The sequence below is a fragment of the Ictalurus punctatus genome, chromosome 2 (assembly GCF_001660625.3).
Source record: "Ictalurus punctatus breed USDA103 chromosome 2, Coco_2.0, whole genome shotgun sequence".
In the NCBI taxonomy this organism is placed as follows: Eukaryota; Metazoa; Chordata; class Actinopteri; order Siluriformes; family Ictaluridae; genus Ictalurus; species Ictalurus punctatus.
The window spans coordinates 30,084,647-30,141,677 of NC_030417.2; the positions used below are offsets into that span (position 1 = coordinate 30,084,647).

The 57,031-nt window shown below is 38.3% G+C and overlaps 2 protein-coding genes across 2 annotated transcripts; both read left to right on the forward strand.

The window, feature by feature from the left end:
- The first annotated feature begins 37,798 nt into the window (after nucleotides 1-37,798).
- On the forward strand, nucleotides 37,799-44,274 carry prr15la (proline rich 15 like a). The gene is made up of 2 exons (XM_017483554.3): nucleotides 37,799-38,085; nucleotides 42,812-44,274. Exon 2 carries the CDS (start codon nucleotides 42,831-42,833, stop codon nucleotides 43,167-43,169), a length of 339 nt encoding a protein of 112 aa, XP_017339043.1. The 5' UTR covers nucleotides 37,799-38,085; nucleotides 42,812-42,830; the 3' UTR covers nucleotides 43,170-44,274.
- A 2,295-nt stretch (nucleotides 44,275-46,569) lies between these two features.
- si:dkey-75a21.2 (uncharacterized protein LOC794385 homolog) lies at nucleotides 46,570-55,333 on the forward strand. Its single transcript, XM_017457923.3, has 7 exons — nucleotides 46,570-46,739; nucleotides 49,535-49,646; nucleotides 49,753-49,953; nucleotides 52,667-52,806; nucleotides 52,903-53,169; nucleotides 53,407-53,552; nucleotides 53,636-55,333. Exons 1-7 carry the CDS (start codon nucleotides 46,735-46,737, stop codon nucleotides 54,058-54,060), a joined length of 1,296 nt encoding a protein of 431 aa, XP_017313412.1. The 5' UTR covers nucleotides 46,570-46,734; the 3' UTR covers nucleotides 54,061-55,333.
- Nucleotides 55,334-57,031: the final 1,698 nt, after the last annotated feature.

Here is a 57,031-nt window from a genome sequence, read left to right on the forward strand (position 1 = left end):
AAAGCTCTTGGTATATTTTCCTCAGTCTGGCTTCTTCATGGTTTCCTTTATATATCCAGCATAATAAGCAGATGTCAGTTGTCTGTGAGACGGACTAGAAGATGCCTCATTGGTAATCACCAGACAATGCAAAATTTGCCATTTTCTTTGCCTCAAAGGACACTTTGTCCCTGTCACCTCTATCTTTTTCAAAACAATTTCACCCAAGCATTTTTCTCCCATGACACTGCTCATCTCAGCCCACAACAAAACTCATTCTTGCATGAGAAACACCAGTGGACGTTTTTTTTCAGCTAGCTGACCACATACTCCTGCTAATCAAGAGTCATTGCACAATAACGATAAATCTCCCACGTTGACGTGTGGCGTAAATAAAGAAAACAGGCCGTGGTTTGATTATCCAGGCTCCTTGTAAGCAGAGGCATGAGAAGGGCTCTGCTATTCATCAGCCTGGATCTGCTTTTCTCTCAATCTCTTGGTGCACTCACGAAAAACGCACTCGCTGATTGCATTTAATGTCTAACACATGGCCTGGCAGTGCACTGGCGAGGAAGGCGTCCAGGTCGATCAGGAGACCGCAGTGTGGCCGTGGAGGAAGTGTGTTAAAAGCAACAGTTGGGGTGTGTGATGACCATGGCATTTCTGTTGCATCTCTTATGTCCACTGTTGAGAGCGAGAAGATGTTGGGAGCCATGCTACTTTTCATGAAGATTATGCATATGTATTGCATGCGTGTTTCAACCTGTCCCTTCACAGCTCTCTCTCTCTCTCTCTCTCTCTCTCTCTCTCTCTCTCTCTCTTTCTCTCTCTGTCCTTTCTCCATTCAGCACCTTTTGAAGCTCTGCAAAGGACCCCATTTGAAGCAGCCTGGGGTCACATTTAACCTGGAAGTGCTGTGATTGGGCTCAGGGTCACTTCACAGGCCTCGAAACCGCCTTCACCCATCCGTCACTGTCAAACCATTATTAGTGCTATTATCATCAAAGTCAAACTCTGAATTATTGCACATGCAAAAGCCATGCTGCTCAGACTTAACGGTGACCTGCAGCAGGATGACTGCCAATAGGGGTGAGACCTTGCCAATGACATCACTGTAATCCCTTAAAGGCCAAAAATGGCTGATGCTGAGCAGAGCACTTCTCTGGGCGAGGACATGTAGATTTCTCTGGAAAGTTCTAGAAAGTGATAAAGACCACAAGGCAAGATTTGGATCATACACCTTTTCATTTGGTTGTAGTGTAGAATGGATAGGAGAAGATGACCTGGTTCTTCATAAAATAAATAAATAAATAAATAAATTACAGTGGTAAATTAACACCTGGAGTGTTAAGTTGATTCTGCGTCACCAGTGTTCATCTGTGTCATGCTGGGTTAATTCAGCACAAAGAACTCAAATATTTTCCTTGTTTGTCCCTGTAGGAGATTTTTGTGTCCCTTTAAATAACTTTAACCCCATGAACTCAGAACTTTAAATCACTGTATACATTATGATACAACGATCCAGCTTTGTATGAAGTAAAATCATTCGTAAATCAATCCCTCCAAAGTTTCAATTCACTAACTTTTAACTAACTGGATATTTCACCATGCACATGGCCTGCTTACTGTGGCATCATGTCCACTCTGGTGCCCTGGACACGGAATGGCCTGCATTGTCTGGAACCGGAGTGTCGGCCTTTGCTCTTTCCAAGCCAAGGATTTTGGAAAAGCTTTGTGGCTGCAGCTTCTGCATATTCATGAACTCAGTGTGGGGATAAAGCTTTGGCAATAAAAAAAAAGGCATTGGCATGCCAGGGAGTCTTACTGAGTCATACACTGCTGAGTATGCCTTCAAGCTGTCCATCAGCAGTGAAGAGCTGTAGAGATGTGTGTGCAGAGCAAAACACACACACACACACACACACACACACACACACACACACACACACACACACACACACACACACACACACACACACACACACAGAGGATTCATAAAACACAACACAGCCCTTTCAAATTCAATTCTGTTAACACACTATGTATTTGCCCAGCCTTTTTATTGAAACAATACAGCACCAAATGAAATTGACTATATATTCATAAACCCACTGACCATTGGTTCTCGAAGCACAAAATCCCAATGTCAGCTCAGTGTGTGTGTGTGTGTGTGTGTGTGTGTGTGTGTGTGTGAGAGAGAGAGAGAGAGAGAGATGCATGAGTCCTTCCCTTGCTTGGTCCCTAGGAATCATCGTCGCCTGGGTGACTGGCTCCTCTCTTTGTCCCCTAAATGGTTTAAGCTGTCCCTCTTGCTGATGGGACTGGGTCAGAGGTCATCCCTGACAACCCCGTCTGGTCAATCAAAACTCACTCAGTGCCAATGTATGAGCTCTTTTTTCGGGGTCCTATCGACTCTTAAACACCGCAGGGAGAAAGAAAGACAGCAACAAGCAAGAAATTTTTTTTTTTCCATAAAAATGATGTAAAGTTTGAGTTCCTTTGAAAGGAACAGCTGTGTGTACTTTTGACCATGTAACTAGTAAAACAAGACAGGCTGTATGGTTAAAGGAAAATAATCAACAATGGGGTGTTGTGATTACCACCCTGAAGTGAAATGAACTTCTGTAACTTGAACTTCAGCAATTTCGATTCAATTATTTATTCATTGTACACAGCGCACTTTTTTTTAAAAATCCATTTATAGTTACATTTAATGTTGTGGAATGTCCACAAAACAAGTTGCATTATAACAGCTGTAAAGGATTAGTCCATCATTTTCTCTTGAAGTGAATAAGACAGAAAGAACAAAGTATCAAGTTATCTATGTTTAAGACTCTCTCATGTCGGAAAGCTTAACGCAACAGCTGACACTGGAGACTCCTTCCGAAAATGTTAAATAAATATTTTACAGAAAGCTTCACCATATCATAGGCTTACGATTATATGGAGTATTTGTCACACAAGTCTCTGTCATATAGCTCATAGAAAATATTACAACAAGTACATTAAGATAAACCTGTGATAACTAAAGCATTAAAGTCAGAGCTGCTTTAAAGAAAATTAATCTTCTGACTAGTCAAATTACAGCATTCAACAGCACTGTGGTATAAATTCAGACTAGCTAACAGACATGAAAACAAGCCGAGACATTTTGTTGGATGTATATGTTCTATCATTTACAGTGACAAACTTGGAGTCTATTTAGGATACTACAGGATGTCCCAAAATCTCCATTCATAGGGGAAAATTAAAACTTTTTAGCAAAATGTCCACCAAAAAATTTATACTTAGTTTATATTTTATATATACTATTTAGATAGCCTTTATTAATGTCTTTGACAAAAGAAGAACGTATTGAAATGATTCCCATGGCTGGATTGGGAAGTCGCAAATTTTATGATGGACTTTAACAGGAAACATGGCAAGCACATCACACACGACACTCTTGCCAAACTTTTTAACAAATTCAAAAAGAATAGAAGTGTTGGGGACCGACCAAGAAGTGGACGTCCATCAACATCCTCTGACAAAGGTGTAGATTTAATCTTTTTTCTGAAATTGCATTATGGCATGTAAAACCAGTTCAATGAGAAGAGAGATAACGAGAAAGGAGAACAGGATGGTATTAAAATCATTATCGTTCTTTAATTGTCAGTGATCATGCTTCAACATGTCTACAACCTCAAATGAAAATATTTAATATTCTTTGAACCTATAGAACACAACTGTTTCCGTTTCAGTAAAGCATACCCTTTCAGAAAAGTCACATGAACTTCAGTGTGAAATTTACACATGGGTGTTTTAGACACTAAATGCATGTTGTATTTCACACACTTGCACATGTAGTGCCTGTGTTTCTATTTTCACTTGTTTTTTTTTTTGTTTTGTTTTTTTTAAACAAAAATTTACATGTAGGGCATGTGTTTTCATTTTTCTGATCAGATTTCTGTCACATGATTCATTTATTTTGAATTATGTAATTATTTCAGGGCCCAACAAGTTGAAATGTTTTTTCCACACACGATCACATTATTCCAATAATCATGTGAAAAACTGATGATCGCATGATTTTTCTGTTAGCTATACGTCAAAGTTGCAATGTCTTACTTTAGTGAAATAAAACCGAATTCCAGTCTTGCATATTGCAAACAAATGACCATTAAACACAATGTATAGTCAATATACCTTCAGGCTGTACAGCATCTGTTCCTCTATCCAAAGATCTACTCAAAGACAAGCAGACACTTTATTAGCCTTTGACTCCTAGTTCTGTGAACATAGGATGTGTTAATGAGTGCTCAGCTCCCCTGCAACACATACCTCCCCCCAACCTCAACCCTTAATCCCTCCGGATTTCCCCTAGGAATCTCTGCTCATTCTCTACTTCCAGAACCTCAGGTGTTTCCGGACACATTTAGTATTCCCCCTGGGGTCACCTGGAACTAGAGAGGGTCAACGTTTGTTCAACCTTTCTCCAGCATCTGTGTTCACACCGCCAAAACAAGAAGATAGTCAGAGACATAGCACAGAGTGAGTTGGCTACAAGGAGAGAATTGTGGGTTCTTGAAGATAAATTAGTGTGGAATTTTGGACACTATGAAAATAAAATGTAAATGGAAATAAGCTATATTTAATCCTTAAAGTCCCGTTTTATAACTATATATCATATATAGCTATTTATCTCAGGACACATTTTTTTTTTTTAGAAATGACTCTAGGTATTTTGCAACTTAAGTAGAATAATAAGAAAAGGGTGTAGTTATATAAGATTGAGGAAAGTAATAATTGACCAGCTGATGGGGGTGTAAAGGGTTAATTGACTTCAATTTCATGTGTTATGCCATAAATAAGTATCATAAAATATATAGAGAGCGGTTGAAAATGTGACACTGCTACAATGGGAAAAAAATAAACCTTGTATCAACAGGTCACATTTTTTTAGAATGATCCAATGTAAAAAAAATTAAGTGTCCTGAAAATACTCTTTTCTAAAATTAATGAATTTTATTATTAGCAATAACTTAGCAATAATCCTATACATTTTTACATGAATTTCTTGTCTTATTGAATTTCTTAACATTTTAAATGTTCAAATTTTGCTTTAATGACAGTGCATACTCAAGCTGCCATGGAGTTTGTGTAAAACCTGATGATCCGTGTCAGATCAAATCCATCGACATATCATCAAAATATGTGCTTTAGTGTGATGGATAAGACTAAAAAAAAATCTGACCTTTTGTACAACAGAATTCACACGGTCAATATCATGAAATTGCTTACATTTATAGTAATTAAATTAATAGCTTACATTAATAGTTATTGAAATAGTCAAATATATGAATAGTACTTTTGTTTGTCTTAAAGTATTCAAAATTCTAAAACTTTCAGTTTCAGTTTCCAGTTTTAAATGAAAAAAATTAAATAAAACAGACTGTCAGTGTGGTCTCACAACATTGGACACCACAGTATAACGAAATTATATATATTTGTTACAGTCCTTACACCTACTGGAAGGCATTAAAAAATTTCTTGTCAGTGTTCATATATAAATACACGTATAAACCACCTTATTAGTAGAGAAAACATGAACAAGGATGGGAACTGAGAAAGCAAATTTAAAGCAGCTGCAGTTAATATGTCATTGCTAACTCTCGGGGTGGATGTAAACATTAGCCATTTGGCTAATTAGCCTGTGTGGTGGCCACCCAAGGGAAAGCTCCAAGTTCATGTTATCTGGTTAATGATGCCAACTGCCTTGCTGTCTACTAGGTGATGCTGATCCGCTGACGCTGATAACCAGGATCTGGTTTCTCTCACTGTAATAACAACAACAGCCTGTTGAAATGAATTCTCTCACTGCAGATCCATCACTGGATGGTCAGAACAATTTCAGTTGCTTAGTGTGCTCTTTATCTCTTTAAGGATACTATGTCTTATTTATCATCACCTTCACAAAAAGAATTTGGTGTAAATCTTGAACTACATTTTAATCTGAGTTAATCCAAAATACCATTACTGACATGATAGTATTCAGATCTAACCATGATACACAAACTGTTGGCCCTGCAATCAATCAGTAGAAATTATTGAATTCAATATCCATCTCTACTTACATGATTTGATCTTTTGATATAAAGATAGCTTTTATATGTGTACATTATCCGTATCTGTATCTGTCGATATAGTGTACATACCTGAAGCTGATAAGCATTTGTGGAAATCAAAAGAGGGAACTGAATGTCTCAGGCTATCACAACTCCAATCTGTTTGAGAGACTGAAATCAATAAACTGTTCAGTTCATAAGATTGCAACCATATAAAAGTGAGACACTGCAGCCTTGTGTTCTTATCTGTGTATAGAGTGTTGTGTGTTGTGCTGCTGCATTGCCATGGCAGTAATGCTGTTATTACAGGTTAGAAAGGCTCCAGACCTGCTCAAGGGTAAATGTTATCACCTTGATGTTGAGCACAGAGACAGATGGACTGCTTTAAGGAGAAAATTCTTACACAGGACTGCACAGGTATTGGCTGTCAGTGGGATCAATGGACCAAAATGGTAGTATAAAATAAATATCACACAATAATTCAAGATTGAATCAGTCCAGTCACAAATAATTAGAGAAATAACTAGCATGGAATCCTCAAGCATACACTTTTTGTACCCTATGCACTGTATATTTTATCTATAGGTGCATGTAGTGTACCTTTAAAGCATTCCTCTAAAACTAATAATGGTACCTTAAATCATTTTAAAGGTACACTACCAAGTTTCCAAATGAAACATAGATTTTGAAATGTACACAAGATGAGGGTAGCACCCCAGAAACAATGAAATGTACAATTTAGTACAATTTTTCTGAGAGTGCAAGAGCTTTACTGTTGCTATTGTTGCCTTTTCATACATATCTTGTGCACATATGATTATTAGGTTGCACACAAGTGAAATTTCTTTGGTATTCGTCACCATGGGGAAACAACACAAAAGAGACCTACTCAAGTCAGATAATGGATATAATACAAAATAAGCAGTTTCAAATTAAGCACAACCAGAGCAATAACAACAAAGATTTAAAAGTGTATAACAAACTGATGGCAATTTGCCAAGAAGTACAGTGAGGAAGATGGTGAAAAAGGCAAAGATGATCATAAAAAACATGTTTCAGGAGTGTACAGTTTGGTTGATTATACAGGTTGTTTAGTGTTTAAGGTTTAGGGTTGCTGATTGGAAAGTTGTGAGCAAAGCATATAACCTTCAACTGCGAAATAAGTACATGAAAAATCTTCTTTTTTGTTTTTTTAAATCTTTAAAACAAGATGTTTGGAATGTGTGCACTAAAGAAGTCTTGAGAGAAACCTAGAAATGCAGCACCTAAACTAACACCTAAACTACACCAAGTATAATTTTAACTACAATTGAAACTGAGTGATATGACCAGATGAGATCCAAATTTATTTACTTGTTTATTTTTGGCCAAGAACACCATCAGCATGTTGTAAAAAATAGGACTGTATAGAAAGAATAGGATCCCTACTCAGAGTAAATGTGTTGGATCATTGATGCATTGGGGTTGCTCATTTTAATGAAAAGTGACATTAATTCTGTAGCTGTATGTAGCTTGTAATGTACAAATGCTCAGATTTTAATATTATAAATAAATTAAATGTATAGTTTTATTTCCAAATTGCACATAATTCACTGCCATATAAAATTTTGCAAAACTATATCTGTATCTGTATTGTATTGCCCTGTATTGCCTTGTCCTGTACAGCGTTTGGAAAATATGACATCCAGCATTCATAGGGTGCAAGAGGGAAACTTTACAGCCAATCAGAGACCAGACCCAATCCTCCACCAGCACTCTTCCCATTAGGGATTTGGCTACAACTTAAATTGGAAGATGCTCAGGAGTGAATCATCCATGAGGTAATGTTATCCTAGTTTGGGTTTAGTCTATGTTCTTATTACTGGCTACATAGGACATGTGTTACTAATATATTTAAATATTTTATCATTAAGGAAAAACAGTCTTAATTTTCTTGTATAGGTGGGAATTGGATTCCAGTTTACTTCCTATGTATTTTGCTCATCAGGTTTGGCAAGTTCAAGACTACGTTTGTATGGACATAACCATAAAAAAATACCATTGTATGGACATAACCATAAAAAATAGATGGGTATAAAAAGTCATCACCTTGGTAGTACCTTTAGTATGTCTGACCAGTTATGTCTCTTACTTTACCGTGTTTGTAATGTTTGTTGCACAGAATAAAGAGAAAAGTTTTTCCTTAGGCTGGAAGATACAATGACAATAAAATTTAAATAAATTGAATGAGCAGAGCACAATTTAGAAGTAAAAAGTACAAGGGAATGTACTGCATTTTAGAGAAAATGCAAATTCCTGACAGGTTTCCTCAGAGGTTAACAGTAAAAAGAAATCTGTAATATAAAACAGGCATTTATGATTGTTATTTTAACAACATTCCCTCCTAGTTAATCAAATCATAGCTGAAGGTGTGTTGTAATACAGAGACCACAACACAGAAACTGACCAGTGAGCTGCGTTGCTGTTTTTGCAACAGAGTCTGGACTTTTACTCTCCAGCACAAAGTAAACATCATTGTTGTATCAAATGAAGTAATTAAGTAATTAAGTATTATTTGACAGACCAAGTCAGACCAAGAAAAATGTAATTATAAACTTGCCTACGCACATGTCGGGTTTTTCCAAATTCTTTCGAATGTTTTTGAAACTGTGCAGACATACATTTTAGCAGCTGTCTTGAACAGCTGTCTTGATAACACTGTACACTAATCTACCCTTAACTAACAGTATTAATTGTCATTAGTTAACATTAACAAACCATGGGCATTGATACACAGTAATCAACATTAACAAAGTAACATGTTTCTTAATTGATGATAATTTAAGTAACATTAACTAATATTTACTGATATTTAATCCATCCATGACTGAAATTTCCACAATTACCAAAATCAACTAATGTCTCAATTAATATGTAATTAAGTAATTAATGTTCCCTTCACAAAATATATATATACTGCATTAGTCAACGTTAATAAATATGAAGTTTATCATCAACAACGCATATGTAATATCAGAAGATTAACTGACACTTGGCTTTAACAAAACATGAACTTTAATATAAATAAACTGTAAATAAAATAAACTAAGAATTATTAAATAAATAGTAACACTTGTTATTAATTTATTAATATTTGCTTAAATATAAATGAAATAATGAAAACCTGCATTAACCAATATTTATTTAATCTGTGATAATTTGCATACATTAAATTACAATATATACCTAACTGTATATATTGGTCACTGTATATAAGGTATTAATTAGAGCATTAGATTATGAATTTCATTGTGGACTTATTTTAGGTTAGGTTGAAAACTAACTGTATAAACATCAATCAAGGCAAGTGTTCATTGTTTTATTAACATTTCTTATGGCTTATTAATGTTAACCAAGACCGTTTATACTAGTATAATATTAGTGAATCTTAATGTGAAATTTTGCTGTGGACTTTATAGTTTAAAAAATGTATAGTTAATAGCAATCATCTCTATATTCTCAACACGGGCAGTATAACTCCACTATATGGAAACACGGACTCTAAATTCCACTGAAGAATCAAACTTGACATAGCTGAGGAGTCCATCATTGATTCCATCTCTGTAAAACAAGAAAATAGTCAAGAAGTCCAAAATTTTCTGTGTTCCCAGTTTACACTGAACCCACTAGTCTTTGGTTTATTTATTATAATGTAATTTTTTTTTTACTAGACCTTTTATTAGAATGTGAACAATCAAAGCTAAGAACTTAAAATCTTTGTCCATTCTAAGTATAAGTAAACAAATTACATAAGTATATATACAGTATACGTTGTATTAGTACTAGATCTGATCTTAGGTTTGTTCTTTCTTGATTTTAATAGATTTTCATGTAGCATTATAAATAAGAAATATACTGTAATTGGAATTACGGTATGCAATTTGTATGGATTTTAAATGATGCGCTTCATCTAGCTTTGTTATGTGAGACAAGCTCACTGTTCAGGTAATACAATAAAAAAAAAGTGTTTTTCAGCAATGACTTATATCCGTTTTTTTTGCCTGGTCAGCAATACCAGGTTGTACAAAAAATGTCTAAAATGGATGAGTATGCCCATTTGTTTCTCATGGCATTGCCTAATCAGATGTGTTAACACCATATGTTTGGTAAAATGCAAATGATTTAAACAATAAAAGAATGTGCTTTATTTTATTTATTTATTTTTTGTAAAACTATTAAATAAAATATTTACGTCCTCATAATTTACAGAACCTGTTGTTTTTTAAGTACCCACCTTTGGTAATAGCTATTGACTTGAAAATCTCAGGTTCCCTTGTATGCCTTGTACAGGAAGCATTTAGGCCCACATCTTGTGCAAGCTGCATTGTGAGTAACTCATCTTTCCACGAGCCAGCTGTGCCACCTCTCCCCTCCCCCTACTAAAATAAGCGAGGAAAAAACAGTGGCGGACTTTGGGACAAAGGACGGCGTGGGAACTGCATATGGTACATAATCAATAGGGCTTATCACACACACACACTGGCTCACTGACATACGAGCAATGGGATGGGCCATTATCAGTGATACATGAACCTAATCCATTTATGTGTCAATGATACAACGGATCAGAGCTCGGAAAAAAAACAGCAGTTTGGTACTGGGACCATATCTTCAGTGATCCAGCCATCTTCGAGACCCCCTCCTCCATTTTCACGCAGGAGATCCGCTAACAGGAAATCAATGCCCTTCTTTTGTAGCTACAATTTTTTGGACATCCTTATTGTGTTCTTTTCTTATCTACAGTCTGGTGTATGTGGGTTGGATGTGCCAGGTTGTCATAGCATCTTGCATAGGGAGGATTTCATATCTGAAATACAAAATGCTAGACTGTCCTCAAATAGCTTTAAAACCTTTATGCTGTTTGGTGGTAGGAGGCTTGATTGACTTCCTTTCGAGCCCCTCATGCTTCTTTAATGGGGCCAACACAAACATGCGTGGGCCCACAGCAGGGCTCCAAATGAACCTGGTCAAGAACATGAAGAAGGAAAGCAGAAATTAAACGTTTGCAGAATGCTGGTGTAGCACCTCCTCCTGCAGAACCATATGATTCCCACTGAGCTGTAATACATCATTTGAGTAGCTGCTACACCGAAGGATGTATCCCACAATGCCCGGCAAGGCAGGGTGCCGTGGTACCCGTTGTGGCACACTCGTACACCTCCTTGTGCCATGTTAACTTTCCATTTGTCTTTCTCTTCCTGTCAGCAAATATTATATGGAAAGGGATCCTCTCTGGCAGAACTGTGATCTATCTGAGTTAGTAAATGTCTATGTCCATTTTTTTCAAATGCCAAAATGCCTTCAGTAGCTCTAGAATGCCACAAATGTGAATCCCTCAGTTAGCATGAATTCTTCCCCACAAAGAATAAAAGGCAATGCTAATGTTGGCTCTGGATAGCCTCAACAGCAAAATGCATTGTGATTGCTTTAATGGGACAGAAAAGATAAGCCATTTGATTACTTTCATTTGTCTTCATGTGCTCGGACTTTTTCCTGCCTTGAATTTGTGCTTCATTACCTGTGTGATTTTTTGTGATACATTGTGTTACGAGGGCAAGCTGTGATTTTGAGTAATGTGTATATCAGTGTGATGGAGACAGGTAACCGCTGCCTAATGCACACTCACAAATGTATTTGTCCTCATACATATTCTGATTTGGGAAATATCACAGCCAGGAAAATGTCTGCGACAGGCAAGATAGAGTAACCTCAGAGAGAATGAATGGTAGACAGACAGAAAGGTAGCAAGTGAGAGAGAGAGAGAGAGAGAGAGAGAGAGAGAGAGAGAGAGAGAGAGAGAGAGAGATTTGTCAGGAATATGGATAAACCAGACATGCGGAGACATGGGCTGAACGTTGGCAATCACAGAAAGCAGTAAGTCCTGCTCAACGGTGAAAAAGGGAGCATGGAATAGAGAGAGGGAGAAGCAGCAAGAGCGAGAGCGAGACGGGGCACAAGTTGGCCAGTTGTCAGGGCAACACCAAGCCCCTGGAGAGGAAAGGGGGTGCCTGGTCTCGGCTGGCAAGCAGAACACCTGCCCTCCTCTGATCTGTAGGGAATTACCCTGCTCGAGAGCAGATGAGGACCCTTAAAATTAGAGAGAGGGAGAAAGCAAGAAAGAGAGAGAGAGAGAGAGAGAGAGAGAGAGAGAGAGAGAGAGAGAGAGAGAGAGGTCCAACCACCATGAGCATCTGTCCAATGAGAGGAGTTGAATTTATTTATTATCTTGGAGGAAGAGGTGGTTCCATGGGGGTTTGATTAATGTCCAGCCCTCCATCTTGTCAGTCTGTTTTTGTCCGCTGAAAGGAAAACAAAGCGTGGGGGGCTGAGAGAGAGCACAAGCGGGAGAGAGAGAGAGAGAGGGAGGGAGGGGAGGGGGAGCTCAGTTAATGGCTGCCACTGAGGGTTCTTTTCATGTCGCTTGGGCCCGTCAGCTTTGATTGATAGCTCAGACAATGATTGGACGGACTTCTGGCTCCTGCTCACCGAGCTCAAGCATCATGGGAGGGAAGGAGAGAGAGAGAGAGAGAGAGAGAGAGAGAGAGAGAGAGAGAGAGAGAGAGAGATCCAATAAGAATGGAGAAAAGCACCTTTCTATCCAATCAGTGAGGAGAGAGAGAGAGCGAGAGAGAGAGAGAGAGAGAGAGAGAGAGAGAGAGAGAGAGAGAGAGAGAGAGAGAGAGAGAGCACAATCACATGAGAGAAAATAGAGAGAGACAGAATGAGCAAAAGAGGCGGAGATTCAAATGAAGGCTGTCTGACTTCACTTGATTTTTATATATACAATCAAGTGAAATCAGACAATTGAAATATTGAAGTATAACAGTACGCTATTTTACCTTCTGCATTTAAGAAAAATAAACTTGAGTCATTTTTACCAACCATCTACTTGCATGTATTGCTTTATTTAGTAGTTCAATACCACCAATGTAAACAAATGTCTTATCATTGTTATTTATTCCCTGCATTTATAGGTAAATTTATATGACCATAGTAATATAAAAATATACTGATTGACAATCATTGGAGGGTCTGGATGCATAATTTTTCACAGCATAATAATTATCCCCGTGTGACTGCATACATTATGAATCATAAACACATGATGGTTTTTTGACTGGCTGTAAACTGCTTTTATAAACAAGAGCACATCATTAAAAGGGGATACTTGCTAATCATTGATATTCGCATGAGTAATGTTCATCAGAATAGTCATTACATCTGAATTATTCATATTAGGACCAGTGCTATTAACTCCTTAAACTCCCAGGAGCTTTCAGTGGGTCCAAAATTACATTCCTTATTTTTGTAGCTACATACCTTTGCTGTTAGTTTCAATGTAGTTACTGAATAATTAATAACAGCTACTTAATAATATGACTTAAGATTACTAAGTAAATAATGCGAAAGTTTAAGTAGTTAACTGCACACGAATCGAATTTCTATCTAGCACTAGCTCTGTGCCTGGAGGAATGCTAACATATGAAGACATGGTGTGTACATTTTAACAAAGTCTTTAAAGAAAGAAAGTCAAGGATAAGGAAACGAAGCAAAATTGTGAACTATATACTCATATATGAATATACATATTTGACTGCGGATCTGCTTTTTCAGCTGAGGTAGTGGTGACTAGGTGGTTTTTATTCTCATGCATTTTGATTCTGTAGAAAGAGGTAGACAGAGAGAGGTAAAGAGGGAGGTAGGGGGGTAGAGGCTGATAGAGAACGGTAGCGAGAGAGCAACCTTGCTCCAGCTGAAAGCAGTCTGATTAGGTTTGGGAAGAGGAACATATGTAGAAGAGCCGCAGGGGCCGTGGGGATGTTTGATCCCGTGGCGCCGCTCCTCTCTCCTGCCTCCAAATAGAAGCGTAAATTGAGTTGGTGGGGCTGGGCAAATTGAATTTACCGTGGGAGGGCCTCCCGCCATTACCGGCCCCATCCAGCCTTTAGGGTCATCTGTTTTAGTCGGCAAATTGATTTTTGCATTTTGGTCCTTGTCCTCTGCCATCCCCTTTCTCACTCCTTTTTTTCATTCTCCCTCTCTCTCTGTTTCTTTCATGTATACATCAGTAAGAGCAGTCAATGGAAATAATTGACTTTATTTGCACTCTAATAAGTGAAATGCTTAAACGCAAATCAGACTGTTAAACGGCTTTCCTCTTCTGTTTTTCACTACTGCAAGGCGTGGGTTTTAATTTGTGTTATGATGACAGCAGTATGATTTACACTCTGGTTTGGTGTTCATTTATTACTTACATTGCATATTGTTAAATATTAAATGGCAGCTGGGTTGACCACAGCCTTTCGTTCAATCTGATTGTGTGTGGGGATTTGTGTTAAAGACTGTCCTGGAATTAAATACAACATTTCTTTTTTTTCAATTAAAACAAATGAATTATACTCTTTATCATGCCAGTGCATATTCCTACTCACAACATCACTCTATTTCTACATTGCTTTGTATCACTCTCTGTCTCTCTCTGTCTCTCTCTCTCTCTCTCTCTCTCTCTCTCTCTTGCTTTCTCCCTTTCCTCACACACTTTACTATGACACTGATGCTTCCATGATTTTTACTATACATTAAGTAAATAAATTTGACAGGTGCCATGTTATATTGAAGATAGATTATCCCAGTCTTGAGACATCAAACGCTAGTGTGTGTGTGTGTGTGTGTGTGTGTGTGTGTGTGTGTGTGTGTGTGTGTTTTTTAATCAAATGTAAATACATGCAATGATACTAATTAGGATTTATACGCATGTTTGACATGAGCATTTTGAGAACTTTTTCACTTCTAGACATTTATCTTCGATCATCTGTGTTCATCTCAAATCTTTCTTACATGCACACAAGGTTACTCGTCACTCCTAGTTATTTTCCTTGTTCTCTCTCTCTCTCTCTCTCTCTCTCTCTCTCTCTCTCTCTCTCTCTCTCGTTGTCTCTTTTAGTCCATCCTCACTGGCAGGACTTCACTGTCAGCATGACTCTGTGTATATATGTGTGTGTGTCATCCTCCTGCTGTATATAATAGCAGGGTCTCTTCCTTGCCCTTGTGTGTATGGAGCTGGGGTTTGTCTGTGCCTAAGGGCTGGGCCCCTCTACTGTGGCTTTGAGTGAGATTGATGAGGGTCGAGACCCCCCCATCCTCTCCCCCAACCCCCAGCCTGCCACATACCCCTGAGGGCAAACAGTGCTTTACACCTCCCCTCCCCTCCCCAAAAACCTTCTCCCACTCTCCAGAACCTTTCACATGTATAGGACAGTCCAGCTGCAACCTTCGCTTCATCTCTTCCTCTCTATAATTCTCTATCTCGCTACATATCTTACTGAGTAGCTCTCGGCCCAGTGCTGAGGTTGCTGAAGTTAGGGCCTAATAGTTCATGAAAGTGCACAGTGATTTTTTCTGTCCTTAGAAAACAAAAAACCAATGGGTGAATTCGAAAACACGGGTTCAAAAATATAACTTGGCCTAGTTTTGTTGTTAATAATTTATGGCCAAGTAAGTGCATCTGATGCAATAAACAGCTGAAGGAAGAAACACGTTGAACTGAAAGGTTTTTTTTTTTTCAATTGCTCTCACATTCCACCTTTTGTGAACACTTTAATATAAAATTGTTTGCCTGCTAAACATTACAAATGTATAATTACATAATCTAGCCTTCCTTTTTGGTCATATTTGCTGTATATCATAATATGAATAGTGTATTTAAAAAAAAATGATACACAGGTGAATCAAGTAACTTTATGTTGTGACAAAACTCTGAAACTCTCGGTGCGCCATGTTGCAGCATTCATCACACGTTAGGGTTAATGCTGAGTGGAGGAATGTGTTTCCAAACCTCCAGAAGGCTAGTTTCATTATTCCTCATTACGAAAGTCCCTTCTGGCTGTAGATGTTACATTTGGCTTGATTAAACGTTTGTCAGTAACACTTTAACCAACAAACTCTGTCACTGTGCAATTCTAAAGCAGAAAGGGAACATGGCAGCTGTCATAAGCGGTGCTGTTGGTTTATGTCCACTCATGATGAATGACTTTTATCAAGTGACCAATCAAAAATCTGAAAGCTCGTTGAGGCGGGGTGAAGTCAAGCGTGACAAACTTCATAGGCGAGCAGTTAATACTTCATAGCAGTTGTCACAGTTGTCATTTTCTGATTTTATTATGTGTGTCATCGAGGTAGTGAGTGTTAATATTAGGCAAATCAAGAAACATTTAAATGATTGGTTGAGTTCCTCTAAAATCTTTTTGGTTTTGTTGTAGGTTATCTTTTTATAATTTTTTTTTTTTTACTAACACAGCCATTACTGTAATACCCCTAACATAAAATCCAATTCATTTGAAACGTGGACATGTTTGTTGGTGTTAAAGGTTAGTATTGTGTGAGTAGTAAGTACACAGTCATTACAGCTTAACGCTATGAGACAGCTCAAGAAATAAATATGTTAATTCGCTGCTTTACAGACGTTTTAGCATTCTCTCAACACACTGTACACCTAGACCACAAATCTGCCCCACTTTGCTCCATCAGGTTGTTCCATATGACTTCACCCCAAACCTGTCTAATGCCATTGTGAAAATAAGCCATGTTTCCTCCTCTCATCACCACGCTGTGTGTTTCCAAACAAACCTTAATCAGCCAGTCGAGGGCGATTCATTATGATCGCCTTAATCCCGGAGCTGGATACGGAGAAGACAACTTCCAGCTTTGTCTAATGATCTCTCACTGCTGGGAGCATGGGAGGCCTTACTTATTCCTAATTTGTCATAGTATGTGTCACAGCTGAGACAGAAGCGTTTATATGGCTTAAAAAGGCCCTTTCTCTCCTGGTCTGCTGCCTTTTCGTTTGCTCTTTCTCGCTCTCTCTTTCTCTCTCTCCGTTTTTGTGGCATTTTTTCCATCTCAGAGAAGTATTATGCAGTTCATCTTTAGATGAAATGAAATCATGGGGGACATCTGTCTTGCCTGGCAGATCTCTGACCCTTGCCTGGTTCTGAACTGGTCACTGTAGTGCCTGGAAACATGCACCACACACACACACACACACACACACACACACACACACACACACACACACACACGAATGATATTACACAGTCCGTCAGCAGGAACATGAAAGAATATTAAACACAGCTGGAATTTATACTTTATTACAATATGACAGCCTAATAAGCAAAACTAGAATTTACAGGAGTTTCCAATTTCCGTGTAGAAATTTATGTTCAGCTCTACACCATGGCTAGATTTTTCATTACATTGTAATCATTTTACACAGTGCAATAAAATGACATAATTGCAAAAGCTGCATAATCAATGGATCATCATTATGGAGCATCATTTTTTTTTTTTAACGCAATATCAATACACTACATGCTTATTCGCAATACAGTTCACCTACTACACTATATTTTAGACTGTCAAATAAGAACATTGTCATGGAAACAATTACTAATTCATTTTCTGGATATAGCTTTGTTTTTAGAAAGGGGGTAAATCTGTGTTTGTGCAAATATTTAGTCTACAAAGCAGTGTACATGTAACTGGAAACTGTAACTGCACATTGTAAAACCTTGTGCTGCGTTTACTTTCCATTCACTACCTTTAAACACAGGAAATTACATGCAGCGTCCTTAAGCAATCGATTAGCAATGACTAAGGAAAGCTTTACGTGAAGAAAATCCATAGCAATGCATACAATGGCCTATCATTAAAAAACATCAATACACAAAAGCTTAATGTGGTTATAAAAACATTATTCTGACAAGCATCAATATACTTTTTCTTTCAAAAAAAAAAAAAAGAGGTATAAATACTTTTTTGGCAAGACATCCATCTGTCAGTAAGTTAGGTCCAATTTAGAAATCCAGCATTCTAAGTAGTTTTTAAGAAATGTAATGAAAAATGATCATTAAAAAAAAAAGGCCTTTAATACAGAATAAAAAAAAAAAAGAACTAGTCTGATTTTTATATGTCAGGATGTTGTGCTTCACTTTGCCTTTATTTGTATGTTCTCTCTCTCTCTCTCTTCTTCTCACTTATGTGAGTTCTTTTCCTTACTCTTATCACTACTTCTTTCTGTGTGAGCAAGTAAAGGAATAAATTGTCTTGCCAACTTGCATGTGTACACACAAAAACATTGCGCATGCACACAAATGTATTTTCTCTCAGATTCCTTGTTTTGCTTCCCTGATCCTTTCTCTTTCTCTCTCTCTCTCTCTCTCTCTCTCTCTCTCTCTCTCTCTCTCTCTCTCTGCAGGAGAAGAGCTGTGCTGTGCTGTAGAGGAGAGATAATGGCCTCTGGCTCCTCAATCTCTCCTCTGTAATGTGTTTCTGACGCCGACTCGCGCCTGCAGCCCCCCGGGAGGCGCAGGGACGACATCATGATGGAGTGTCAGGTGCTTCTGCGTGTGTGTATGTGTGTGTATGTGTGTGTGTGTGAGAGAGAGAGCATGGGGAGCCTGAGCATGTCAGTATGCATATCAAACAGTTCCATAATGATATCTATTTTCCTGGCAAGTATTATGGACTGCTGGGACCATCTTTGCCTTCTCAATGCAAATTGCACGCACGCTCACACATATACTGTACACACTCATGCACTTACCCACATACGCTCGCATGTTGTATCGACATCGTCCGATACAGCCACACACTACAACTACACAAATCAGCGGTTTGCTTAAAATGAAACATTCTCCTATAACATTATAACTTTTGGCCTTGATGTTTTTTTTTTCTCATCCAGCTCTTGTTTACATCAGCGATGACTACAATTGGCCACCAAAATGGCATTGTGATGGTAGTCATAGCAACACGCTTGCAGTGCTGATGATGCAGATGCCTGGCTTGGTATCACTAAAGTCTAAATCACCAGGACATGTATCAAAGGAATACTCGAGCATTTCACAATATAATCTCTATCCGCCACATCTCTAGCGTACATGTGATTGCCACGGACAAATATTTTACATTTGTCTACAATCTAAAAATTCCAGATACGTTTCATGGAATCCGTGCGTCATTATGTTTACATCAGCGACACACATATTATTTATTTAATTTTTCCATATGCAGCTGCATACACAAACATCACTGGATGGTGGTGGATTATGTTCATTATTTACACTGATCCTGATGAAATTATCGGTGTGTATTAATAGTGCCTCTTTCTACATTCAATAAGGAAGATCGTTATAAATTATGAAAGTAATCCAGTGCCATCCAATGATGCTTGTGTACGCAGCTGCATATGGAAAAATTATATAAACAAATTGAAATTATGCACGTTTAAGTCATTAATTTTGATTTAGTTTACCCCTACGTGTTAATTAATACATTAACTAACAAACATGTACTAACGGGTACTTAAGGTGGTCATTATTCATGCATGAATTCAAGACTCACGTTGTAGTTAAGTTTAAGAGTAAGCTTTGGTTGCTAAACAACAAAAGATTAGGGCGTGGACAGAACAATGGCGGTAGTGTAATGTGTAATTTTACTGGTTTTAAACCTGGCGCATTTGATACAGAATTTACACAACAGCTTTGAACAGTTCAGCCAGTGAGCTTTTAGAATGATCCATTTTTATAAATTTCCAAAAGACAATGTGTGTTTTGTGTTAATATTTACTGATGGAGTTTTAAACGCCCTTATACTTCCATTATAAGTATGTTTGGAGGATGTTTCTTTTCTCAGTACATAGAATTGTATCAAAATGGTGGTCTTTACTTCATTATGAATAAGGTAGATTATGTAAAAAAAAAAAATTCTAGAATGTTCCTTTCTCATACAGACCTTTCATTCAACCTCATGCTAACTGAGTTTCTATCAATAATCCCAATGTCTGCAAAGCTGTATTCAACCAAGATGATTATATTCAATTCCTATTATAGCCTGCTACATCAGAGTACACGTAGTCATCATTAGTGTACAGAAAGCACTGTCCCATTGTCATCCACGTCTAATTAAGCATCATGCGTCCATCACAGAGTCAGCTGGTAAACACAATGACCTTTGAACTGTTCCTCATATTTCAATTTCTTGGCTAGTAATGTGTCGCAGACGAGAGAATTTTCATATTCATATCTTTTTAAAAAAAAAATAAGCATGGGCACACGTGTTTGTGTGTGTGAGAGTCTGCTTGTGTGTGTCATTCAGAGGGAGTGTAGTCGATGTTTTATGGCAATGGGGTCAGGCCCTTCAGAGTAGCAAAGAGAAAGGGAGTGCCTTTCAAACACAGATCATTCACACGCAGATACGGAGAAAGCTCACAAAGAGCGAATTGAGCTGGCCGGCGATATGCAGCCGTCAGGCCAACGGCATACTCAGAAAGGCCATAATTCAGTGGCGTGATTGACAGCGGAGATGAAGAGCTGAAAGGCATGCTGAAGATGTTTATGGAAATTGCTTGTTGCAATGTGGGAGCGTCTGACTATTGTCTGAGCTGGAAAGGCTGATCTGTGTGATTAGGGAAAAAGGAGATGTGTGTATGCATGTGTGTGTGTGTGTGTGTGTGTGTGTGTGTGTGTGTGTGTGTGTGTAAGATTACTCTGACAACTGGGCATTTTTGACATCACTGAAACACTGTCAGGATTTAACACAGATTAGAAACTAAAGACTACAGAGGCAAAAACAGAGTGTGGATGTGTGTCTGTGCGTGTGAGTAAAAAGGGATTTCGCTATCTGATAACACAAGGGCAAAAGTGCAGTTTGTCTAACACTAACGTTACGGCAATTACAGCTTACTCACACACACACACACACACACACACACACACACACACACACACACACACACACACACACACACACATACACACACACGCACACACACACATACACACACACACACACACACACACACACACACACACACACACACACACATGAATGCACATACATCAATACCCAGACCTGTCATTTACATCACTGTCAAACGCCCCTTCTGAATTTACAACAGTATCATCAAACGGCCCACATATCGCTGTCTGCTCCCTTCATCCTACCTGACACCTGATACAACACACACACACACACACACACACACACACACACACACACATACAATCATCACTGATACCTCTGTGTCAGCTGAACACAATACAAAAAGACTCACACACACACTTAAAATCAGTACTCCAAATCTGAATAATCCTGACTTTATTTTTACACAAAGCCCAAACAGATCCATTGTTCAGCAAGCAGAAAAAAAACTTTATCCATCAAACATGAAGAATGTAGAACAGAAAGGTTTAGACAGTTGTCTAGATCTAATACGGTGTGTTTTGTACAGCTGAGAGATAAATGAATGCTTGTTTGGGAAAAGAACTCTATGACAGAATGTTGTTTTAGTCGAATTACTAAAGTGTCATTGAATGACAAACTTGTGCATTCTGTATGTTTTCATCCTTCTGTCGAAGGTAAGGAGTTAGACAGTGATTCATTTGTGGTTTTTTTCATCATGAGCTACAATTATACTGCACATAATAATAAATAAGTTCAAATGATACATTTATTATTAATAATAACATCTATTAAAGCCTAACCTCATGTAGTGCTTGTGAAACTTCCTGAACGTCTGAACTACTTCATCAACAGTGATCTTTTTAGACCAACCAATTTATGTCTTTCATAAAGCTTTATAGTGTGCATTGTAGAAAAAAAATGTTACAGAGTTAAGAGTTACCAAGAGAAAACCAATAACTGTACAAATGACATAAGCCTTTACTTCTCTAAATGCAATTGCAATGAGAATTTTTACATAAACTGTTATTTGTGTACTTCAAGATTCAATAGATTTCCAATCTAGTATTTATTTAATGATATTTCAGCAGCTATGGCTGAAAAAAGTATTAAAATAGTAAATCGCTGGTTTAGAAAGAATACATACACTCTAAATACATTTTATGTTTTTTTTTTTTTTTTTTTAATCAAGGCAACATTTACCATATGTTTTTGTTGTTGTTGTTTTTTTTGACAGTGTAGCGTTCAAAACTTCTGGACATCTTTACAAAGAAATTCTCCTTTAGTCTCAGCTCACAGTATACACTCATGCCCCCTCCATTCAAACCCTGGTCCATGCTGCGTCTGTGAATGCATGCGTTTCATCATACAAATATAGCATGTAATTACATTAGGCGCTAATGCTAATGAATGTGTTAGATTGTAATCGTGTTTTTTAGCGTTAGACAGTAATGTTCTTTGAGGGAAAGGCCACCCAGCAAGCTGTTCCAGCTCTGTGCCCCAAACTCTTGGCAGCCCCGACCTTTGACCATGCCGTAACGTCCGCTTCGAGGCACGGTGAAATGGACACTGCTCAGCAAAAAAGAAAAAGAAAAAAAAAGCATAAGGCTGCTCTGTTCCACACGCCTGGGTTTCGGTGAGCAGGAACGTTTTCCGCTCGACTGCTGAAGGAAGGACGGCAGACGTTGGTTTACACTCTGCTCTTCTGCTGCTGGGGCCTGAGGGATGAAATCTGTGTGTGTGTGTGTCTGTGTGTGTGTGTGTGTGTGTGTGTGTGTGTGTGTGTGTGTTTTACTTACACTTAGAACAAAATGACAGCATTCTCTTCTGACTACATGGCTAATATCGAGTAATTTGAAAAGCAAAACAATATATATATATTTAAACACTTAAAAGTCACATGTAAAAACAGACAGATTCGCGTGTATATAAGTGTTGTGTGTATATGTGTGGGTGGGTTGTGGAAATGGTGGACAGATTGAAAGGGCAAGAGAATTCCACCCTAGCTGCCACTCTCCAGATGCTGTCTCCATGGCTACCCTATGCTGGGAACCTGACCTCTGACCTTTCCGAGGGCTGCTGAGTGACCCCTGCTGTTTGTACAGAAAGTCCTGCTGGCGACAAGAGACTGGAAAAGACATCTGGCAGTTGCTCTGTGTGTTTGTGCGTCTGCTCGTGTGGGTGTTTGTACTGCATGCAGATTGTTAGCATCATTGAAAAGCAATACGCTAAATGTAAATGAGGAAAATATGTGCTAAGACATGGTCTGGATTTATTATTATTCGGTGGCATTTTCATCTTATTTGCATTAGATAACGTTGGGTTTCATCACTGTCTTTCTTTCAGAAGGAAATGTTTTGCAGTGGTATTAGACTGAAATCATCTGTTGAGCAATGAAATACATTTTTAAAAAGCATGCCAGGAACAAACTAGTGGGCTAAAAAAAATTGTGAGAATCATGTCTCATAGGTCGAGTGCTTTTTAAGGTGCCAGGCCATGAAACAACTTTCATTCCCAAACATATAGCACTGATTATTGTTACAAAGAAGGCAAAACAAAACCATCAAGCAACACACTTTAAAAACTTAGTAAATTCCTGCCCTGACTTAAACAGGCTCATAAATGCCATTAATGGCCTTTCTTTTTGTTCTGGTCCAGAATGGCTTGAATGGCTTGGATGTAACCATGGTAGAAGTTTTTTTGCATTTAGCTTTTGACAAAATCCTACCATGCCTATTCCAGATCATGGAATTTTCATGTATTAAATGTTTCTATGCTAACTAAGTTTGCAAATTATAGTTTAATTATAATTATAGTACTATAATAGTACATATACTATGTATTATAATTATATATAGTATATATAGTATAGTAATTATAGTTTAAAAGTTAATACAAATTTATTTTGTACTCAGATAAAATTGTTTTGTTAGCATTTTTAGGTGGCAGTTTTGTTTATTCATGCCTTGGTTGTAGCTAACGGTGCATTCAAGTCATGTCGGAAAGATTGTATTTACGTCCTGAATGCACATGAATGTCACCTCAAAGTCATAATTATGAGTTCCTGAGTTGAGTGCGTGTCCGTACGAAATCATGGTGGAATCAATCGATGCAACATGTGTAGACCTAGTTGACGTTAAATTTGGTAAAACAGCTCCCTAGTTCAGTAGTCAGGACACTGATCGGGGAAGCGGCCATTTTAAGGGCTGTCTCAATCACAAAATCCTTCCAGTGCACTGGACCATTCAATTCAATTCAATTCAATTCAATTGTATTTGTAAAGCGCTTTTTACAATGGACATTGTCTCAAAGCAGCTTTACAGAAATATATAAACACAGGACACAGATGTTAAGTGTGTGAATTTATCCCTAATGAGCAAGCCAGTGGTGACGGTGGAAAGGAAAAACTCCCTAAGATGATATGAGGAAGAAACCTTGAGAGGAACCAACGAGAGGAACATTCGTTCCCTAAAAAGACATCAAAAAAGACATCCCACAGTGCACCACAAAAACCAGGAAGCATCGATGCTCACTATGTTCCTGTATTGGAATTGACATCATGTTTTCTGAAGTTAGAACTTACAAATGTAAGTAGCTTGTTATCGTTGTTCTAGCTCTCAAATGATTACTTAGTGTGTTAGTGTTAGTGTGTTTCAATTTTTTTGACGTTCTATATACGGTTTGTTTGAGTCTAATGACTTTTAAGTGTTTAATGATTTTTTTTTTAAATCCACTTGCTAGCCGACGATCTTGCTTGAAGTACCATGACAGATACGTATGTGATGAAGCTAACAAATTTACATATTAATATTTATAGACGTTTTGAAAAGACAAACCTATATATTCCAACATAAGCAGAAACACATCGCTAGACAGGTAGTGGACACAATTGGTAAATTCCAGTGATGATGTTTTGCAACGTGAGTACGTAGTCATGTCATCGGAAATTGAGTCATCAGTGTCTCAATGTACTGTATAGTGAACCAGTGCCCCAACTCGTGTACACGAGATACTGATTCACCACCTAAGGAGCTGACTGAGATGCACCATAGCTCATCGTTAGCATGCTGCATTGGTGGCTAGTTCAGTTAACGACTGGCTGCCTGTTCTGTGGTGTATACTTTGTTAACAGAAAAGCAGCCGGATACAAGTGAGTCTTTTAAGTCTTTTCCCCCCTGTAATTAAATTATTCTAGAAAAGTACCCATGATGAAGGATGCCAGTGTGAACCTTCTCCCCAGGCTAGAAGCTATTATCTGCTAAAGACTCAGAATAAATGTTAAGTCATGCCTGGGGTTTTTATTTCTGCCTTGTTTTAGATGTCGTTTGAAAAATCCATTGTATTAGTTTTAGGTAGTTGTAACTTTATAGAACATCATATTTTTTGTGCCCCAGAAAAAAAAAAGCAGGGAAAGTAGAGAGTGAAAAGCTAGCTTGCTTTTATTTCTGAAATCACTGTGCAGTAAATTGACTGATTTAATTTCATCGCTGATAATTAGTAGAAGTAACTAGATGACTCTAGTTCAGAAAAGTCAGTATCACTTTTCTTCATTACACTTGCTTGCTAACTTTGTGGTTAATGGCTAGGTAATGAATATGTTAGTGTTGCATTCTGCTGTTAACTTGCTGCTAAAGAGCAGATAACCAAAACCTAGCTTAGCATCTGAAACTAGGCATGAGTGACACACTTTTTGCCTCTACATCATGTATGACATTTTATAGTTTAAATAGATTAGCTGCCATCTTAATTTAGAAAGAAGGAGCGACGTTTTCCTCACACGGGACACAGGAAGAGAGATGTCAGGTCTGGATGTGGAAAATACTGTAAGACACAAAACAAATGTCTGCTCTAAGATATTTAACTAAGTAGCTAGCCAGCATGTTTAGCTTACAAAGCCATTCTTTGCTAATGAAAAATTCAGTAGCCTGTTCAGCTGTAATCAGTCAATGAAATGACTAATTACTGGGAAATCGAGAACCATTAAGCTAATCATTATTTGCTAGCTGACAATGAAAACATTTAACATTTAACAAGACCACTAAGGCATTAAAGGTGATCCTTAAAATAAATATAATAATGTGTACCACGACTCTGTTGCATTCTTGAATCGGATTTGTCAGAAGGTGTTGATTCATTTTCTATATCAGTAACTCTGACAAAAGTGTTAACTGTAATATTAAAGATATGACTTATATGAATGTGCTCATTCTAATTTATTTTATTGTTTCTGTAGTAACAACACATTGACAACAACCTGTATGGAAGACCATCAACATAATGTAGGGCCAATAATAAATAGAAAGAACTGGGGCAAAATGTAAGTATGGTAACACTTTACAATAACAGTACATGAATAATCATGCACTAATACATGAATTAATACTTACTTAAATATGAACTAATGATGAGTTAAGGCATATACTAATCACAAACTAATGAAGAGCTAACCTTACCTATGATGTGAGTCTTGTGAATTCATGCTTGAATAATGAGCACCTTAAGTACGTTAGTACGTTTGTTAGTTAACACGTAGGGGTAAACTAAATCAAAGAATATGACTTAAACGTGCATAATTTCAAATTGTTTATATCATTTGCTATATGCAGCTGCGTACACAAACATCATTGGATGGTGTTGGATTACTTTCATAATTTACATTAGTGCATCTTTTTACAGCTGTTTTTTTTTTAAGACTTTTTCATGTCGAGAGAGAAAGAACAGAAAGGCTGGTCAGGGAACAACTGTTTATAGCTGCTACGATGTAAGAGATAACAGGCACTTGTTTTGCAGACATTGCAAACACTAGAAACTGTTCAAAAGCGCAACGTGTCATTCATAATAAATTAAAAATGTTCATCATTGGCAAACTGTTGTATGTATAAGAGGAATGACATTTCGGGACGTTGTTGTTGTTGTTGTTGGTGGTGGTGGTGTTGTCTTTTAGGAAAATATAGCAAAAAAGGTAGCGTGAATTGTTGTTCCGTCATGTTTTATTTCTTACATATGAGCATCTCCTGCATAATCTACAGCACATGAAACACTTGCTGAAGAAGCTGCCGACTTTTTGATTGGAATCTGCACAGTTTAAACTTTTATCCTTTTTGCATTATTGCACTGTTGAGACATTGCGATGCTGCAAAAATAATAATCCAAAAAAAAAAAGGTAAAAAATTTAAATAAAAATGCCATAGTTAACATACTTGGCTTAAAAGCTGGTTGGATTTAGCAATGGTAATCAAGGGGGTGGGGCTTAGGGAAAGGTCAGTTAAGTGCTTGTTTCACCAAAAGGAGGGAAAAAGTATGGCCAAACAGAATACTACTTTGCTGTAACTGTTTAAATTTGATTAAGCATGACAATATAAGCTCAAGCAATAGTTAAACCACATCACAGCAATAATTAATAAGATTTTCTTCTTTTTTTTTTTGGCTCATAGTTTGACCAGAAACAGACAAATAAAAAAGTGCACTCTCATGATTGAAGAAAGCCCAGGTTCCTGTTCTGGCTGATCAACTCGATCTGTCAGGAGTTTATTTGTCCTCTATGAATCATACACACACGTTCAGCTCTGTGCAGTGTCAGTAGTTGCCTGGTTTCTAGCCTGTACTTTCACACAGCCTTTACGACGGTCAATTTGACTCCACGTGTGTAATAAATGGAAGTTCCAGGTCAGCGGGCCATGTGTGCTATGTCTCTCACTTCCTTAAAAACACACACACAAACCCACACACACACTCGCAGTGGGATTTGAACATCAGTGATTGGCAAGGTTCTGGTAACTGGAAGCAGAAACATGACTCCTAGCAGGATGATTGGAGACAGGATGTAAGTTTGGGCTGAAGTCGTTTCCATGGGGTGAGCCTGCATGTCTATGTGTGTGACAGAATACAGACCGGTCTTCTGTGTGATGGTGTGTGTAAGTGCATGACTGAAGAAAAAAAACTTTTGTTGACAACTTGATCACTGTCATATTCAATCACATCTCGTAACCAAGCCATAAGGGATGTTGCATTTTAATTAGTCATATTAATGAAGACAGCTGTTAGTGCATCACTTCACTTGATTTCCGAGCCACTGCCAAGAGCTTTCAGATCTCTAGTCACTATGGAACTTCACGTCTATTGATTCTCAGAAAAATCACATACATTTCACATACATTTCATTTTCAAGACTGTGTATTTTTCACGTGAGTAAAACGTGGAAACTGCATGTGAATATAATAAGACACAAAGCCACGTCATACGTGTGAAAATAAAATAATCATGTGTAAAATCATGTGTAAATAAACAAGTCGTGTAAAATCACATATGAAAATAAACGAATGGCTTATGCTGACTTAGGACTACAATTTCTAGAATAGTTTTAGGACTGCAAATGTCACAAACAGTCTCTATAAATAAACAGTTAATAACTTCAACAAAATAGCAGTCCCTCCAGGATTTTGTGATTGCAGAAATGAATTCAAAATCAAGGAAACTGAGCAATATTCAGAGAAGCTTGCAATTTTTCAAAATTACTGCAGATCTTCCGTAGATCTGGACCAAGACGGGTCACGTGATGTCATCACAATGCGCCATGTGACATCATTACAACACACGTTCAGCCAAAGCCCTCTTCCATTCATTTACATTTTATGGCATTTGGCAGATGCCTTTATTTATACAACTGAGCAGTTGAGGGGTAAGGACCTCGCTCAAGGGCCCCACAGTGACAGCGCTGGGATTTGAACTCAAGATCTTCCGATCAGTAGTCCAACGTCTTAACCGTCTTAACATAAGTAAAACATATTTATGGAATTGAAATTTCACCAATTCAAGTAGTTTTCTGACAAAAAGCACAAAAACACTCAATTTTGAAAAAAGCCGCAGCACATTCAAGCATTTTTAGCTGCAGCAATCACAAAAAAACTTGAAATCATGTATGGAATGAAATAAACTTCATGTGAAAACTAGAATTAAATTCCTGGTTACACAAATTGCACTTTTGACCATGTAGTACACAGTTATAGAGCGAATGATTTACTATCCGGAATGTCACAGATGAGGATGGGTTCACTTTTGAGTCTGGTTCCTCTCAAGGTTTCTTCCTTATATCGTCTGGCTTGCTCATTAGGGATTAATTTATCAACTTAAAATGCATACACTGAATTGATATATTATTCTGTACAACTGCTTTGTGACAATGTCCATTGTTAAAAGCGCTATATAAATATCGATTGGGTTGAATCGCTTGAAAAAGTAAAACAAGTGAACTTCATGTCAAATGTATGAAACATAACAAGGGAATGATAATGAGTATTTATTGATCACGTATACATTACAGCACAGTGAAATTCTTTTCTTCGCATACCCCAGCATGTTAGGAAGTTGGGGTCAGAGCGCAGGGTCAGTTATGATACAGCGCCCCTGGAAGCGTGTAAAAGTTATAAACGTTATGTGCAAACTTTTCTGTACGAGCCTCCTACTTCTACTGTCAGGCTCCAAAGCCTCTAAAGAATCATTTGTGGTATGTGGTTACATTGTAAACATCATTTCTGACATCCATCACATCCCCAAATTAGTCTAGTCTTTCTGTGGTCTTTTTAAAACAAACAAATGGCACGCACACAACGCAGACAAACATCATCCGTCATTCTCATTTATTTCACTTTATTAATCCGAATTTCTCACCCCGAAGCGCTGTGTGAATCCTGAACAATGAACTGCACTCTCAGTTCATCTCCTAGCTGTGTAAATTGAAATGATTGTTTTCAAAATGTACTGCATTTGCATCATTTCTTTCTGTCCTCCATCTACCAATACAGCAAGGCGGTTAGGCATTACATTACGCATCGTTCAGCAGCCGATGACACTGGGTTTTAATATAAATGAGTGATACTGTGTTTTCATAGCTGTAATAGATCTTGGCCACTTACAGGAGATAGGCCTACCGCAGATAGGATGTTAACCCTGTCATTCTGTGAGCAAATTATTAAACGGCACTGACGAAAGATGAGGGGCAAGGAAAAATCTACACCATTCCTCCTCCTAATGTCTGCTATCTATCTCGACATATGAAGGTTCCCGTTGAGGCTTATGTACTATGGCTCATGTCGGAGGTGTGTGTGTGGTCCACACTTTTGTTATCCAATTATGGTTCATCAGTAGAATATATTTGTCTTTGGAAGGGTTTGTAATCATTCTAATAATGACACAGCAGGAACACCTATAGTACCTCTTCAATAAGCACTTAAATGAGCACAATTTTTAAAAAAAAAACAAAAAAAACAACAACAAAAAAACAACTTGTACCATTTTTCTTGCTCATTGTACTCGTATCATACGTATACTTCTGTATGTCACTCTGGAAAGTTGTGTCTGCTGAATGTTGTAAATGTAAATACAAACATAGTAAATATTCACAAAAAAAAAACACAAAAAATCAGCAAAAATGTATTGAATGAAACTGCTTTCTCCAAACCTCTCTCCATTACACCAGAAAGTGTAAGATGAGGTACGACTAGCCCTCTCCCGTTTTTTTTTTCCGTTCTGGTCTGGTGTGTCACATGATTCATGTGTCCAGCTAAGCGAGGTGGGGTGTGCAGCTGAAGGCGCGCTGATGTATGTGTTTGGCATTATTATGGTAATGGTGTCAGATAGCATGTAATGAATTCATTATTCCGCCTTATTACACACTCATCTGCATACAAACACACTCAAGTGCACTCGAGGGACGTACAGTACATGGACACATAGTGCTAGCGGCGTGTAAGTGGATGTGGGCGAAGGAAGTGGGGGTGCAGATGCATGCATGTGGGAATGACCGCAGTATGCAGGGTACGTTTATGGTAAATGTCAATGAAATTATAAAGGCTGTGTGGTGATGGTGATTTTTTTTTCTCAGTAGCCCTTAAATTGCTTTCAAATGGTTTGAAACAGTCTTTATATGACCATTAAAATTAAAGTGTCATGAAACAGATACAGAAATCACATTCACTAGAATCTGACTGAGTCAAAGTATTGGCATCCTTGTTTTCTATGCTCCTCTGTCTGTTTCCTTTGTGTATTAAATTGGTGTGCATATTTCAGTGATGAATATCTCAGCAATGCTGACCAAGGCTTACAGGAAGGATGAAAACTTACAATTGCTGGGGCAAACATGCCGGCCCATACGGACTGCGGCTCATTCAGAAACACAACCCCCGTCTTGTTCTATAGACCCCGGAGGACTGATTAAGTCACACTGTAAAACAAGATGTTCATTTCTGGAATAATATGAAAGGCTGTAGTGCCAGCAGACACCTTGTATAACCCAGAGACAGGGATCTGCTGAGAATGCCAAATAGCTCAGGTGGATTCTTCTATGACCATTAAGTCTACAGTTGCATGTGGTAAAACAAATGACAATGATAATGATGATGACGATGAGAATGATGACGCTTGATGGATTGGTGTGAAAGTGCAGACTCAGATGAGACGGTAGCATGGCATCACGCAGAAGGTAGGAGAGTAGTTAACTCACAATCCACTCCCAGGTGCCCTCTTTCTCCCTGTCTCGTAGTACACACACATACACACTCGTTAGTCTTACTATCCTTGTGGGGACATCCCATTGGCATAATTAATAGACTGTATCTTTCCTTTTCGTTAGGGTGGTACCCTAAAGCATACACTGTTTGCCTTTTGTCTATTTAGTATATATCTTTTACCTAAGGGTGCACATGGTGTACCTTTAAAGCTTACTCTAAAAGGTAATTACGGTCCACTTGTGTAACTTAAATACTTTTAAAGGCACTCCATGTACATGTTTCCATGTGGGAAAATACATATTAAAGGTACACAAGTTAAAGTGTACCACCTCAGGGACAAGGAAGGGTACAGTTTTGTATGTTTTTTCCCCCTGAGAGTGTAATTAATGCTCTGCTTACACCCAAATCTAACCCTGAACTCAATCTTATTAACCAAACAACTAGGTCAAAACTGTCCACCAAGATATAAAAACATGCTCTCTCTCTCTCTCTCTCTCTCTCTCTCTCTCTCTCACACACACACACACACACACACACACACTTGTCTCCCAGCCCTTCTTGCTTGTCCTCTCCTCTTCTGCCGTTCCTTTACGGCTTCATATTTCTCCATTACGCCGGTTTTTAAACACCTCTTGCACTCCCATTAAAAAAAAAAAAAGTTCTGCACTATTTCCCCCGTCAGGCCATCAATCAGTGCCTCTCGCGCCGGGCCGTGTGGCGCGCGGACTGAACGCTGCGCGAGCGGCCATTAGTCACGGCGGCCCGCGGGCCACGCCTGCCTGAGTCCGGGGAGAAGCGCGTGAAGAAAGGCGTTATGCAAATGAGCTTCTAATCTGGGGCGGAGCAGAGCGCGCGCCGTCCATTACTCCTCTTTAGGCGCGTTGATTATGATTAAAGTGATGGCTGCCGCTCGATTTTAACCCTTTTCGAGGCGGCAGATCTTGTGAAATGAGCCCGAGGTGCGGTCCGGGCGATTGAGCAAGTTCCTCGAAACAACAGCAAACTTCAGGACAATAAATAACCAGGCAGAGCCGTGGCTCTAATTAGCCTTATCCCTTTAGTCATTTCTGCTAAAGTCTCTACACTCACACTTACATAGGCTACTACTATTCTAGATTATTTTAGAGTCACCTACATACTACTCTCCTTTCCTTGTCACTGAGGTGGTAGGCCTACTATTTTCTTTTGTACCTTTGAATATGTATCTTTGACCTAAAAATGTAGCAATATCCATATCCATCCATCCTCCATACCGCTTATGATACACAGGGTCGCAGGGGAGTCTGGAGCCTAACACAGGTAACCCGGGACACAAGACGGACAATTTGGACATGCCAATCAGCCTACAGTGCATGTCTTTGGACTGGGGGAAGAAACTGGAGTACACGGAAAAAACCTCTGAAGCATGGGGAGAACATGCAAACTCTCCCCTCACAAGGTGGAGGGGGGAGCCCAACCCCCAGCCCTGGAGATGTGCTAACCACTAAAACGCGCTAACCACTAAGCCACCATGCCCCCAGAAATGTATGTAGCTAGAGTGTGCCTTAAAAGATTTAAGGCAGTGTTTCTCAAAGTGGGGTCCATGGACCTCAAGGGGTCCATGAAGCATAGCATGTTTTACATTTAGTTACAGCAGTGGAAACCACAGCCTACCATTATCAAAGTGATATTTATTATTGAGTTCTTATTGTTATTAATTGCTTTGGCTGGTTACTTGAATTGAATGGGTTAAGTCCAAACTTCAATAACTCCAAAATAAGTGGTGATTATAAATAATAATAACCTTGTACCCAGTGTGCTCTGTCAGTGGAAACTTAGACAAATAATAGATTGTAATTACCTTGTAAATAAAAGCTTTTGTTTAAATTTTATCTTATTTTATTTGATTTATTTTATATATTTATAAGGCTCTGGGTTACTGATCAGAAGGTCAAGGTTCAAGCCCCAGCACTGCCAAGCTACCACTGTTGGGCCCTTGGGCAAGGCCCTTAACCCTCAATTGCTCAGTTGTATAAATGAGGTAAATGTAAGTCACTCTGGATAACGTCGTCTGCCAAATGCCATAAATGTAAAATATAATGTAATGCATAACTCTCTACTGTGTTCATACTGTGAAATAGGAACAAATGAAACATTTTAAATATTTTGTTCTATCAAACAAAAGAAATGTGTAGCAATGGACACTTTAACACTAATCTGTCCCATCATGCACCATGAAACTGAAACTGAGTAGGAGGGCTCTTAGCATGGGTTATGACAGACAATCAATTTAGCTAAGAGAAACCAGACAAAATAGTGCACTATTTGGTAAGCTGTGAATGAATTTAGAGGCTTAAAAATGTTAGCTATAGATAACATCAGGAAGTACTGAACCCAATCCAGCACTATTGTTTATATTACTTGCACTTTTTAATGTCATTTATTCTGTATATATTACATTTGTATTTTTTTTTGCATTAAGTTATTAGATAGTATAAGTAGTAATACATTTTAAGTACATATTTTGATTCAGCATCTGTTAGGGTACATCATTCAGACACTTGTGGAGTACCATGAGTGCTATGGATATTATCCATGCTTTTGAAAATAATTGCAAAATTGCAAAACCACATATAATGAAACAGGATTGGCTTTGGACAAACATGTAGATTTTATTTGCTGAGTAAAGGAATGTGTGACTTGGTTCTTTGAATGAAAGTGAACACAACACAAGCTAACACCACATTATTGATTAAACTAATTAGTAAAGAAAACTGTACTGCTGCTTTTACTACACCATACACCTACCAGAATTTGAGCATTAAACTAATATTTAAGGTGACCTTAATTTACTAATAAAAACCCACACAGACTCCCCGTTGTTGCCTGCTTTTCACCTTTTTCTAGCTGCATCCTGGAAAAGAACCCAGGTATTTTAAACTTATTGGTAAATTTTCAAGCTTATTTCTAGAGACTGTTTAGTAAGGAAAGTAAAATCCTAGACAATTTAAGAAATTTCTACATCCCAGACATGATATTTTAAGCCCTACAAAAGAAGACATCTTGTCACCATATTAATATTAATAATTAACCTGACTATTTCTTGTATATTAATTGTCCCTTTTCTTTAATCTCCATGTCAGTATATTCTCACTGCTGTGAAATCAAGGGAAGGGAACTCTGTCCACCTTGGCAAAAGGCCTGAACAGAGATGTATTGGATTTCAGTTTGACAAATTGACCTGAGCAAATGTAAGTGGTGAGAGGTTTGAAGCCGAGCCTCACAGAGTGGAAAATAGTGGGTTCTTTTTTTTTGGTTTGGCCATATGATATCGTGTTGAAGGACATGTGAGCAAGATTCTATTCTCTCCCGTTTTTAAAGGAGATGGAGAAAAGAGAGGTGATGGGGAGAGGTGAGTGTTTGACAAGGAGAAGTGTTGATTGATGGACACCACCACTGTCAGTCCCTCCTCTGCCACGTTCAATAACAAGTACCTAGCATGATCCTAGGTAGTGTGTGTGTGTGTGTGTGTGTGTGTGTGTGTGTGTGTGTGTGTGTGTGTGTGTGTGTGTGTGTGGCATTTCTTAGTTTGTGATAACAATGGTGTAGAAAAAAAAGAGTTTTGAGAAAGAAGAAGAACATATGGAAAATTCACACAGTATTTTCCTGGATATTCAGTTGTCAGTCTCTTGTAAACCATCTCCATCTACCTTCAGTATCTTACACCGCCCCCCCCCCAGGAAACTGATGTTCTGTTGGTAAATGGAAATGCCACCTTGTGGCTGAAGGGAGCATCATGTCAAGAGACCTGCTTGTCTTTCAAGACAAAGAGGGGAAATTTCTCTATGGTGTATAGCTCGGTGTTGCCACAAGGTGGCATACAAACCCCAATAATGCCTGTACTGATCTTTCCACAGTGCTAATAGTGCTGAATAGCTACATCATTTCTCATTTCATTTCCAAATGGAGTAATATGCCAAAACGTGATTAACAACTTGGAAAAGACAGATGTCTGAGCAGATAAAAAAAAAAAAGTCGCCCTTTATGGGCCACATTTCCCCATCTTATTCTTTTCCTGGCTAGAAGCCGAGTGCCAGACCTCAGTGGCCAAACTGCCTTCAGGCTGTGGGCTGGCTGTGCAAATCAGCCAGAGAGTTGATGAAACCCTTTAGACTTAGTTTGTCATTCCACTTATTTACATAGCATATCAAAGTAACTTCCAAGTAATCCAGAATTCAGTTTAAGTGTCTAGTGGTGTAGTTGACGGACAATAATGTCTGGTAAATGTAGCTTTTTGGCGTCTCTGTGATTTGAAGTGGCACACCACAGAATCACTACTGCTGAGCTTCCACTTCTCAACATCCACCCTGATCTCATGAGAAATTTGTACAAATTAGCAATAGCTATGTGTTGAGTTTTGTCTGATTTCATATGAATGCTGTTGTAAGAAGAGTTTCAAACACTTAACCCTTCCCCTAATCATTTACATTACAATTTGAGTCATGTAAATTGTTATGAATTTGCAAGTATGGGACCATGATGCAGCAACAGAAGTGGAAAATAACATGCTAAACTGTAAAATTGTTTGTTATTTATATCACAATTTTCAATGAAAAGATGTGACATGCATTCTGCTGGAAACTACAGCTGCCAAGTATTTCCCTTTTTTTCAGTATAGCCTGATAAATAGTATTTACCTACTTTATTTATTTAATTATTTATTTTGATCTTGTAAGATCAACTTTATGGATCCCAAAGGAAATTCTTGCGCCAGTTGAATAAAACAGTAGATAGATAGATAGAGAGATAGATAGATAGATAGATAGATAGATAGATAGAGAGATAGATAGATAGATAGATAGATAGATAGATAGATAGATAGATTATAGAGACATACTAGTAATAAAATAAAAATAGACATTCTTTAGAAACTGTGTTTGGGCAAGAAATTACATAATAATATAAATAAATTTAAATAAAATATGTAGGAGTAGAAATATAAAGAAATATTCTTTGAAAAAATTGCTGAAAATTGCTGATTTATAAGAATATGTACAGTATATCATAATATAGTGAATAGGAAACCATTTGGGATTTGGCCTACCCATGTGTTCAGGAAATTTAATGATATATATATATATATATATATACATGTACATGTTGATTACTCTCAGTAAATAAAAATGAGTCTGAATTTTTCTTTTTGTTTCTTTTTTTTTTTTTTTTTTTTTTTAAATTTTTTTTGTTTTTTTCATAAATCTATGATATGGCTTTTCTTGGTATTAGAACCTGACAATTTTCACTATCCGTGATTTAAAAATCTGTGTCCTCTCTGTCTGTGGTGGCATGCCGTTACATGCTAAATAGTGCTAGTTAGTACTAAATAGGCTAGTAAGTTCATTAGAATGAAATCAATTAGTAAATTAGACTGAAATCAATTAAATTAATTCACTTTGAATGCAAGTTTTAAAACATTTTATGGCCCAAACCTATGAAAAGACTAATGCTAAGCCATTGCACATAGGTAGCAGTTTAAATCATTGTTGTCTTCATTTATCTGCATTGAATAGTTTTGATATCATTACAATACTCATCACTATTGCTTGTTCTGAACTGCACACCTGATCTATTTTTATAGCAAGATACTCGCATACACCTACTCCTAGAGAGAGTTATTTGGAGGACCATGTTTACTTTAGTCACTATTTTATTACAGTAATAGTGCTTTTATATGAGTGAGAATTTTGGCTACTGCTTAGCATTAAGGGTAATCATACAGTCTGCATTCAGGCACTGCGTGAGCTCGGGAGTTTGTTAGTCACTGGCTGGCCAAAGCCGACTACAACAGAGAAGACCCACTGCTTAATGACTTCACTCTGACTACAGGCGCTAGCCGGGTCACTGGTCACTGACCAATTTTACCCTATCTGTTCTCATGCCAGAGATGTGTGCCAGCACTGGAAGCTGTACCTCTGTATGGGTTGAGCAGGTGGTGTGTGAATGAGAGTCTGCCCTCTGCTGGACAGACCTAAGTTCTTTTAATAAAAGCTGATAATAGAATTGATCAAATATGGCATTTATATTGGATTTGTGGAATATAATCAGTGTGGTTGTAAGGACAGATGGAACTTATTAGTGATTATTGTTCTATGTTAATTCAATGTGGATAAGTATGTAGACTGTTGAACACAGACCTGCACCTGTTTATATGCCATATTAATGAAATTAAATGTCCTTGTGCAGGTGGAACAGGCATACTGAGTGTATATTTAGGTACAGATCTGACTCGTTTAGTTTTTGTGTAGTTCTGTCTTCATTTGTTATCACTATGACCTTATTTACTCAAGCACAAGTTGGAGGAGTGGCCTCCTAAGCTTGCTTTCTATGATTGTGTGTATGTGTGTGTGTGTGTGTGTGTGTGTGTGTGTGTGTGTGTGTGTGTGTGTGTGTGTGTGTGTGTGTCTGTGTGTCTGTGATACAGTGGGAGGAGTGTGCACCTGTTAGTTAAGCTGCACCTGGTTGTCAGAGAGAAAAGTGTACGTACATGACGCCTGACAGACTAAGAGAGAGAGAGGGAGAGGAAAAGGTGAGGAAAAAAAAAAGGTTTCAGGTCATCAACACAGGGCAATGATCTCAGTCAGTGGATCGGACTGTAAATAGCATCGAGAGGACTAAACTAAAGGCCAGTAACCTCTGGAGGGAAGACTACAGCCTCTGTGACGCACTTTTCACTCGCACAGGTGAGAGAAACTTTCAAGCACTTGCAAGCATCCATCACCGAAACCCATTCAACCCAAGATTATTATTCACTCCACTGTCCTTTTTTGTGTGCGCTAATTATAATATTGTTTCAATTATAGGCCAGGTTCAAATAAATAATAGATCTGATACTACGTTTTCTTGATATGTAAGATAGGCCTACAGTATAATGCTGACATAAGAGCTGGTCCTCTGACGACCTTTGGTCAAAGAGACACCTTGATCACACATTAACCTCCCAGAGTATGTCTTTAACTCTAACTAACCAGCATAGAACACTGGGAGCCATCACTCCCGAAAGGCCTACACGTCCTGAAATGGTGACCAAGCAGTTTTCAAAGTGAATTACAATGACGTCATTCAAATAGAATTAATGAATGAAATAATGGAAACAGATCTGTGTCTGACAGACCAAACGGTATGGCAGTTGAGACCTGTCCTTCTGTCCACACCATGCCCAGTGGTTTTGGATGGGAAATGAAATCCAAAGCTAGATAGGTTTGTTTTTTTTGTTTAAAAATATATTATTTGTAAAAGTTCTGCTTAATCGTACCATAAGGATAATTCTAGCTTCGAACAAAAAAACAGAAATTCACATTTGTTCTCTGATTCTTTGCAGAAACAAGCTAAATATAATCCTGCTTTAGCCCCGAGTTTCATTCCCATCCCAAACCCTAGCCAACGATTCATATTCAAATAAGAGGTAAATCTTCTCTGTGCCATTATGCTGGTCAACAAGCCTGCTTTTGATCTCCTCTAAACTCTAACTTTTCACTGCAGTCCTGAGCAATCTCTTTCTCCTGCCCCACATTTAGTAAATATTTACAGTAGGAATATGTCTCCTGAGATAAGAATTGAACAGAAGAAAGCCTACATGTTTATAGACTTGTGCAAAAGGGTACCTTTTTCAATGCTTTAACCTCTTTACTGAACCCAGATTTAGATTAGCTCTAATAATGAATTATTAGATAATTATTGTCTTTCCGGCCTACGTGAAGCCAGTTCTCAATTCATTTTAAACCTGAACCTCTAGCAAAAGGAAGGATTATGCTATTCAATACAGAAACTCTTTATCATCCAGCAGGCACTCTTTTTTTAAGTATATATTACCAAAGACCATTTTTATGATAGCCGATACATTAATAATACAGAGACAGCATTGTACAGTAGTTACACGTTATTGTTGGTGCACATGCAGTAAAGTTTATAGAGTAGTGCAAGATGGCTGTGCACCCTGAGCAGCCCTGTTTCTATTGGATTTGCATGATTAGCTAGATCAGAAAGAGCGATTAGAAGGTATAATGCCATCGAAACTGGAGCACGGAAGCAATAGTCTGTTATCGTAATCTTTTATCAGAACAATTGAATGAAATCGCAATTTCCCCATGTTTCACGGTCACATTCCTAATTCTTAATCTGAAGTAGGCAACAGTAATCTTTACACCTGTCTATGCAACACCGATGTTATAGTGTTACAGACACCAAGAACTCACTTTTCACTTTTGTGTTGCTCATATTGTACGAGAGCAACTGAACTGCTGATCTAGCAAGGCTTTATGCCTGCATTAATTTAGTATTAAAGGCCCCATTTGATTCAAGGTCAGCAGTTTTTTTCTGAGAGAACATACCCTCGGGATCTGATTGGAAACAAGTCAGGTGTAGTGTGTGGGGGTGGGGGTGGGGGGTCTGTATATACGGTATATTGTATCTGCATATATGCTATATCTGCATGTTGTGTAGGCCTTTGCTTTCTTAATTCCACAAACCAAAACACTAGAAAGCAACTGAAAGGAAAACTCAGACATGAACAGAGGTTTGTTAGAAATGTTATTCTTGTTAATGTATCTATCATTGGTCTAAATAATCAGTAAGACTGGCAGGATGGGTGAAAATTCACTTGAGATCTCACAGTATCTACGATAAAGCTTATTTTTATATATTCCTGTTGATCACATTATCTTGACCAAAACTAATATGTTATTTATTATGTGTGATCTTCGAAACCGTATCAGGATACAGCGTCTACCAATATTGAATATGCTATAGTTGTGGCACAACATAGTGCTCTCAATGTCCTCTCATTATAATCCCATACACATATTCACAAAATGTCAACTTGATATATAAACACCCAGAAATATATATTTCATTATTGATATCAGCAATGTCCAACAGAAGCTCTGCAGTCTTAATAAACTGGGCCATGATGGACGGTCCCAAATAAATCATTTGAGAGCTAGAATAATTATCTAAAAGAAAATGAAGAATTTGGCGATATTTGGACTAAACCAGCCATGCTAATGTAAGAAATAAAACAAAGCAAAACATTTCAATAACTAAAAACCTGATCATGAAAATATATGGAAATGTTGAAATGTCTGACTTAAGTGAAATATGAATGATGCAATCTTATGAAATGGATAATAAACTGATAATAAACCAGTTCTTACTCGCCTGATAACCAAGATTCACAGACACATTGTCTGGGTAAACAAATTCACATGGACACGCTGACCTTCATTTCCCCTCTGAAAACAATCTCAGTAGAAATTCTGGTGATTTCGATGAGATAATAAAAACAGACTGCATGAGAAAACCTTGGCTTTTATGTTCATGAAAGCTAATATAACTTGCTCCTGGTTTGAAAGAGCTCCACCTTTGGTTTCTGTCAGTATCCAAACATGAAAGGCCAAAAGTCCAAGCCTCCAGAGAGACCATGGATATTAGCATACAGTTTGGAAATCACCACTCTGTTGCTGCGCAACCAACCATAGCAAGTCCACTCCTTTTTTTTTGAATAGACACAGGTACAATGCTGCAGCTTTATCTCTGTGTGTATGTGTGCGAGAGTGTGTTTGCTTTTTTCTCTCTGCTTTTATTATAGCCCTAACAAACTCCCCAGCAACAAGCTCTCTCCTCTGGTAACATGATTAACCACTGACCCAGCCTGGCCCATGTTCTGTGAAACCTATTCACATAACAAGCAGGCAGAAGCAACCACTACAAAGGGCAGGATGAGTCATTGTATAGACCACACATACACCCAACTATTCAACAATATTCAGTAACCCATCGGGTACTGATTCACTTTCTGTCTGTTTATCGTTTTCCCATCTTTGCTACAGATACACGAGAATGATCAGGATGTCTCTATTTTATATTCTTTAATATAGTTTGTGCGCAGATGTGACAGAAATTAGTATACAATAAAATATATCGAAAACTACAGCACTATCCTTAGGTTAAAGGCCTAGGCTACAGTATTACAGTTTATAGTACAGGCCACCAAGCAAATACCAACAACTATGTTCCATCAAGCCACTTAGCATTCTGCTAGCATGTAGCCTGGTTTTACCATGTAGCTATGACATTTGAGTCCTGTAACTGGAGATCTCCAGATAGCATAGCTCTGCCATATGGCACCGTCTGAATTGCAATGAAAAATTCAACAGCACCGTCACCCACATCAGCTTCAGCCTCTGAGATCTCAGCTTACATATGACAGCTTTGCACACCACCATGGTGTCCTTATAGCTAACTTCCATAAACAGTAGCTGGTTTTGGCTTGTGAATCAGAAAGGCATCTGAGTCAGTGAGTCAGTCACTTGAGAACAAAATTGCCAGTGGGCACAAGGTAGGGGACAACCTGGATGAGGTACCAACCCATCGCAGGGCACAATCGCACACACACACACACACACACACACACACACACACACATACACACATTCACACACTATAGGCAATTTTGAGATGCCAATTAGCCTACAATGCAGATCTTTGGACTGGGGAATGAAATCCAGAGTACCCGGGGGAAGCCCCTGAAACAAAGAACATGCAAACTCCGTACACACTGGGCACACACTGGGTGCATACTGGGCGAGTACTTGGCGAACACTGGGCACACAGTGGGAATCGAACCCCCAGCCCTGGAGGTGTAGGGCATATATGCTAGCCACTAAGCCACCATGTCCCCCCCAAACTTCATAATATAATATCATATAACATAACATCAATGAGGCTATCATGTTCCAGTATGCAAATCCTGGCCATTTAAGAGCAGGAGAAAAGAAGGCTGGATTTCTTGTAAAGATGTAGATTCTTCCCTTCTTTCCCTGTAGCTCTAACGACATTTTTTTTTGGTAACAATATATCATCCATCCATTTTCTACATCCTACATGGGGTCGTGGGGGAGCCTAAAGCCTATCCCAGGGATCTCGGGGCATAAGGCAGGGGACACCCTGGACCAGGTGCCAACCCATCACTGGGTACAAATCAACACACACTGACACAATATGGGTAATTTGGAAATACCAATCAGCCTACAGCACATTTTTTTGGACTGGGGGAGGAAACTGGTGAACCCAGAGGATACCCCCGAAGCACGGGTTAGAGCATGCAGGCTCTGCGCACACGTTCTGGAGGCAGGATTCAAGCCCCCAACCCTGGAGGGGTGAGGCAAACGTGCTAACCCCTAAGGCACTGTGCCCCCCACCACCACATCATGCAATTTATTATTCTAAATAGTCCAGTTATGATCTTTAAAGCAAGTTTTGCAAAACCTTCTAACCACTTCTTCCAACTACACTTTCTTTCTAGCAAATAACTGTTTCCTCAATTCATCCACTAACAAGTCTGACTTCCTCTCACTTCCTCTCTCTCTATCTCTCTCTGTCCATTCCTCCACTTTCTCTTCTTCTTCACAGGGCTCATCTCTCCTTGGCCATGGCTACGGCTGAGCCAGCCCCTGCCTGGTGGAAGCTGACCTTCCTCCGCAAGAAGAAATCCGAGGCCAAGGAGTTGTATGAGGTACCTCCAGAGTACAGTAATAATGCAGAGACAGCACCCGGGATGAGCAGTACGACCGGGACACCTGACGACAGCCAGTTCAATGCTCGCCTTGAACGCATTGTGGACAAAACAGCCACAAAAGGACGACACGTTAAAGTCTCCAACTCAGGTCGCTTCAAGGAGAAAAAGCGCATCCGGTCAACATTAGCCGAAAACCCGGAATTGTTCCCCAACCAAGACACTTGCAGTGGGAACCAGAGCACAGGGAACTGAAGGCTGGGACGTCAATCTGTAAACCTTGAATTTATTCAGATACATATGCAAATAAATTTTAGACAGTTTTTGAATGCTGGATTCATTTAAGCATCAACTAAATCAAGCAAAATATTTTACTGTGTTTTAGTAGGGTTCTGCTTCAGTAGTCTTGATCGCATTTGTCCAGAGGGGATAAAATATGGTTTCTCTGTATAGTCCAATAGAATTTTTTTTTTAATCATCAATACAGCATCATCACATTGAAAACACGTCTGATGGTGCTATGGTCCTTATAGTTAATTCTGCTCAGTTGTAGTTGGATCTTCAGCTGTTCCACCTTAGAAAGCTGGCTACTTTCTGACAAAGTGGTTTCTAGGGTATGTCATGCATCATGTGCATTCGGTTTTATTGTTGAAAGCAATATGTTTGAATTTTGTAGTCTTGTTGATTGTTGGATGGTTGCTGGGTTTTTTGTTCCAGTGGTGTTGAGATTCAGGCAGTACTAGCCAGCAGCTGGAAATAAATTGCTATCAGTTTACTGTAGAACAATTAATAATAATTCAGTTCATTCTCACATTTCTGACTGAATTTTGGACCTCTGGTCCAAATAATACAGATAATAATAATAACAATATAATAATAACAATAATACAGAGTGAAGTATTTGCAGTTTAATCAGCGTGCACAATTATGCAAAGAGGAATAAGCAGTTTGCATGGTGCAATTATTTCACTTCCATTTATTTCAGAGAACACATAAGGTGTGTTTTTTTATGCTTTTTTATTTTTATTTTTTTTTTTAATATTTCCTTTTTAATTTTTTTTTTTGTAAAGTCCAGGTGTAATAACCTCAGTGCCTTATGATCAGAGTTACATTTCTTCCTTCCCTGTACATCACCTGCCACTTTGCTGAATATCTTTCTGTGTTTTAAACTGTATTTGTTTACTGAACTACCCTATGAATATACTATTGAATTACTCATGTTTTAATGAAACTGTAAAAATGTTTTTACAGCAAAGATTTTATTTGATTTTAGCATAATACGATTTTAAAATACTATCCAAAGAAAAATGTTTTAATATAATATTATAATATTTAATAATAAAAAAAACTTTTTCCAATATTTTGTGTTCCTTTGTAATCTGTGTGTGTGTGTGTGTGTGTGTGTGTGTGTGCGTGTGTGTGTGAGAGAGAGAGAGAGAGAGAGAGAGAGAGAGAGAAATGTCCTCACAATCACAATACATATTTGATTTTTTAAAACAAACAAACAAACAAACAAACAAACAAACAAATAATAAGCACAGATCATTATTAAGAATTTAGTCTGACTTAAGCCTGGGAATGTCTCTGACATTTTCCCTAACTGAGATTTTATTTATTATTATTATGGAACTAAATTTGAGTGTGAATAATTCCTACTAGGGCGCACGGTGGATTAGTAGTTAGCAAGTTTCCTCCGGGTACTCCGGTTTCCTCCCCCAATCCAAAGACATGCATGATAGGCTGATTGGCGTGTCTAAAGTGTCCGTAGTGTATGAATGGGTTTGTGAATGTGTGGATGATTGTTTGCCCTGCAATGGACTGGCACCCTGTCCAGGGTGTACCCCGCATTGTGCCCGATGCTCCCTGGGATAGGCTCCAGGTTCCCTGTGACCCTGAAAAGGAGTAAGCGGTTGAAGATGGATGGATGGATGGATGGATGGATGGATGGACTTTTACAATATGGGTGTGAAGAGCTGGTTGTATTTGTATATGTAAATAATTTGAAGTACATTTGAATGCATTACATTCAGAATGATATATATATATATATATATATATATATATATATATATATATATATATATATATATATATATATATATAAATGAGTGAGAATACATGCGTCTTTTCATTGAATTATCTTTTTCATTGAATAAATCTGACAGGGTATTTCCTTTACCCAATAACCAATACGATTCAACTGATCATTTATTTAAATTACATTTATAAACGAAAATATAAATAGAAGATAGCGTCTTGGCTGTAGTGACACGGTCTGACCGCAAGAGGGCGGGGTTGTATAGTAATTATTACTCAGCACCTCTCAATATGTCTATGCTATCAACTGCCAGATGAATGAGAAAGGGCAGAGGTTAAATAATGCGCAAATGCTGTAGGTTGAGTTGTTGTGTATATACTCAGTCATGGTTTTTTTGTTGTTGTATTGTTTTGATAAGAAACCTGTTCTGAACACCCACAACCCTGAACAAAAAGTATTTACAAGGGTTAGGGTTAGGGTTATAGATTAAAAACGGCCTACAGTTTAAAAACATTCGATGATCCAGGGCCGATTACATCCTGTCAATCAAAAGAGGGCGGGAAAACACATCGAGTTCATGCTGTGTGTAAAGATGATGTGTCTTGTGTGGAATGACGACAAAACTCTGCACTGCTAAAAATTTTACACCGTAAATGAGCAGCAGCGAAACAGAAAAAAAGGTGTTTCGGCGTCTAGTCTAATTTTACCCTACCCTAATCCACATCCCCCCAGCCCCGCACGCTGCTCGCTTAATTAAAGGGCCAGTGCACCATTTAAAGATTTAAATGAGAATAAGTTGACAAAAAAGGTATATATTGCACAGAAAAAAAACATTTATAGAGTACTATATTTCATTTGCAGTTAATGTTGATATGTTAATATCATCAAAAAAAAGAGTTTATATTAGGCCTATATATTACCAGTTTGATGTTCAATGATGAAGTACAAATGTTTTTGTTTTTGTTTGAGGTGAGTGAATGTGAAGCCTGACAGGAGTTTTTTTTTTTTTTTTTTTTTTTTTTTTTTTAAGGAATTCAGTAACTTAATATGAATTAATAACATTCAATTACTTAAGAAATCTTAATTTAAACTTCAGAATTTAGTTAATGTGTTAATATTAATTTGAGTAATGTGTTTTCTATTTATGAGGCCATTTATTTTGGATAACAACTCGTTGAAATGGAGAGAATAAATATTTTTATTTTCATTTCTTTCAGAATTGTTTAATTAATTATTACTTATTTAAAGGAGAGTTGACTTCTGTATAACGAAGAAAGGATGAGTCAATAATTACCAGACTTCGTATAGGACACACAGGGCTGAATGCCAATTTACATCAAATCAATAAGCCTCCCACAGGAATATGTGTAAATAATAAACAAGTTTATTGCAGTTTTGGGCTTTGTAAAAGTAACAGGAATTGAGGCACGAATATAGGATATTTTTTCTCTATATAATTTATTTACTTACTATGTAGAGTAGTAATTTAATGTTCCATTGATGCACCACCCTCCAGTTCAGATGGTGGCGGTAATGCACCAAAAGCTGGTCTGCCAACCGCCAATAAACACAAAAGAAGAAGAACCTCTGCGCATGCGTGTTAAAGCTGAATGTGTTAATTTTTCACAGCGTCAGCTGTTTTCGTTACACCTGTAACTTTGCTGTGTTCCGCCAGTAGAAATGGCCGTGCGAATGTTTTGAGATTGAGCTAAAAACAGCAAACTCGAACCGAGGCCTACAACAGATAACAATTGCGCATTGTAACTAGACACACACAGCAAGATGGTGTAAGTATACTTTATTATTTAATTGATTATTTTGTCTTGTATTGTGGTTTAAAAGTTTGAAAAGTGATTTAGGTGATTCATGTTATCTAGCCGAGTAGTAGGCCCTGGTTAGCTAGCAGTCTCGCGAGCGGTATGTATTTTGTCGGTTTGTCCCCAAATAAGTAATTAATTTCCTGATAATAAGTGGTGTTATATTGTAATTCTGTCTAATATATTTATTAGGAGTCAATGCATGTATTTATATTTTTTTTAAAAATGAAAAGGTGAAGGATTTGTAACGTCACTGGGTTAGCAAGCTAGTTCAGTTAGCCGGGTTTGAACCCGCGGTTCGGTTCTGGAAACCTTTTGTGTATGTTTCACACGCGTCTCAGTCCACCGTCTTGTAACATTAATAGGCTTTATAACTTGGAGAGGGGGAAACTTTTGGATGAGTTTTTCGCAGATAATATGATGAAATATTCGCCTATCATCGGCTTGATGGCGCCATCGCCCAAGTACCGAAAAGTACACCAACCCGAGAAGTACATTTCTATCGAAATAGGCAGAGGACCAGCATGAGTCCAAGGGCCACTTTACCCCTTTCATCACCGCAACGCCTTTCATTACGTGCTGTTCAGACCATACTGTAAGCAACAACCCGTATTTGTTTTACACTACCCACACGCCTATCCCGGTAGGCGACCCGTACCCACACGCACGCCAAAGATATGCCAAGATGACGTACTCTGGTCAATTTCCAAATATGCAGTCAGAGATATGTTTATGGTCCACTCCATCCCACATTACTGTGGAGACACCATCACCAGTGGGGACGGGGAGACGACAAAAAAAACATGAAATCCAGTACATAAACTGCATTGCTTTTCATTACTGACATGCAAAAACATGCCACAGTAGCTAGGTTTCCATACACATATTTTTATGCTAATTTTGGGACATCGCATACAAATCGATGGGTCGAAACACCAGATGTGAATAAAATCTCCAAAATGCACATAAAACCTTGTGGACTCAATTGAGGTGGATAATTTTTATTAGATAACAAGACATGCACGTAAACTACAATGGAAACGTGTCTACCAAATAAATTCCTTGAGGCAAATCAAAAAGTCATGTAACATTGCCTAAATAAATCATGCGATTGTTTAATTGGTTGATGTGATTGGATATTCAGTGCTGTGGCAGTGCGTTTTTCTGTGGAAACCGTGGTGTGGTGGGTCGCATAACTGGTCTAACTAGTGGACCAATCTCTTTGCACAGCACCTCGGATGACCTTTTTTTTTTTTTTTTTAATCATTCTGAAATGCCTGAACCAAAGTCTGTCATGGAAATGATTTGGTATACAGTAATTACCTTCCAGAACTGTCTCACACGATTCTGTTCTAATATCAGGCGTCTGATCACAAGAGAATGTGAGGTTTGTGATGGTGTTTCATCTGCGTGCTCTGAAGCGCAAGTCATTTATTATATTTGGGTGAAAGCCACAGTGGCTTCCCCGGTTGCAACAACATCCTTCTGTATTGATACTTTGCGCCGGTTTGCCCGGAAGTCACGATTTTGTTCTCTTGAACACAGGGGATGGAAATGGTGCTTTATTTGTAAATGTTTTATGCGTATTCTGTGTTTCATTGCAATTCCTTTTCATCGGTGTATTGGAATCCTGCATCACTGACATGCAGTTACTGTCCGATCAGTGTCCAATCACAGCCCTAAGCTGTGCTCTGATGCATGGTCATGAAAGAGTCAGTTTCTAGGATGCGTTGCTGTCCATAGCTGCGTTTCCATTAACCTGCTTAATTCTAAAAAAAACGGTATTTAATTAAATGATTTAATTAGATTAAATGGAAGCACATTTCTCGCATGTAAGTCACATGACCAAAAGTCTCAGCTACTACCCTGTAGTTTATAAAGTGCGATGGCTATGTGCTTCTCGGTGGGAACTGGCTCCCTTGGGTGTGATACGTCAGGTGCCACGAGTGCTCCTATTTTGTTGCATAACTTGTGAAATGTTAAGCGGGTCATTCTGGAGTTTTGGATCCACAGGACCTCTGTAAAATCATTGCGGACTACGATCTCCCAGAAATCCCAGATACGTGGCCGCTGCCAGGTATAAGGGACTTGCCTTTCCATGATTATGTGCATTACATGCCCTCGTCACCTTCTATTAAACGCTACCGGCTCTTGTGGTGGATGCGATTGAAATCACCGTGCTGACTTCGGATCTCGGAGGTTCGTCGCCATGTTTAACTGTAATCACTATCGCGAGAGGGGGAAAACCCAGATGTAAGCACATAACGTTTTTTAACGGAAACGCAGACCATTCGCATTTGTTCTGACATTCTTAAAATATCACTTCTATTTTGTGCAGAACTGCAACGGAAACCCAGCTTATATAAATGAACAGCCGTTTGTTTCTTTTTGGTTAATTGTGTCTTCATCTTACTCAGATCAGTTAAGATTGGCCGGTATTGATTTTTTTTATAACCGATACTGATTATTTGCATGTTTATGTAAAAAAAAAAAAAAAAAATCTTTATTTTCCACAACAATGTAAACTTGTTACTTCAGTCTACATATGTGTAAGTGTGTGTGTGTGTGTGTGTGTGTAAAAGAGTAAACAAACATTCAAGTGAATTTTCTAAAATATTTGCATGTTTATGTGCCCGGTAACCGATATGCTTTATTGTTTTACTTCTGTTTTTGACACAATGATAACACCACTGAACTGAACAAACCACTTCATTTATAACACTTTTGTCAGTGTGATGTTGAAATCTTGTGTGCATCCTTCACAGGCTGGAGCGCCAAAACCCTGCCTCAGGTAAACTTAAACCTCGCATGTCAAATAAGGAACGTTTTCACTGCGTCAATCCAGAGATTAACCTTGCACTGTACCCAGCATTAAAAGTAAGTCCTTTTAAAATGTTATTGTTTTTGAGAAACTATACAGAAAACTCGACTGACCAAGTGATTGTTATAGAGTTCTGTAATTAAAGATAGTTGTCTTCATTAGGACTGGCTTCCGTGTAATCATGAATATCACGTCTGTGACTACAAGACCATAAGGCAGACTCAGGACCATGTCGATTTTTCTGCCACCCTGAGAATGACTATATCTACTATCGAGGAAGTACAACAGTGGGTGAAGGACTCGACCATCACCTGGAGGATTGACCGGACCAGACCACCTAAGGGACAAAGAGTTATTTTTAAGGTGCATTTGCCTTGCGTTATAATGCTAGGAGTAGTGCTGGGCCATAAAACCACCTTGATTTGTATTGCGATAGAGATGTGCTTGATAACGATAAGTTGAAGGTATTCAAATTTGATAAACTATAGTTTTCTCTTTTCCCTTAACTTCTTGAAAGAGACAGCTGGTGCAGCCTGAATACACAGCATGTAGGGTTGGCGTAGAGTCAGCACAACAGCCAATCAGACTACATGCTGACTTGCACAAGCACTTAAGGGAATCGCATCTAAACACAAGCTGCAAATAGGCTCGACATCAGTCCCTTATATCATCCCGTATTGAAAAATATAATTCTATTCATCCTGTATTTTCATACCCTGAATCTTCACAGTATAGAGGAATAACATGGTGAATAACTCAAAGCAGTTTCACAGGAAAGAGCAGAAAAGCTCAGAATCAGTGTTCTGGGGAAGAGAATGACGGGCACACTGTACATGAGATTGCACATCTCATGTGGTTCTGGGATATGGTCCTGAATGTGAAATATGATATACCGCCAGAAAAAAATTAGCCATAACATAATTAGGCTCTTAGGGGCACTATCAAGCTAGCTAACATACATTGTGTAAACAAGTAGCCAGGTTTGCTAAAAAGTCAGCTAACACAAGGCTAACTGTTATATTCGGCTATATTGAGTGCTGTGAAAAGGTCTTTGATTTCTTCTGTTTTTGTGTATCTCATACTAAATAGTTTTAGATCGTCAAATAAAATGCCACATAAAACAAAGGCAACCTGAGTAAACACACAATACAGTATTTATTTATTTTATTGAAGCAAAAAAAAGTAATCCAACGCCTATCACCTGTGTGAAAAATTAATTGCCCCATAAACTTCAAATTGGTCTGTGCCACCTTTTAGCAGTAATGACTGCAACCAAATTCTTCTGAAAACTGGATATTAGTCTTTTACTTACTCCTGTGCTTTGGATCTATGCTTTGTCTTGCTGCATAAGCCAGTTGCACTTGAGTTTCAGCTTACAGACTGAAGACCAGACTTACTCCTTTAGGATTTTCTGGTAAAGAGCACCATGCTTCCACCACCATGCTTGACCGTAGGTATGATGTTATTTTTGTGGATATCTGTGTTTGGTTTATGCCAGATGTAACGGGACCCCTGTCTTCCAAACAGTTCCACTTTTGACTCCTCAAACCACAGAACATTCACCCAAAAGATTTGGGGATCATCAAGGTGACTTTTGGCAAAATTCAGACGAGCCTCAATGTTCTTCTGGGTTAGCAGTGGTTTTCATCTCTCCACTCTTCCATGGATGCCATTTTTGCCCAGTGTCTCTCTGATAGTGTAGTCATGAACCTTTTTTGATGCAAGAGAGGACTGTTGTTCCTTTCATGTTGTCCTTGTGTCTTTTGTGACTTGCTGGATGAGTAGTTGCTGTGCTCTTGGAGGAATTTTGTAAGATCGGCCACTTCTGGGAAGGTTCACTAATGTGCCGAGTTTCTCCATTTGGAGATAATGGTTCTCACTGTGTTCTATTCTTTGGAGTCCCAGAGCCTTTGAAATAGCTTTGTAACCCTTCCCAGACTGACCTTCCTCAACAATTAATTCTGGAATTTCTTTCAATTTTAGCGTTGTGTGTTACTTCCAGCTGAACCCCATTATGAATCCAGTTTCATAAGATTTGGGGGAAGTAGTAACTATGGGGGCAAATACATTTTCACACAGGTCCAGGTAGTATTGGGTAACTTTTTTGCTTCAATAAATAACTAGCATTTAAAAACTGTATTTTGTGTTTACTTGGGTTGCCTTTGTTCTCATTTCGGAAACAATTTAGTATGAGAGACACAAACAGAATAAATTAGGATGGGGCTAATACTTCACAGCAATGTAGCTAGGCCAGATCAGTTTGGTGTAAATTCATGTAATCATACTGATGATCCATCCATTCGGAGATTTTATACTGAAGCTTAAGACTATTGATAGATTTAGTTTACAATTCATAAATCTGTTTTTCATTAAAAAAACAAAAAAAAACAAACAAAGTTTAAATAAATAACCCTATTAGTCTGTTATATTTAATTAATTATTTTTTTAAACCTTAACAAAACCATGTCAACCTCAACTTTTTTTTCATTAATCCATACACAGTCATATCATTTGTTCTTCTGTGATTCTTGATGTTGTTGAAATAATACTATAATACATCCATGGAAGCAGGAAAATGGTTTAAAAGCAGCAAAAAATGTTTGCGGTCGTCTCTCATTTTATCCATGTCGAAGGTGGCAGATTGTAACCTATTTCATGGCTAAAGATATTTTGCCACTAAGTACAGTGGACAAAGAAGGGTCCTTCCATGTAGAGTTAAATAATTTTTTGTATGCGGTTTGGATGTATATCTTCTAATAGTAATAAGTTTCGGTTTATTCGGTCTGCATTATTTAGATGGATATTTTTAAAAAGATTGTTTTGTGGTAATTAACAAACCTGATTGATGTAGAAAATTTTATCGTAACATTTTTAGACATGTCGCTCAGCTTTATATAATATCATACTGCGGACTATTCAGAATAATTTGGCTTTTCCACAGAAATACAATGTGTTCTGATTACGAAAAGACAGCCCGTTTGTTAAAGGTGACCTTGTAATAGTCAAATGGATTTTTTTTTTTTTTCATCTCCTAGATGTAATGGTCTCACTGATTATTTTCAAATGTTTTACCCAGGTGGACTACAGATGCCACCACAACACAAAACCTAGGAACACCATGGAACCATCTGGGAGACGGACCAAAAACACAAACTGCCCTGCGAAGATGAGCATAACACTCCATCGCCCACAGGGAAGCAATGGAAGGCAGTGTCGGTATGTATTCTTGTGTTAAACCCCAAAATCACACACTTGCTGCTGTACACTATGAACAGTTTTATTTATTTATTTTTTGGCGCTACGTCTGCTCAGGAGCACGGATCCTCACATGCCAACTTTCCCGACACTCGTGCACATCACCAATGAGCACAATCATAACTTGCACGTACCGGATGCATTGAGGTACAAGGACGTTGGACCAGAAGCTATACAGAAGTTAAAGAAGCTTTTCGAAGCCGGTCATTCACCATCTACAGCCCTGGACGTCTTAAAATATGACCTCCAGCTCGAACTCGGAGAGGATTACGCGTATGCATCAGCAGACCGATCGATCTGCCCTGACATTCAGTTCTGCTACAGGTAAATGTTTTTAACTGGTAACATCTTCCATCTTTCGATTTACATTATGTGTAAATCAGCAAGAACAAATGATGTAATCTATTAATAAAAAGATTGTGTTTAAGAATGCTGTTTTATTCATGACTGTGGGCAGTCATTAATTGACGTCTATAAATGCAGGGAGTCGCTCATGCCGTTTAGTGCTGCTTTAGCGTTAGTGAACATACTAGTCTGTGCATTAATGTTACCTTTTTACAGATTGTACCACCAAGTTTCTAAATCTCTCAGAGAAGCCAGTCCATCCTCTTCCATTCTCCCCAGCCAAGAAACAACCACATCCTGGGTAGCAGCTGATCCGATGGGACAGACATGCATCATGGAGCACGAGATTGTAACCACAGAAGGTCAGATATTTAAACAAATATAAAAGTAAGGTTATTGTTTAAAAAAAAATTGAGTCTGTTAATCAAGGCAGTTTCATTTTCAGTTTCAGAGGAGGACAATCCCACAGACAAGCTGAAGTCGTGCTTATCTGATCTGTGTGATATCATTGAGAAACAGCCGAGTGTGTGGTCCGCAACGCAGGACTTCATCAAGGGAATTGAACGGGTCCAGCACAACCCTGTGAAGCTAGCGTCAGCCATGCATGCGTTTGGTCGCTACAGCTGCCTTCTAATGAAGAAAAGGGCTAAAACAATGCGAAGGGGTTCTCAGTGTGCTGGACTTGCTATAACCTCTCAGCCCACAGCAGTGACCAGGAGGAAGTCCAAGCTTGGCGGGAGACGACGGCTGACGGTGGGCAGACAGAGCAAGACAACTTCGGGGCCTGACCATGAATACAGTCAGCCAGAAAAAAGACAGAGATGCTCAGGGCCTCATGGCTATTCACACGGCATGGGAAAAACCAAATAGCTGTAATAAATTAGTTTTAGTATAACAGTTGTAGCCCATCATCCCTTTGCCTGAGAGGAGATAGACATGAGCTTGAGTGCTGTTTGGTATGGATGTATTTTGTTCAGTGTATATAATTTGTTTTTGTTTTTTTTTTTTTTTTTTTTTTTTTTGTTTTTTTTTTTTTTTTTTACAGACCTATAAAAGGGGCTTGCTGTCCGAATCATTTAAATCTCATCTATTTCCACGCCTCCAGTTACGCCCACTAAATTTCTAAATCTGCACTTATATTTTTGTACATCATGATTCTTTGAGACATAACACAATGGCACAACTCTTTGTCTACTCTAACACCTAACTTCACATTTGAGTTACATTATAGATCGCTTGTTGACACCTGCATATGTAAATATAGAAATTTGACTTTACTTTGTTAAAAAAAAAAATTCATTCCAACCTCCAGGTTATTGCTGTTTCAATGAAATTAGCTCCAGTACCTGATTTCTTCTTGCATTCTACAACTACAATATTCCACAAGCTTCACCTTCCTTCACAGTGTGACAGATTGACACTTGCATTGAAGTTGACTTGTGCAGAGAAACTAATGAAACATGGCCCAAGTTGTTGCTAACTGCTTTAGGTAATGATGCAAGTGTGTGCACATGAGGTAAATGTAATGTGTGCTGTACATTAATTCTATAAGAGGATACATGTTTAAGAGAAACGAATCTTTTTACACACACACACATGCATCGGTGCTCTTGAAACTGAGTTCATATGAACAAATGAGTGTGTGTTTTGGTAGTGTTTATCCTGTAGTGCCCTTAAATTATGGAAATGCTGTTGTGAAAAAGAACAGGTTTTGTTAAATTTGGAGTTGAAAAAGTAATTTTTTTTTGTTTTGTTTTTTGTAGCTCATTTTTAAAACAAAATAATTAGTTATAAGAAGCTTGAATTGAATTCTCCATCCTCAGGCGCATGAGTTCATTTGCTGCAACACTTGTTTGATATCTGCAGAAGTCTACCCTTTCTTGGACCCATGGTTTATCTATGCTAAATTATACAAGCTTGTGTGTAATGATTTTTGTTTGTTTACATGAGTGGATAATGGTGAGTTATCAAAATTTAAATTTGTGTGAACATGTTAATAATATGCGATTGCCTGCTGATGATGGATATCGAGCTTAACCGAGCATGATCTGTTTGCTGGATTCAGATTCTGTAACAAGTGCCTAAAGACATTGTGCTTACATTGTGGTTTACTTGGTAACCCCAGTAAACTAAACTAGAATGAGCCAATATAGTGGAAACTTTTTACACATACATTCCCACCCACTACATTTCCTGTTGACTATCTGCAAGTACAGCTCACTTTGAATTCTTGACCTGTGAAATGAGTCACAGTACAGTGTAGGATTAACTGAAAAGGTTGTGGAAGGTTATACTGTGACCGGTTTCATACCCACCCCAAATTTTCAACTCCCAACACCTGTGTCTTTTCAGGAGGTGTTGTGTAGCATAACACAAACTGTGCACAACTCCAGTTCTATATCTTACACAGTAACTCCCCATACTGTGTTCACAAATAATCACAATTCAGAATAAATACTGATTAATAGGTGAAAAATAAAGCGCTGGGTGTGCTGTTATAGAGAAATAACATTTCTCTTTAGTTTCCTCTGCAATGGTTCTAATTGATTTTCCCATAGACATCTCTCTGAGGCCTGTTTTCACCCGGTCTAGTTTTAGAGTGAGTTTTGAGTTAATAAAACGAAACAAATCCAACCTGGTTTAATTAACGTTAACAGGATGGAAGCAGGTGTGTATACTTCCGGATGACAAGCAAGAAATTATTATGCAAAAATATGTTGAATTCAAACCTACACTAACTGTAAAAATCACACCGTTGTGGCTGCCAAAGCTCGGTAAAAAATTGCTGATTGTGTAAATGCGTGAGTTTACTTTTATAGGCTTGCAATGAGAATGGAAATTTGTAACCCCAACATGTTTCATATAATATCATTTAATAAAAATGTCAGTTATGTTACATATTAATAAAATAAATATAAATGTGTGACAATATATTAGGACAGGATTAATTCTACCGCATTAAAATATGTACCACTTGACAAGAACCACAAAGCAATGTGTAAAGTTTGTGGTTCAGTAAGAGCAGCTTCAGCGCCTCAGATTTTTACAGTGTGGCTTAAGAGATAAACCACACCATCTGCCGAAAATCCATATCTTTCGTACAGATTGTCACCACAAAGCCAGGGCATTGTCCCCTTTCCTTCGAAGTGCCTTTATTAATTGGAGTAGCCTGGACTGCATTTCTAGGACTTGAGCGCATGGTGGCTTAGAGGTTAACATGTTCACTTCACACCTTCAGGGTTGGGGGTTCGATTCCTGCTGCTGCCCTGTGTGTGCAGAGTTTGCATGTTCTCCCTGTGCTGTGGGGATTTCCTTTGGGTACTCAGGTTTCCTCCCTCAATCCAAAGACATGCATGGTAGGCTGACTGGCATGTCCAAATTGTCCATAGTGTATGAATGGGTGTGTGAATATGTATGCGGTTGTTCCCTGTGATGGATTGGCACCCAGTCCTGTGCCCAATGCCTCCTGGTATAGGCTCCAGGTTCCCCATGACCCTGTAGGATGTGTGGTATAGAAGATAAATGTTTAATTTGACCAATTGGGCGGTCTCTTTTTCAAGAAGCACATAACAATCCAAGAAGGGAGATCCTTGCACCACATGCTGCAAGCACTTCCATTGCCCCTTCTGCAGTTCAGCTTTTTTTTCACCCAACAAAGTTGAGCAAAGTCAAAACCCATTTAGAGAGCCATTTCAACTGCGCAGCTCTCCATGAAGGTAAAGTTTGCAAACATTCTCTCGGGAAATGCAAATTGAGTTATAATATGTTGATGTCTTCCTCGACAGTGAAGAAGAACAGGACATTCTGTTTTTGCTTATCTGAAGTCAGTCCTGCATAGAAC

Coding starts and splice junctions, on each gene's coding strand:
- prr15la (XM_017483554.3), top strand. CDS start 42,831: ATGGCTACGGCTGAGCCAGCCCCTGCCTGGTGGAAGCTGACCTTCCTC.
- si:dkey-75a21.2 (XM_017457923.3), top strand. Junction 52,807..52,902: donor AGCAATGGAAGGCAGTGTCG/GTATGTATTCTT, acceptor ACGTCTGCTCAG/GAGCACGGATCCTCACATGC. Junction 53,553..53,635: donor CGAGATTGTAACCACAGAAG/GTCAGATATTTA, acceptor TTTCATTTTCAG/TTTCAGAGGAGGACAATCCC.